Here is a 72,089-nt window from a genome sequence, read left to right on the forward strand (position 1 = left end):
ATTTTGGCTCTCGTATATGGTTATGGAGTGTCATTTTCGGTCGAGTTCAGAAACAGATGCAGCCAAGATGTCCAGTCAACGTCAAGGCTACAGGCGAGCGTGAAAAGTTCAGAATTTCCATAACTTTCGGGTATAACTTTCTGCTGTCCTCTCTAGGTTTCCGCCATGATGGTCCTCCAGAACATTTTTTGGTTTCTGTTGGCTGTATTCAAAACTATCGTACAGTGTCTTTTTAGCGGACCCGTTTATCCTACATGAATAATACTGTCAATGAACGATTGGTGGACACAATGCTAGCATTCTATGGCCAGTTGCACAATTGGGGACGCTCGGCAATTTGTTCTATGTATTACGCATGGTGGTGGTGGTAGGAGTAAGTGTACCGTCGTGTACGAAAACGAGCGGTACTGTTATGTAGAAATTCGGCCTGCTTTCATGCTTTGAGATACTTCGATTTGCTTGTTAAGGTAAGATTTCAACTTCGAATTCATCGAGATATTATAAGACATGGATATCAGAGGGAGACACGTCTATGTTACGGGTCACTGAGGCTATGTATTTTTGAGTCCTGTCTGGTCTGAAATGGCATCATTTTCTGTGTGAACTTTGAAGTCAACAATTAGTGCATTGCGTCATCTAGGCTGGTCATTCGTAATCCTCACCTCATGAACCTTAATAATCAATGTTGCTTGTATTAAATTTGAAACCAGGTTTTACTATAAACTTTATAAATTTTATTCGGACATAAACGTCCATATAAATATTATGAAAGATTATTACAGATTCTTTGAAGAATTACCTGATCCTTTTCATATTGGTTGACAAGGTCAACTAGCCAAACAAAAAGAAGCTTATTCCACACCTTATCTATATCAGATTAAAGTACAGTAAGTCACCTATACGTACAATTGTATTACTGCTGTTCAAAAGTCGCTGTCTCAAGCCATAAATCTGTGTTTTCACATTAGAGCGTCAAAGTTACTGACTCTATTGGTTACAAACATTGAACTCCCACTTCTCATTTTTTTCATATCCCAATAAGCGGCATGCAGCATTTTTGTAAGTAACTTTCAATTTTTTCATAACACCCACAGAGTAATCACTCCATAGTGGTCCTCCATATAGCTGGAAACGTACACTTACACAAATTTTTCATCAACATATTTGCTGAGATGTAAAAGTATCAGCGCATTTTCCCTAGAAACAACATCCAATTTAACCCCCTTGAGATACATAGAATGAATTTTACAAATCTTACTGTGATTAGGAAAAATACACATACAGTTGATCTTTGTGCTATTGACAATAATATCATGTATACAACCATAGCAAGAGCATATCATCTATCAATTTCTGTGTACCTTTTGCAGAAGGACTTATCAAACAAATATCATCTGCGTAAATTAAGTGATGTACAAAAATACCACCAACATTGCAGCCGGTATTCGACTTTGTTAAGAGTACACTCAAGTCGTCCACATAAATATTGAAAAGAATGGGTGACAGAATACCACCTTGCTTGACACCATTTGTTACTGCAAAACTATTTGACACGCGAGCACCCCAAAGTATAGCAATAAATTGAGTTCTATACCAGCAAACAAGAAATCTTACTATGAAAACAGGAACATTACGCTGAATCAACTTTTTGAAAAGTGTCCAATGGTTAACTCTGTCAAAAGCCTTAGAGGCATCCATAACAGTTATAAATACATAACTGCCATGTAGTAATTGATGATTTCCTTCAAAATAAAAACACACATATCAGTGGAATGACCTGATTTGAAACCAAAGTGGTAATCTGTCGTCCAAAGATATGATTCAATATAAAGCATTACGACAAACTAGAGAATTTTGGAAACAACAGTAGAAAGGGCAATGCGACGATAGTTATTATTTATAGCCTCCGCATTCACACAAGGAGCTAATGCCGTGCCGATGTGTGTGTGTCTGCTGTGTGCTTGTTTCCGATATGACAAGAACATCTGATCAGATTAACATGTAATTTTATGCATGCATGAATCAGACATATTGCATAATTTGCGGTCATTTGCAAGGTTGGCGATTTTACGAAAACTTACATATTTTAAGAAATTTAGACCACATATGTCTAGAAGGACTGAACCAAATTATATATACATATATATATATATATATATATATATATATATATATATATATATATATATATATATATATATATATATATATATATATATATATATATATATATATATATATATATATATATATATCAGGGGTTTCACTAAGTTTTGGAGTAGGGGGCCAAAATAAAAAAGTACGCGGCTCACAACTACCACGACCACAAAGCGGTTGGGGGGGAGGGTCCGGAAGGGGGGTGTTCTGAAGGCCGGGAGCCCTGAAAAATCAACTTAAAAATCACTTTTTACAGCTCACAGTCACTTGAAATTCAAGTATTTTTTGGAAAGTATTGTCAGCAGTGTTGCAGGAGGTGTTCCATCTCCCGGCCTAAGGCCGAAAAACCCTGGAAAACTAGCTAAAAATTTACTTTTTACAGCTCACAGTCACTTGAAATTCTAGTTTATTCAGAAACTATTGTCAGCTGTGTTCCAGGAGGTGTTTCCTCTCCCGGCCGAAGGCCGAAAGCCCTGGAAAATCGGCTAAAAATGAATTTTTTACAGCTCACAGTCACGTGAAATTCTAGTATTTTCAGAAAGTATTGTCAGCAGTGTTTTTGGACAACAATCTGTGTTTATATCATAAAAGCCATTTTCCTGGGAAATTAAATATGATAATTCATAATTAAAAATGATAAAAGGTAGTATTGCTGACCATATTTTGAACAAAGAAAACTAAAGTCTATAAATAAGTTGACAATGTTGCTCAGTAAAGTACCTTGATGTTTGATATGAAAATCGGTATGTTAAGAACCTATATGCTTTCTTGGATAATCTATAATAATTCATTATTATTAATGATATAAATCTGATATTGCAGATGATATTATACAGTGTTTCATCTAGACAGGGGGACGGGAGCTTTCTCCTCAGAGACTGTCGACATGTTGACACCAAAATTAATTTATCAAGGGGGGACCAGCCCACCCCCTCATAAATGGTGCTAGTCACACCTTAGAGATACAAGTAGAACACATACACTGGTGAAATCATCCCTATATTTTCTGGTAAAGGAGAAATCTCCCTGTTGATGCCATCCTGGATGAGACTGTGATATTTTAAACACAGAATACGAGAAACTTTTCATTATTGTACTATGTTATGCTTCAAATTAAGAACCCTGATGTTTGGTATGAAACTCTGTAAACAAAGAACTTTTATACCTATAGGGAGGTTAAAAGGATAATTTATTTATCAATAATAATTAAAAATGACAACAATGACCAAATTTCGCGAATAGAAACCAAAATCATCAAGGCTATTTGACTTAGGCCTATAAGCTTTAATATGCAAAGTAAGAACCTTGATATAGGATATGAAAATTTGTACGTTTTGAATTGAGCTTATGACGGCTGACCGGTGTAGAACGCACGTTTCCATTGGCGAATACAATGGCACCACATGGGAGTCAGCAACACAGGTAGCCAATAGAATCGTCCGTTGCAATTCCGATTTTTATTCAGGCAGTAAAGCTAGACTGTCATGCACGGCGATCGTAGTAGTCACTCGTCTACTAAACTATGTTTCACATAAAACCTTTTGAATAGTTTGATAGCACAGCTTGTGATACTTGTCCGAACCATTTCATAAGGTAAAACATGTTTTAGCGATGAAAGACTCAAAAGTTTCCAAAAAAGTAGAGTAACCGGTCAATTTCGCCAGCTGCCGGCTCTTAATGAAACCCCTGTGTATATATATATATATATATATATATTATATATATATATATATATATATATATATATATATATATATGTCCACCTTTTGTTTTACCTATGTCGCGCGCCGAGGGAGGGTCACCCTGTTTTCGAAATTTGGAATAGGGGGGGAGGGGGTCACGGTTATTTTGTTTCGAATTTTTCATGTTTTGAGTTGCAATTCTACTTTACCTAAACTGATTTCCGATCAGTGTTGGTACATGGATAAAGTACTATGGTATGTATATGCATGTCCATCGTTTTCGCGATATGATCCAATATGGCCGTCAGGCGGCCATTAGAGAGGTTAAGATTTCACCCGTAGCGAGAACGTAACGTAGAGTGGCTACGCGTTCCGTAAGCGTAACGTTCTGCACATATTCGGATTAAGACTTGACCGGCCCCGTCGCTTTGCTTTCCACGGCTGCAGTAACTGGCTAGCCGAGCAAGGTTCACATGTCTGTGTTCACCTAACGATCTACGTAACAGCTTATCACTAATGCTACAGTCTACTGAAGTTTATACATTCAGTTCGCTCTGTTTTGTTTTTTATATGCCCATAGACTTGAAGCAAGTGTAGATTAAGACGGTGTGCGTGCCGACTCACACAGTCGCATCGTCTTAAGGATTTTGCTTGGTTAATAGAACACAGAGAAAAAAATTGAAAATACTGAAATTTTACTTTGTGTTAGAAAAAACGTGTCAAAGTCACGGAAGTAAAACAAACGACAATGTTAATTTCAGTCTAGACTGAATGTTATCGGCAGTGCAGTGTATGCGACGTCTGCCGCGCGTGTGTCGTCGTCTGCGAGTGCACTGCAGGGAGTACTTTTTCCTTTTTGTTACCTAAAATATCTCAAAATCAGACGGCGATTGATAAAACCAAGAGCAACAATACAAAACGAAAGGAATGTTAGTTTTGATTATCAAGTCTATGGCGAAGCGAGCGTGAAAATCGCTCTCGGAAAAGGTGTACGAGAAAAGTGGCAGTTTCACGTAGAAAACGACTGCCAAACGACAAGAGAACGTGTGACATCATCAGAACATGATGAGAGCGCGCAGAAAGTGATGACGTATCCGTTGCCGTTCCGTTCCCGTATGAAATCTTAACCTCTCTATTATTTTTCAATTGTTTCATGTTTTTGAACCATAACTCAACTGACCCTGAACAGATTTCGTTCAAACCTGGCACACTAACATATATATTGTAGTGTCGATGTGCATGTCAATTTTGTTGTGCAATACGATCCAATATGGCTGCCATGGTTTTAAACCATAAAAAACTGTCCTTGAACAGATTTCGCTCAAACTTGGCACACAGACATTGTATGGTCCATGTGCATGACAGTTCATTTTGCAATACGATCCAAGATGGTGTCAGACGCGTTTTGTTGCAAAATTTTGTCGTCTTTGAGCCGTAAATGTACTATCCCTGAAAACATTTCATTGAAAGTTGGTACACGGACATGTGTATTATGTATAGTGTGCATGTGAGTGACAGTTTATGGTCCTGTGTGATCCAATGTGATCCAATATGGCCGGTGTGATGTGATCCAATATGTGTTCCAGACGGCCATTAAGTTGCTTTTGCTACATCCGTTTTGCTACCTGTAGAACTATGAAAGAAAATGCATAATCTACAAGGCCAAAAGGCATTTGTAATGGACAAATGTGACATGCATATGATATAAAGTTCAGTGCATCCAGCCAAGTGAATAAAGTATTACCGCCCATTAGCCATTTTATTGTGGGATTTTCATATTTTGAGCCCTAACTCAGACATGCCCCAGCCAGTTTGGTTCAAACGTAGCACAGAGCCAATGATCATGACAAAAATGTCCGCCAGGTTGAAAGCCGTCAATTTATGTCAAGAATACTAATATTAAAGTTCGAAACTTTTAAACAACATTGAATTTGGTGGCGACTGTGGCATCGATTTGTGACTTGTTTATTGGCGTAACACGTTGTGAAAGTCTGTAGATTTACCAAACAAATGTTGCCATTCGTCGCCAAAAAACGTGGCGTCGAACGTTTTATTAGTCCCCATGGACACCGTCCGGGGGGAATTATAGGCTTGGTCATGTCCGTCCATGCGTCCGTCCCTCCGTCCATCCGTTCACGCAGATATCTCAGAGAAGCCTGGAACGATTTTGTTCAAACTTGGTACAGGGAAAGTACCCTACCCCATACAGATGCACGTCGATTTGTTTGACAATGCGATCAAATTTGGCCGTGTTAGAGGACTTTTTAGTATACATCTCCATAGACTCCTATGTATAAGGCAGTTCTCCATAGACTCCCATGTATAAGGCCAAGAAAAATAAAACTTTAGTTTCTCATCGTATTCATATTGCAAAACGGATGCAGTGACTCAGTTTTTAGTCCCCACGGATGAAGTCCAGGGGTTTATAGATTGGGTCATGTCCGTCCATCCGTGAGTCCATTCGTTCACGCAGATATCTCAGACATTTTGACAAAATGTCACATGACCTCAGTGACCTTTGACCTCAAATATACATATTTGTCCATAACTCAGTAACCACAAGTGCTACAACCTTCATATTTGGTATGCCGGAGACCTTATGACTCCACATACTGTACCTCATTAATTATGCGCATATCTAATTTTGAGCGAGCCAATAGAGCTAGAGGTCTGATTTTTGGTATATAGGGATAACCTCGCAATACAATTTTTTTTGACAAAATGTCACGTGACCTCGGTGTCCTTTGACCTCAAATATACATATTTGTCCATAACTCAGTAAGCACAAGTGCTACAACCTTCATATATGGTATGATAGGGGAGACCTTATGACGCAACATACTGTACCTCATTAATTATGCGCATATCTAATTTTGAACAAGCCAATAGAGCTGGATGTCTGATTTTTGGTATATAGGGATAACTATATGATATAAATTTTTCGACAAAATGTCATGTGACCTCGATGACCTTTTACCTAAAATATACGTTTATGTCAATAAATAAGTAACCACAAGTGCTATGTCCTTTATATTTTGTAGGATGGGAGACCTTGTGACAACACACGCTTTACCTCATTAATTTTGCACATATCTAATTCTGGGCAAGCGAATAGAGCAAGAGGTCTGATTTTTGGCATATAGAGATTAATTAGCAACACAATTTTTTTTCAAAATGTTACGTGACCTCGATGACCTTTGACTTTGATTATACATATATATGCACAACTCAGTAACCACAAGTTCTATACCCTTCAATTTTGATAGGATATTAGACATTAAGATGAAACATCTTGTACCTCAATTATTGTGCGCAGAGATCTGATCTTTTTCCCTGATTTAGAACCATAACTTAGACATGCCTCATGTGTTTCAAATTGGGAACAACGACATAGACCTATATGCCCATAGATCTCAACATATACACTCCAGTGATACTTCTTAATGACCACATTTCCCTGCCCAATCGAGACTAATACTCCTATTACAAGTAGGGACTGTCATTGTCAATGACTTGTTGAGATTGAAGCAGGACACGTTTTCCATATCACACAAATAAATTTAAAGGAAATTATCTGAATTTTTGACGCAGATGTGTCGTTCACTACACTGTTGGTAGAAACTGTGGTTTATTCCATAGATCGATCTGCGCATGATAAATAGCCTGCACCCAAAGCTAGAGGTCCCATGTTTTAGGACAAGCACGACAGTCAGTGTTGCTCTTTTTACAAATAAATTTGCTAATATCAGAATAGCCACAGTTTTGCTTGAAAGCTTTATCATATTAATACACATTGCCTCTACCACACAAAGCAATCCTCCTTCCTTACTGTGTACCATGATGGTCGCGACGAGTTTAAAATTAGTTTAAGTGGCAAGTGTTGCTAGTGCACGTTTCATTCAGCGAAATCCAATTATACTCAGCTTACACTGTGCATGAAACACATGTACACTCCATTCGCTTCAATAGCTTTTTTCGATGAAAGTAGCTTTTTAAAACTTGTGCAACGAGAAGTATGTAGACATTCCCAGCGAAAACCGCTGAGATCAATAGAATTTAAACTAAAGAACCAACAATTCCTTACCTTGCACTGTTCTCAGTGGAACAGTGAACATAGTTTATTAGGATACATGAAAGGTATTTTCATTTGTCTCTATATCCATGGCAAGCAAATATATAATCCTTTTTAAAGTACGTTTTGTACCATGGTGGTACATCTGGTACATGAGACGATAACGTTGGCTATTGTCAGATTTATAGTCTTCTAGGTAACCAACCTTTAAGTGGACATCCTTCAAAATACGCCATCCGATCATGGTACAAGAGACGATAAGACTGGCTATTTTTAGATTTATAGTCTTCTAGGTAACCAAACTTTAAGAGGACAAACTTAAAAGTACGCCATAATCAATGTGGATTTGATAAATTAGAAAATTACACATGACAATGTTGTTATTGATTATCTCATTTATCTCATTATCTCTTTATAAACCCCTCGTTTCCAATGATCAAACACTGAAGTCGCTAGCTCTGTACAGTCGAAATCACCCATCAACCATGACAGCCCGTTATATTTCTACCTTTACGATAGTTGTAACAGTAATACTTTGTGCGTGTATCTCATTTTTCTGAAATAATCCATTTCATGACCAATTATCAAACCAATATACATTAATTTCTTCAGAAAATCAACCACTTACCATCTTGTATCTTGTTGGTTGCTAATTCGTCGTTTATCATTTTAAAATCGCTTTTTCCATTATATTTCAGTGTGTCTACTGTTCAATGTACGCGCAAACACAGACTGCCAAGGTAAGATAAAAAAATCAATATTCGACATTTTATAAGGTGATGTTTGTTGTGTGCAAAAAATAGTTGGTAACGAAATGTTACTTTTTTATGTTTATGTATATGCTTATGAAAAGGAATATTATTGCATTCTATTGTCAATGATAGATAGTTATAATATCAACAGCTAACTTTTAAATGGAAGAAAACAGTAAATCACAAACTGGTGAATCAAATTTTGTCTTCACCTTTAGTTTTAAAGGGGTATGTGTGATCGTTTTCTCCATATATCCACGAGTTCTGGTTTTAATTTCGAATGAAGCCAAACAAAATGATAAGGGCCCTCGCCGATAGTTTTTCTCTCGTCTTTGTGTAGGAGAGATTTACCCGGCGACTTCGAAAATGATATAAGCCACAAGATGGATAGACACCGAGATACCAAGATATGGAAAAATGTTCAACATTAAGGATGTGCGCGCAGCAAACGAACAGATTATTCACCTGATACCATAGGATTACATGGGATTTGATAGAAAGCTCGGTTCTATTATTTCATTTGATGCATAGCCCATTCAAAAGGAACTAACTTCACGAACTGAAACATTAATATGCCATCGCGCTCAATTTTGATATAAACTTCAATAAGGTTTTCTTCCATTGGAAAACCATTCATGAATCAAAATGCTGACTCACCATACTTTTGATTATCGGCAAAATTCATGGTCGTATATTCCAATAACTTGCACGGTGACATCCATATTCTATTGTGGATTTTGGTAATGGTTTAAAAGGAGATTATAAACATCCATGTTCAAAAAAAGAAACGAAGTTCTTCCACTTTTACCGATAGCACATCCTCTCTGTCTCTTACTCAAGATACAATTAGGGAGCTTTCAGTAATTACCAGGGGGGGGGTGGGCCTGGGGAATTTTGGCGCTCACCCATACCGTAAAATGTGACCCTCCCCCCTATCCTCCTGTCGAAAATGTGACCTTCTCCCTTGTCCGACATTCTAAAACTTGCCCCCCCCCCAACCACTGCGGTATTCTCCCCAGGAATAACTAAAACATAATCAGCAAATTAACATAACAATTAGTTCAATTTTTATGTTAGGGACAAATTACAGAGGGGAGGGCTGGTGTTTTGGAGGGACAGTCGCAATTTATAACGCAAGAATTTTTGAAGAGATATGGTATTTCATACATTTGAGGGAGGGTCACCATATTTTGTGCAACAATAAGAAGGCAAGATGTAGCTGATTTAGTGCTTCATCCAAAAATATCAAATCATAATACATGGAGTCTATCAGGCAAGTTATTGACAATTTACACCCACAAAACATGCTATATCTGTATTTTATATATGTTTGATAATGAATTTAAATGTACTTTGCTTGAATAGGAAGTGCATTTGTGTACAAGAATTGAATTCTGAATTTCATCTAAAAAGTTGGTTCACTATCCATGGTGTCTATGATGAAATTATGAATAGTTTTTACCCATACAAAAATAGGTAAATCTTTGCATTTGTGTACTCTTGATTATTGATATTAATTTTCTTGATTAGACTAGAGTGGTTACAAGTCTATGGTTGTATGAGAAATTTGATTTTGGAATTTCACTGAAATGTCGATTCACTATGCATAGCGGTCTATGATGAAACTATGAATAATTTTTTTCAGTACAAAATTAGATAAATCTGTGCATTTATGTATGCTTGATTATTTAGATTATTGTTCTTGATTAGACTAGAGCGGCTACAAGTCGATGGTTGTGTAAGAAATTTAATTTTGGAATTTCACTGAAATATCGATTCACTATGCATTGCAGTCTATGATGAAACTATGAATAACTTTTTTTCAGTACAAAATTAGATAAATCTGTGCATTTATGTATGCTTGATTATTTAGATTATTGTTCTTGATTAGACTAGAGTGGTTACAAGTCAATAGTTGTGTAAGAAATTTGATTTTGGCATGTCAATTCACTATACATTGCGGTCTATGATGAAACTATGAATAATTTTTTTTCAGTACAAAATTAGATAAATCTGTGTATTTATGTACGCTCGATTATTCACACAATTGTTTTTGATTAGACTAGAGTGGTTACAAGTCAATGGTTGTGCAGAAATTTAATTTTGGAATTTCACTGAAATGTCGATTCACTATGCATTGCGGTCTATGATGAAACTATGAATAATTTTTTTTCAGCAAAAAATTAGATAAATCTATGCATTTATGTATGCTTGATTATTTAGATTATTGTTCTTGATTAGACTAGTGTGGTTACAAGTCTATGGTTGTGTAAGAAATGTCTATGGTTGTGTAAGAAATTTGATTTTGGAATTTCACTGAAAAGTCAATTTACTATGCATGGCGGTCTATAATGTGTTCGTATTTTGTTGGTGATTTCCTATTCAGGAAATATCACATGGACAATCAAAGTTTTGGCCATAAAATCAGCTTCTGTCAAAAGTGACCCGCCCCAAGATAGGTTTATAAAAAGTGACCCTCCCCCTTGAAATGTTTTCTAACAAGTGACCCTCCCCCAAATTCCCCCGGCCCACCCCCCTGTAATTACAGAAAGCTCCCTTACAGAAACAAACATCCACATCACTAATTGTACAGTTTAACACTGAGGCGACGGGTTCCCACAAGGCCGATCGTCACTAGCCTATGTTTGTCGGTCCGAAGCTGTCAGTTTGAGCAGTTATAGTCAGAACTACCCTGAGCTGACATGCGATCTTTACTGTGTTGATGTATTCGAGGCTCGTACCGCCTAGGGAGCCGTATGTAAATGTCGAATACTATTTGCATAATGAAAAATATTTTTATTACGCATTTGAGAGATGACAGACTGTTAGCTACTCAGATGCATTTTTCATCGCACACTGACTCGCTCTCTGCCAAAAGAAGAACTGCTCTGGCTGTGACCTTGTCTAGCGATCGTCTGATGCAATCATCGTTGTAACTCGATCATTACCCTGAGCACAAACGTGTTAGACTCAATCATTCACCTTACACAACCATACACAAAAGTACATCGTACTCACCGATAGTTTGTGAGTGAATGTATTTTTTTATTTCCATGTCAACTGTGTAAGAAAGGGTTGTAATACCAACTTATGTTCAGTCCGTGCATATTCAAGTTCTGCGGTCCTCTGTAAACGACATTCACACATTGTGCTCTTGCCAGCACGCTTGTCTGTACCGTGAATGACACAGTGGTAACTGGCAGGTGAGGCAACAGTTGATTGTCTCATGAACACAGGCGCTTCTTAGCTGGATCGATCTATTGATCCCATAGTCGATATGCCTGCCACTGTATCCTAAATACTCACGATTCTACCATATGATGTAATTTATTTGACTACTGATTGGCTAATCAATTGCCAAAACAAAGGTCATGGCAAGACGTCACTGGTTAAGTATAGTTGAACCAATCAGCATTGGAAAAAATGACGTCATATGGTAGAATCGTTCTGCAGGCCGCATGGTCATCAACCATGGTCAACCACGGTAAACCAAGGTAGTTAACCATGGTTAACCATGGTTGACCATGGGCATCAAACGTGGTTGACCATGTTATTGACCTTGGTCAACCATGATCACCGACCAATGGTATTTGATGGTTTTTGAATCAAAACCTTGGGTTGAAAATTGTCAGAACGGAAAAAATCTTGGTATAAACCTCACCAAAACTCTGCAAAACACCAGTGATCCCTGACTGGTGTCATTATAACTTGACAGACTCGCTTAAGGATCAGCAAACTTAGCCTCCATTATAGTGTCCACTGCAATAACAGCCAAGCCCTTCAGATTCTATCAAAGATCATCCTCCAACATCTTCTGAGTGTTTCCCTGAATGTCCAATGAGCAAAACTATCCGAAATTTCTCCCAAAATCGATGTTAAAAACACAGCTACTTTTCCAGTTGTTCACTGAACAGACAATCCGTTTGAAGTGAATTTTGAAGATGGCTGCTTCAAATGAGCCAATCAAATGCATTGCTTTATGACATGTGACATCATGGTAAAGGGTCAAAACTCCAATGACAATGGACCTATGACCTTGCCTATGTTCATATCATGTTTCGAGGCAAACATTGAGTGAGACTGAGATAGTCATAACTTCCTGCCATTTCAGCAGTGCTTTCATGCCCTCCATGTCAATAATTCCACGAAATTCAGCTCGATGTTTGTCCACAGTCTTCTGACATAAACAAGAATACAGCAAATTGGTCTAAGCTTCTCAGGCAATGACAATAATTCTCTCTAACAACTGTGAATGATGTCAAGAGACTCAACTATGTAAATATAGGAGTGTATATACATACAGCCTATTATCAATATGATCATCAAGAAAATTGGGCATCAAAATTAAACTACCATGAGTCATCAAATATCATGGTCAACTATAGTTGACCATAGGTAACCACAGTCATAAATACAATCAGTCATCAAATACCATGGTCAACCATGGTAGCCGATATCCATAAACAGGTCAGCCATGATAGACCGTGGTTATCTGTGGTAGAGCATAGTATTGGAATGCCTACTGTGGTCTCATATCATGGTCAACCATGGTAGTTCATGGTCAAACATCAAAACCATCAAATACCTTGTTGACCATGGTACACCACAGTTGACATTTCGCCGGGGATGGTCTCAAAACACGGCCGATTTCTTCAAGATGACGCGAGTAACACATTCATTGGTGTGATTTTTGAGATGGTTAAATTTGTGATCCAACTAGGTATATGGGAGTGTAGTTCTGAATGTTTTGTGCGAGCGCAGGGCCAGTTGACAAATCGGGCGGTGTGTTTTTTGAGTGATTGTGTTGCACACCTTGTGAGTATTTAGGTTGCAGTGGCGGGCATATCGACTACGGGATCAATAGATCGATCCAAAAATCGATCTACTTAGCAGACTACCCAGCTAAGAAGCGCCTGTGAGTTCCATGACCTACTATCCATCCTGCATGTCGACACATCATGCAACTATGTCTTCCGTCCGATGACCAACTCTTTCCACATTGGTAGGAATGAGATGTGGTGCCGTAAGACTAGTTACTCTTAGGGGACGTTGCCGTTATGAGTAATTACCGATCAGCTGTTTTGCCACTTGGGTGCAAAACATGAGGTGACATCTGTATCTCGATCCACTTTGACCGTATCCATGAACTGATGCCATGTTGTGGAAAGCGTTCATGAGTGCCTTGTTCAGCTCGTGGTAAAACACAACTCTATGCCACTGTGGCGATGATCGACCTGGCGTGTAGCTATAGTAAGCCAGCTGTTGATCAGTCAAGTCAACACCTCTGAAGTACTGTACATTACGGCAATGTTCGGGCATATTACTTCAATTCGTTCAAAAGCACCGGTTCTTTTATCTTTACATCGACGCCTCACTAGCGCTCGATTCGGTCTTCGTGCAGAGACTGCCGTACTCATAAATTTCACCATTTTTATGTCTCTCCAAGCACAAACTGTCATTTCGCCGTCTTGAAATACCGAGAAACTACCACGTGGCCATCACTCTTCGTCGTCAGCATCTCTCATTCCATATTTGTGCGGTTTTGCTGGATTGTAGAGAACATTTTTTGTGCGGCCCCGGTAGGGGATGACTCCTTCATCGAATGCCAGTTCGTACATCGGGCTTCGGTGCATTCTGCTGTTTGCATTCACTCGATCAATGACATTTCGTACTTTCAACATTCTGTCCCATTTCTCACTTCCGATATTGCCGAAGAATTTAATGATTTTTTTACGAGTGTTGGATCCAAACTTGCATCTGATATAACCACTGTCGAGAATTTTGAAAAGTATTTGGATGGTGATTATCCAAATTCTTTCTTTTTCCATCCAGTTTCAGAACGTGATGTTCTGAATGAAATCAAACTAATGGATCTACGGAAAGCTATTGGTATTGATGGAATTCATCCCCAGTTAGTTATAGATTCTGCTGATATAATGTCCCGTCCAATAGCCCATATTGTCAATTGCTCACTGAGCCGCAGTTAGTTATAGATTCTGCTGATTATCACATACATAGACCCAGTTATTCCTATAGTATGACGTCACACTATAGGTGTATGAATACGATGAATCCATATTCCACATGTGGTGGATATGGGACCCGGACTACTTTTAAAACGTAAACAAAAAATCAGCTGTTCAGAACTTATTTTCAAATCCCTGAAATGCAAACGTGGGAGGGTAATGAAGCATAAGGAAATATGGAGTATTAAAATACATGTGTTAAATACAAAATACCGTCGATACTAGAATTTATTATAAATTTGTGTTTCTTCATCGTTGATTTGCAATTGAAACATTTGATTTCTACACCACTGACATTTTAATACGCTATGTTACCGGCATTATGTGTTGTCTACCTCGTCAAAAGAGCCCCTGTCGATGTCCATCAAACAACATAAAAAACATAGCCGATAATCCAAGACACATACCAATCATCCCTGCAGCAGTAAGAATGTTTTCTGAAGCAACATTGACGGGTTTCAAGTTCAACATCACGATCAATGCTGCCGCGGCAGTCAACGAGTCGAGCCCCCGGGTCGAGCCGAGGAAGCGAAGGGCGTTCATCATTTCTGACATCAATGACGATACTCCGGACTTGAGACCCATCAGAAGAAACGCTGTTTTATTTTTCAAGAGCGACGAGTTCACGAGGTTATTAGTGCATTTAAAGGTGCAAGCTATTGCTTTGTCTATGCATATTGTGCATCACGTTGTATTGTACCGTGTTGTTGAACTTCCGTCGTCTCGTGTCTGGGCTCAGTAAGACTCGTTGCTCGTAGTCTTACCGATTGAGTCGAAGCCGAACACTGTTCTTCATTATATTTAAACAAGCTCATTTTATTCGTAAAATATTTAACATACAATTGATAATTTCGTTAAACATAATAATTGGTAATTTTGAAAATTTCACATAAACTTTGCAAAACTGAATTCTTTGAACGATGTTCGAATATTGACGAAAATAACCCGTTCTCGGTAGCCGGATAGCTGCGGCTGATTGTCGCAACGTCCCGCTCCTAGCACTTGCACGTCCAATAATTTTATGAATGAATTTTCACTCACATTGATGTTATAGTAAGTACCAAATAAATACCTTGTATTAAAAATCCATAGTCTTTCCTATTTTCGCTTGATTCGAACAGAAAAAGCCCTACGAGAGACGCTAATTATCCATAGGAGCAGCTTCGGCGTGCTCGAAGTTAACCTCGATGTGTACAGCTGAGCGCTGTCAAGTCAGCTGTGACCCAGCCATGACCGCATAACACAAGCGTATGAATTCTTGTAAAATACTCCCTATCCTTATTTCCCATTAATTGTCATTCCTGAAAGGTTTATTCATGGAAAACTGGGTCTGTGTATGTGATAAAAATATAATCCCCCCGTATTCCTCACTCGTGTGTCTGCGTCGCGGACTCGTGATTCCCCGTGTAGCAGCCGTATCACCCTCGCCTACGGCTCGGAGGGATATGGCCGCTACACAGGGAATCACTCGTTCGGAATACGGGGGGATTATATATAATAATCTCCCGTCCAATAGCCCATATTGTCAATTGCTCACTGGGCCGAGGTATATTTCCAGACCCATTAAAAATTGCCAAAGTAATTCCAATTTACAAAAAAGGCGCCGCTGATGAAGTCAGCAATTATCGTCCTATTTCTGTACTTCCAATCTTTAGTAAAATCATTGAGTCTCTAGTCAACAAACAAATTACAACATATCTTGAAGATAAACATGTCTTATCAAATAAACAATTTTGATTTCAGTACAAAGTTGGCCCTTGCAGACCTTGTTTCAGAAATAAGCAATTGTCTTGACAATGGGTTTCTTACATTCGGTATTTTCATAGACTTGAAAATAGTTTTCGACACCATCAATCATGGTATTTTATTACACAAATTGCAGCATTATGGTATCAGAAGTGTCTCACTGGATTGGTTCCAGAGTTATTTATCAAATCGCAAACAGTCTGTTTCCATTGACGGATCTTCATCATCGTACAAGACAACAAATTGTGGTGTGCCCCAAGGTTCAATCATCGGCCCTATTCTATTTCTGATTTACATAAATGACATTTCCAATTCTACTGACTCTTTCCAGTTTCGGCTTTTCGCTGACGATACCAACTTATTCAAATCTTTCAATTGCAGCAATATTGATCTCACCCAAACTAGCATAGATTTTCAAAAAGTCCTCCATTGGTGTACTGCAAATAAACTTACAAGTAATGCAGAAAAAACAAATTACATGGTAATTAAAACATCCCGTAAACAAATGCATCTAACAGGCAGTATTGAAATAGGTGGACGTCCATTGCAAAAAGTCTCCTCTTCAACTTACCTTGGTATTGTTGTCGACCAAGACTTCAACTGGCAGTCACATATTAAGAAGGTTGTTAAATCTATCTCCCCAAAGGTTGGCATTATCTCACAGATAAGGCATTATGTCCCTAAAGTATACGTATTTTACTGTATAATTCACTGATCCTTCCACACATAAACTATTCTATTGAAATTTGGGGAAACACATTTACGACGCTCTTAGAACCAATTTTTTTACTAAAAAAAAAAAAAAAAAAATAGTCCGTCTCATAAGTTTCTCCAATTTCCATGCCCCAAGCACACCTTTATTTGAAAATCGTGGTATTTTAGATATTTTTAGACTATGTAAACTTCATACTTGCATGTATATTTTTGATTTGTTGCATGGCCATTTTGCCGATGATGTAAATCACTATTTAGATTCAATACCCCACGATTATCCAACCCGCTTTTCCAAACAAGAAAATTTTTATGTACCTAGAGTAAATCTTACACAAAGTAAACATGGCATAAAATACCTACCACTTTAATTCGCTCCCATGCGATAACAAAAGTATTTCAAGTAGGAATGTATTTAAAAAAAAGCTGAAAGCTTACCTTCTAGACCATTGATTAATATCTGTACGATATTCTTGAACATGATATTTTTATACCTTTATTGTAAACATGTTAAAGAGATTGAGATTTTTCTTCAGTTGTCTCCTTTTGCACAGTAAATGTTTTACGTTTTCACCATGTACATACGAATTTCTCATCCAACACAGTTACGTATAACTATCTGTCTGTATATTTTCTTTTGGCATGAATAATGTCAAACTCCCACGATGTACCAGAGGTGTACTTCTTTCAATATTAACGGCAAATTACATTTACAAGTTTCTTTTATTTATATTCAATGTCAGCGCCATTCCAGGCACCCGCGTGTCTCGTGAATTCCTATGATTATGCATAGAATGTCTCACGCAAGGTTGGACAATAGAAAGACACTGTAGTCGAACTTTTATCAGAACTGTAATGTTCGCTTTTCATATTTTCACAGCTTGGATCTAAACACAATAGTGTTATGACATGCCTCATGCGGACAAGCTTGTTTCCTTTCAAAAGTTACTTTAATTTTACTTTCTATGACCTTGGTCCGGCACAGCTACTGTTATGCAAAAATTCAGTTTGATTTCATGCTTTGAGATTAAGAAAGACTCCGACTTGCTCGTGAAGGAGATACTCTGTGATCGAAACCCGGAGTAAACTGAGAAATGAACAGAAATAAGTGTGTTTTATTGGAATATTGTGGTTATATATCATATATCAATATCATATATGTGTGATGGTGTAATATTCTATCCTGGTTATGTTAAAGTGTGAATGGAGTTGTCACAATAGGGAAATAATGGGAAACACTGATCAATATTCAACAATGTAGTTACAGGGTGGGGATGGAGCAATATTAAAGAATTAAGTTTTTTAACAGGCACTGATCTATTGACGTCAATTCTTAGGGTGACGAACATCGTGAAAATTCATTCTCTGCTTGCTTGTTGACTACAACAAACGCTGTGCTTGCTCAGTGCCTAGTCACTTAATTTTGAGTGGCGTTTCATTGTATACTTGTGAATTTTCCACTAGTTTTAATGGTCACTCTAAGGTTGTCAATCATTTGAGTGTTATCTCATGTCAGTGGCATAACAGCTTTCTGTACAAGCCGACCTCTAGTCTGCAACGTCGCTTCTGTCTGATATGAACTCTGGGTAAGATTGGCCCAGTTTCCAAAGTTTTGATGGTCACTCATTTGAGTGGTATCTCATGTCAGTGACATAACTGCTTTCTATAGAAGCTGACCTCTAGTCTGCAACGTCGCTTCTGTCTGATATGAACTCTGGGTTAGATTGGCCCAGTTTCCAAAGTTTTGATGGTCACTCTAAGGTTGTCAATCATTTGAGTGGTATCTCATGTCATTGACATAACTGCTTTCTGTACAAGCCGACCTCTAGTCTACAACGTCGCTTCTGTCTGATATGAACTCTGGCCTAGTCTAATCGTGTTGGTAGATGATATACAGTCGAGTCAAACATACGTGTGGAAATGGCGCCCGCTTACGATAGCCCATACATTAGGGTGCCATGAAACTGCGCTAGAGCAGGGATCAAATTATTAACGGCTACTGCTGCTTTGTAAACATTGAAGTATGAAAAGTAGCAAACAGGAATTTTAAGCAGATGAGGTTTGTGCAGGTAAAAACCACAGGGGACAACTTTCTGTTTGTAAATTTTATGTTGTGGAGGAATAGAGTCAGTCCAACCACAGCGAGAGTTCCAAAGTGAGCGCTGGAGCATACCAATGTTGTGGACATGAGTAGGTGACAGATGAGGCAGCTCAACCAGTGCTAGTAGTAAATAAAGTAACTTTGTTTCATTACGTTTCAAAAACACACAGGTTGCCTTCTTTGTAATTTTTTTCGGCACCATTTTACAAGTGGTATAGCCACAAACTGATGACGTCAAAGATGTGCGTACTTATGGAAATGAGGTCAAAGGTTACGTTCTAAAAGGGGCGATCAATTATTTAGGGGGTAAGAGTTAGGGATAGGGGCTTGGGAACTAAGGGGGAAATGATTGAAAAGAAGGGTCCCAATTTTTTGCTATCTTCACTCCTTTCCCTTTTTTGTAGTATCCTATTACTCTATCCACGTCTTCTTCAGCCAGCCTGATACCTATGTGGAAGCAAGGGTTGATTAATGACAAGGGAGAGAAGTATTTTACACAACAACTATAACGCTGCCAGGGTCGAACCCAGCACCTCCAGCATGTGAAGCACTACCTATAACCTGTACGCCACAGCTTTATCCGGAAGTCCAAATACAGCTTGAGTCGACACAGTGACAGACATTTGGTGATTGGAGTCATTGGTCACGATATTTGTGCTTGCTTTTTAATTTCTGTTGACCGGCGTACGTAATGCCAATGCTTAGCTCGGTTATTGAACCAATCTTTAAATAGGATTGGGGATTTAGTCGAGCGGTTTGTCTGTTGTCCTCTGCGCTAGGTGATTGGGTGCCGTGCGTTGTGGGTTCGAGTCCCGGTTGATACCATCGTATTTATCGAATTGTTCCTCCACGTTACAGTATTATTCTGATGAGTGACAGGGGCCTTATTCTTGGTTGTCCAAGTCTTGTCTTCATTTTGTGGATCCTAAAACCTTCGCCCACACCAGCACCTTTGAAGGCATGTGGATGCATGCCATGCGAACTTGGATTGGCTTCACATCTTCAGACTTATTTCCAACTTATCTGTATGAGTTCATGTGGTGGAGGCGTTTCGGCGATAAAGCTGTGGCGTGGATTTTACTTGTTCAACATATTTCAATTCTGTGTCCTTCAAGTTTACAGTCAGTCCCCTTCATCGATTCATTGCAACTCTGCACATAACACCATATTATACCAAATGTTTTGAGACGGTCTAAAAACTAATATCACGCCAAAGTTTACAACTCAGGAGGCCACTGCCTCTGATGTGTGACACTGGGAATGCACAAACCAGACGAAGTTCGTGCTAGTGACAGTGTATGGACCTTAAGTTATTATATTTGCAGCGAATTTCGTTTGCTTCTGAACTTAATTCACTTCGTCGATGGGTGGAATTTTTATGTTATTTCCGTGGCATATCCAACGAATGGTTGTTAACGTTTTCATCTACAATAGTAATGAAATATTGTATTTCATACATGTTGAGTGATGAACCACTTTTATATAAAAGTGTATCCTGTCAAAAACGAAACACACACCTTTCGTATTGTAAAAAAGGCAGCAAATGACAAAGTCAATAATAAATGTAATAAAAGTTTTCAAACATATAAAACATCCTAAACAAGTGACAATTTTATACTTTAACAGTGCAAATACAACAAATAGTAAGAAAAATATTCAAACAATAACAAATCTGCACATGCAACAAACACGACAATGCAGAGAACAAAATAAAGACAGACAATAAAGTAATCAATGCAGAGGCATAAATTCAATAAAAGAAGGAAAATACGTAAAAGACTTTCAAATCATTAGAAGTGAACATTATAAATTAATCAGTTCCTGCTTAGCATTATCATCCTAACGTTTATATGAAACATTGCATCCCTTTCTCGCAACTTGTTCTCTTGGAGTACAGGTTATAGGTAGTGCTTCACATGCTGGAGGTGCTGGGTTCGACCCTGGCAGCGTTATAGTTGTTGTGTAAAACACTTCTCTCCCTTGTCATTAATCAACCCTTGCTTCCACATAGGTATCAGGCTGGCTGAAGAAGACGTGGATAGAGTAATAGGATACTACAAAATGAGGGAAAGGGTGAAGATAGCAAAAAATTGGGACCCTTCTTTTCAATCATTTCCCCCTTAGTTCCCAAGCCCGTATCCCTAACTCTTACCCCCTAAATAATTTATCGCCCCTTTTAGAACGTAACCTTTGACCTCATTTCCATAAGTACGCACGATTGGCAAAATTGTGTTTTGAATATTTAAAGATTCCATTACCCCTCCCTTCATTGTGAAAAGATAAAAAGGTCATTTGAGTTTTGTAACTTTTATATTTCATTAATACTTGCTTTAATCGAATTTTGCTCTTGTTAACGGAATAAAATGCAATCTAATAATCCATGATGCCAAGCGCGAAACGAAATGACTCTATATGACTTACATTTGCATAACAATCGATTACAGTCTGTGTATCTCCTGATACTACCTTAGCTCTCTTTGCTGACGACTCTAAATGTTTTCGTGTGAAAAAAATAACAAGATTGTCAAGCTTTGCAGAGCGATATTCATGCTCTTTATAACTGGTGTGTCAAATGGGGTATGACTTTAAATACAAGAAAGTGCAATGTTCCCCACTTTAAATATTGTAAAAACTCCTTGAATTTGATTATACCATGAAGGGAAATAGTTTAACATCAGTTAAAATTCCTGTGATTTAGGTGTGGATCTCACCTTCGATCTGAATTGAAACACGCATATTGATCGTATTTGCATGAAATCTAACAGATTACTTGGCATGATAAAACGCGCCTGCGGCTACAAATGTGACGTCCAAACACTTAGGGGTGGACCATTTGATATCCTTGGGGGTCTGGAAGATTTTTGGGGGCATTATTTTTTTTTCTACATGTTCCACTCGATATTGTGAATCCTGGCATTTTTTTTGCATTCATCTTTCAAAGATTTTTTTTTAATGCAGCGATGTTGCAGAATCAATCTGTTTGTCATACATCAACAGACTTGTACATAAGTGCAAAGTTCATAAAGAAACTAAACTTTAATTCGAATAATATGGCACACTGACTTAACATGGGTCGATCAAAGGTAGGTGTGAATATTGAAATTATCAAATGAAGAAGTTGGAAGATGGCCTGCTGAATTCAGCATAGGCATACAATAAAACTGTCTTTTAATCCTTTTTCTCCCATGAACCATTATTACAAAAGAATTTGGGGAAAGGGAGATTGACGTCTTTAGGATTTAATAGATCTAATATCCATATTATGGATGTATTGTATAGCAATAAGATAACAGTAGTGAAATGTTGAAATACGATTTTGCTATGAATTCTTTTAGACTGTGTTTTCATTAGACTTCAATGTAACTGGGAAATTTACAGAGGTAGGCGGTGTCATAAAGCGTGTGAGGAAAGTGAGCAAACGTCGAGTGAGCAAAGCGAACGAGGGGGAAAGAGCGCGAGAGAGAGGTGCCCCCCTCTCGCACGGCGAAAAATGAAATTTAGGACTGAAAATGGGGTTTTCTGGTGGCATATGAAGTGACAATTTACTGATTTATTCAATGGAACTGGCAAGCAAATTTTTGTCTTTCTAACACAAAATGAAATAAATACCAATTAAAAAAAGGGTTGGTTCTAAACAAATGTTCGGTTCTAGCAGAATGTCACTTGTTTATTTTTTTGTAAATGTAGAAAATGCATTGGTTTTACCCAGAGAATTACTTGAAAATTGAGAAAATTATCATAGTCACGTTGCGCGTTGCCAGCCTGCAGTATGCTACATGCAATACTATTACAGCATTGGTAAACTAACTTGACGGTCCTGTGACGGTCCTGTGAACTCCGTCGTTCAAAATCACATTTCTTTGATGGTTTTCTCTCACAAATTCAGCAAAGTTGAAAAACGGTATGCAGAAACTAAATTATACTGTTAAATCAAGTATACCTTTTGATCAAGCTTTCTTAAGGAAAATATTCCAGAAGATGATTGACACTATATGTTCAAACAAGTAGTTTACCCCTGCGATTGTGCCTGGACAGTGGCTCAGGTTGAGATTTGTTTGACAGTTGATTCAGCAATCCTTGATGTTTACACTTGTTTGCGTTATAGAAAGATTACGTTATTTTAAAGTTAGTTATTTATTAAAAGTTACCTAAAATAATGTCATAGTTATATACAGTCCTCTTTATATGTAAAACCCTTGGTTTCCAAATGTCTTTATTGACATGATAATACTTGAAGATGACAGTTTTGTTTTAACATCTTCTGAAATTCTGTCATTTGACTTGTCAGCTGTGTAATCTGTCCATGTTGCAATAACACGAGAGAACAATATTATTTATTGGTCAACACACAGGAGATGATATGCATGTATCTACAGAGTGTGTTCACTTATCTAGAATCAGTGAACAATTCAAAAGGCCAAATGTCACTGAAAAGTAATTTCAAGAGGTTTTTGGAAAGACAAGAAGGGTGCACGGAAACGAAAAATTACATCCCAAAAGGTTCTTGCTGATACTGTGATAGATTTTTTTAATTCTTCCACATTAACTTGCCAGTTTTTTCATAAGTCATCTAAGGCAGAATTTTTCCCTTATATCTGCCGGGGATTTTTTTTCGAAAATCTTCCAGACCCCCAAGGATTTCAAATGGTCCACCCCTTAAAGCGCTTTACCTGTCGCTAATGCGTAGCCATTTGGGGTATGCAAGTGCTGTTTGGGCAGCCCAGTCTAAGCGTAACTTAGTTAAAATTGAAACATCCAAAAGAGCTGCTACAAGATACATTCTCCATTATCCCACAGATATCGATTATAAACAGAGATTAGTTGCTGTTAACGTTTTATCCCTGTCGTTTCGCAGGGAAGTTCTTAATCTCGTTTTCTTTTATAATTGCACTACGTAGTGGGATGTACTCCATAAATGTACACAAGTATGTTAAAACTCGTCCATCCAATTGTCATGATATCTCATTTTCTAAAAGTTGTGCAGCACAACTTCTGTTTCTATTTCTATCTAGTGGCTACCCGCATAAAACGCGCCAAAATTCCACCTTCGACGATTTACACCTTTGCCTTCCCGCCAATTCTCTTTCCGACACTTTTTGAAATGCATTCTGTCCAGCCAATGTGACTCTCTCACACAAAGCATTCATTCACATAATTGGCGTCGTGTGTGATGTGATCTTTATCAGAACTTTAACTGTTAAATATCGCTTTTTATGTTTTTACGGCTTGGGTCTGAAACAATAGTGTTATTACGCGTACGCGCTTTATACGGGAAATGTGATAAGTTGTTCTTTGTTATCGTTCAAATGTCTGTAAAAGTTAAACTTTGTATTGTCCAGTTGACATAGCTAATATTTCTTATAAATATAGGGGCTTGAGAAACGTATGATAGATTAGTTAAGATTTGGAGAGTGAGGACCGTGTCACCACAGGGACTACAGCAATAAAGAAGTTCCTGCTACACCGTACACCTGTGGTCACCTTGATTCTTTGATGTATTACACAATGATACCACACGTTCCAGGGCCAATTCAAGTGCACTGGATATCAATCGTTTAAAAACTGTCACTTTCCAAAACCTCCTTTTCAACAAAATAATCTTTCTCTGGAACAATTTACCAGCCACAATTAGATCCGCTACTCCACTCTCTGGAATTTGTCAGGTAGTGAAGAAAAGGTACTGGGAGAATTTTTAAAATGTTTGATCCAGATAAGACTTGGACATGGATTTGTCGTTGTTTGTGCAGTAGGTGTAGACCTATGTAGATTTGTATCAGTTTTTACTAGCTCTTTTTATTCTGTATTTTTGTTTCTTTTTATTGTTACAATGTGTTTATTGTTGTTGTTGTTTGCTATTTTTCACTTGTATATATTTCATTTTGGGGACTGACGTTGTATAGGTCATTCGCACCTGTTTCAGTCATCCTATCCTTTGCATCTGTACTTTGTATGTTTGCCATGGATGAATAAAATAAATAAATAAAGATAAAATATTTTGATCAATCACTAGCCTTCTCTGGATTGCGTTATCAGCAATAAAATGGCAGTGAATCAATATGATAAAAGTTTATGAGACGTCAACAGTTTGGTAGTAACCTTTTTAACCAAATTTAACGAACAGATGTAATAACAATAGAACGGGGATTTGAACCCGACAAAGAACCAATAGTTTGAAAAATGAAAGGACGGGAAAACATCCAAAGCAAGACCCAGAAAAAAAAACCTGGTCTTGTCAACGGAGTTGTTTTGCTAAAACAAACCAGTCAATCACAAACCTTAGGGCGACATCAGACTGCTCAACGGTTAAGGAAAAATAATTTTTCCTGGTTGTGGCTTTTATCCCAAATAGGGTCCGCGCATTTCTTGTTCGCTCCAGTCAGTCAGTCTTCCCAAACATGTATAGTTCATTATTTGCTTAGTATTAAGATTATTGGAATACTTTGGGAAGATTTGTTGTATAAATCACACACCATCTTGCGACTTGCTATACAAAGCTGGGAAGGGTTGACGCTAAAACAAATGGTCGACAAATTTTTACTGAATCTCGAACTTTCAATTCCACTGTAATGTATATGCAGGTTCGACATTTCGGATCAAATTTGCACGCCATGGGCAGTGATACTGGATTAGCGTAAAATGATGTGAACTGGACAAAATCGTGGGATATCGCTTCATTCACGACCTGAAAATACCTTAGATGACATATTGGCTATAGGTTATATGGACCACTTAGGCATCCACAATTGAATGCATGGAGCTACAATAGTAGAGTTTCGCAAGCAGATGGTTGTGTAACATACATACATAAATACATTAATAGAGGTTTAAAATTAAGGACTTACAATAAATTTTGTTTGAATTTCTAACCAACAGACAAACCAAGCAGCAAGTATGAAGAAGCAAATCAAAATTGTCCACATGGTTCAAAGGACAGGTTGGTCAAACACTGCTGTTGCACTTACATATGCATACATTGTACATGCACATGTATAATAACCTGAAAACACACAGTTAGAGGTTATAAACAGCGATTGGGGTATTTGGTAGCGGATGTAAGACCTCTAAGAGGAAAATGAGCATATTTGGCGGGAAATAATCACCGAGGCGAGGTTATTATTTCACCGTAATACCCTAATTTTCCTCTGAGAGGTCTTATATACTCACCAAATACCCGAGCGAACCGTTATAGCCTCATAACAATATGTTAAAGTTTGAGAAAAGTTGAAAATATGGTTCTTTTAAATGCATTATGTAAATCATGCCTCATTGTTTACTGTTCTGGAACACGTACGCTGCGCGCGTTCAATCTCGGTCTTGAATCTCTAAATGCACGCGACTTTCTTCCACAACCAGTAATTCAAGAATTATGTTCTATTTTCTCTTCAACTTGTTCTATTTAGGTTATTTTTGTAATTATTCACCCTCTAAGGCCTCGGTTTTCTTGGGTCTTCTAGTTTAGAATTTAAAACGTGCGTTCAGCCTATCAGGAGGCTGGATTCATACCAAGCATATTATAATGAGAATTACCATCTAAAGTGTAAATGTGACTAAAGTAGACCATTTTCAAAACCACGCGAGATCTGCCGAGATCACAGGCAACTAGACAGTTTACAGGACATTTTTGCGGGACACAAAGCAAACTGCACATCGCCCACTGCGTTCAATACAGGATAAAAGTTACAATTTTGTTACAGTTCGCACCAATATTATCATATACAATCAAATTTCCTGTACACATTTGCACTTTTAACCACCCTAGTCTAATCAAGAACATTAATAGCAATAATCAAGTTTGTATAATTGCACAGATTTAGTTTGTGTTGTATTATTCACAGTTTCCTCATAGACATCCATGTATAGTGAATCAACATTTTCAGTGAAATTCCAAAATCCAATTTCATATACATGTATGCACTTGCAACCACCCTATTCCAATCAAGTACATTTATCTTTTAAGAAACATCTATGAATGGCCATATATTGCTAGGTTTACGTTGAAAAAATATTATACATACTGCCATGCATAGTGAATCAACATTATCAATGAATAAAAAAAATCAAATTTTGTGTATACTCATGCACTTTTTACCTGCCACTTCAAGCAGAGTAGATTGACATGCATTATCAAACATAATTAATATTTAAATGATTTCATATTTTAGGGTGAAGCACTGCCAGGTATATCAGCCACATTTTGCCTTCTAATAGTTGCGCAGAAAATGATGACTCCCTTCAAAAGGCATGTGTGAAATTTCATTAGACCCTTCAAAAATGCTTGCGCAAAACAATGTCACCCGCCTGTAATTTTTGTCCAATCCCTTTGAGGGGATTTCAAAATTATTGCAAGTCAGAGGGGGAACTGAATGCACTGTGAGTTTGTTAGAGAGGGCATTTGAAAAAATACGTGAACATTTGTTGGATTCGATCGCCCCTGTATGCAGCTGTACTCAAGCAGGGGGGGGGGACGGAAATGAAATTTTTGTCATCTCAAAAGAAGGGGTCATTAATTTTTTGGTGCAATGGGTAGGGGTTCACTTATTTTGACTAATGCACAGGAAGATTTTGCTGGCCCACCGTCGGTCATAATAACTGAAAAGTTCCTTATATAGAGCTATGTTGTGATGGCTTCTTGTTGTCTCGTTTCAGCAGTACACCACGCCGAGTGCTGAAAGCGAAACCAGAAGAGTGTATGTTGTTTATGACAAAATATTTCGACGTAGGAATTAACAATGAGTTTTTCACCAATGAAATACCTTGTCCTACAAACATCAAAGACAGACTTGTAGAAACCGACCAACTGACTGCTGTGAAAAACTTTACTATGTACTTCGCAACAACGGGGTTCCTAGGTGACTCAAAATCATCACTGATGTTTGCCATACACAAAGGTGTCCTGGACAACAATCCTGGTATTGAACAGGTAAAACAAATGCTTTTATTGAACAATTAAAATCTGGCGTTTCTTTTGGTAAACGTAATAAAGGCAAACACAGATTATTGAAGCTAGGGTGGCCAAAATGTCCTCATGTTTTGGAAGAGAAATACAATTGTGATTAAGTAGAACAACCACTACTATGTCTAAAAAGGAATTACAATTGAGTGGCCGAAATGTTCTAATGGAGCTCGATAATTAATTTCACACATGAGCATGGATCTTGCAATGTACATGCTGTCCTCAAATTATTTCTGGTACTTACTCGATCTTTTATAATGGACTTTTCTCTTGGCACCTCTCAGTTTTAACGTTTCCAATGGATAATGTGCATCAAAGAAAATTACTGAATATTGGATTTTTAAAAATTTTGTCCTAATGTTTTAAAATGTCTATTAAATGCACAAACACACACCCGGGACTAATCTGAATTCTGTCTTCACCAGTAATTTTTCAGAATTAAACGCTTTACGCTACATTTTAGATTGTTGGTGAACAGAAGGGAATACACTGTTTACTTGCCGTGAATACGGTATGTGTACCAGCTATACAGATAGAGACTTCAATTGGTGAATACATGGTTTAATATTTGTATAGTGAAAACATTCTTTTGTATCTATACTGAAAGAAAATGGTCCTTTGTCATCTAGATATGTCCACTCACAAACACACTAGTTTGCATGTGAACGCATGAGCTGACTTTAAATGCATTGCTCTTTTTATTTGATACAGGGTGAGAAGACTGGATATCCAGTGGAAGAATGTGGGATATGTAAAGCAGAGATCTTCTCAAATAACTGGATTATATTCAGATGTTATGGTTTGGATTTGAAGACAGTAAGAGTTCTTTTTTCCTAACTTATCACATTTGCTTCTCTGAAGACGTTAGTATGTATTCACTCTACTGTTAGCTAAAATAAGATATTTCGTTTTACCGTTAGCTATGTTTAAATGGACGTCTTCGTTATACTTTATGTTTAGGTGTTCTTGTTTGCTTATGGTTTGAATTCTTTGATGTATCTATACGGCTAGTTTTCAATCGGGTTCGAACCCACAACATACAATATTCAATATTCAACGTTTAGCCTCTCAGCTAGGCGACTGATGCCGTATATTGTGGGTTCTAATCCGATTGAAAACTATCCGTATTCATTACCCCTGGCTGACCTTTGTTTCAAAGGATTATCAAGTTTTAAGATTATTGAAAAACGTGGACTTCTAACTTAATATCAATGTACAGCATATACACAAATTCATTTGAATTGTCGGTTATGTGCTATAAATTTAATATTATTCTCGTTTTTCTTATTACAGGAATGCCCAGAACCAATTAACAAGGACATACGCTTCTGGCCACCAGAGCCAGCCTTTATAAACCGTGAAGTGTCCTATGAGTATTGCTACTACACTGAAAGCAACAATGATCCCAGATTTCTGTGCTATTTCTACTTTGTGTACAAAGATCTTGTTTAATAGTACCGGTCTGTGTGTTTCACAAAAATCAATCAACATGTGATTTCGAGGAAGAAGTATACTATTAGATAAAGAAGTGGGTGTTTAATGGTCCAGTCTGTCGATATTGGAAAAATCTGATTATTGACATGGTATCATGATCCTAATTCTGTCAAGTTTCTTTGTGGTTGTTTTTCGGTTTAATTATAAACCATTACTGAATAAATAACTTGTACAATGTCATATTTCTCAAAATTGTGTGATGCGTATTATTTCACAGATGAATGTAAACTGAACATACTACATCTGAAAAAACCTATGTAATTCAAGATATAGAAATATCACTAATTAATGAAACAGAGAATGAAAATTTGACTGAAAATGCAAAAGGTGGGAAACTTAGTATAAGTCAAAATCTTAAGACCTACATGACTACCAAATAAAGAGAAGTAGAACTGTTTAAAAATCAAAATAATATGTCCGTGAACAGACACCCATCTTTCCTTAACATAGTATCGCTCGCCCTCTTATGTCAAGAGAACCATCTTAGTGTAGTACTACTTTCATTATTTATAATTGCTCTGTTGGTATCTGGGACTAGAAGTAATCAGTTGGAAACCCCATCGTTTCGAGAATTCTTTGAATTCAGCTGCATCGAATAGCATGTTGTTAGCTATGATGGTTTCTGGAATTCCATGGCGAGCAAAGATGATATTCATTGCTTGGATCACAGAGCTGGCTATTTTGGATACTTGGAGAAGTAACCGACGAGGATAATATAGTCTTTTCTATCAAATGTGAAGATGTCTGTACCCATTTTTTGCCATGGTCTTTCAGGGACGTCATGCTGTTGAATAGGCTCTCTTCTGTTTCTATGCTGGAATTCCTGATAGACTTTGCAGCTGGATATTGCGTCTTCAATATCCCTTCGATTATCTCTCTAGCCAAACTCTTTGATTTCTCCACTCCTTAGTGTCAAGCATACAGTTTCTCAAGTGCAAACTGATGCTCTCCTTCTGGAATGATCAGTCGGTTAAACAGGAAGAGAAGATCATCCTCTTCAGGGTTTCATTAAGTTTTGAAGTAGGGGGCTAGAATGGAAAAGTAGGCGTCTTGCAGGTGCCATGACCACAAAGCGGTCGTCGTCGGGGGAGGGTCCGGGAGGGGGTGTTCCCCCTTGCGGCCGAAGGCAGGAAACCCTGAAAAATGAGCTAAAATTTACTTTTTACAGCTTACAGTCACTTGAATTTTCATGTATTTTCAGGGGAATTGTCAGCAGTGTTCCAGGGCAATTTGTGTTCATATCATAAAAGCCATTTTCCTGGGAGATTAGGCCTAAATATGATAATTCATAATTAAAAATGATAAAATGTGGTAATGTTGACGATAATTTGAACAAAGAAAACAAGTCTTTAGAGCCTCTATGCTTTTAGAAGGTAAACTATAATAATTCACTATTATAAATGATATAAATTTGATATGTAGATGATATTATACAGTGTTACATCTAGACAGGGGGATAGGGGATTCCCCCTCTGTTGAAATGTTGGCACCCCCAATTAATTTGTCAAGGGACCACTCCCCCCTTCCATGAAATGGTGCCAGTCACACCTTAGAGGTACAAGTAGAACACATGATGAACTGGTGAAATGCCCCCTAAATTTTCTGGTAAAGGGGGAAAATCCCCCTTGTTGATGCCATCCTGGATGAAACACTCATAATGTTATGCTTAAAATTAAGAACCCTGATGTTTGGTATGGAAATCTGTAGATGAAGAACTTTGGTACCAATGGGGAGGTAAAAAGGATAATTTATATAACGAATAATGATAAAAAATGACAATCATTACCATATTTCGCAAATAGAATCAAAGATCCTCAAGGTCATTTGACTATATGGGTATGCAAAGTAAGAACCTTGGTATAGGATATGAAAATTTGTACGTTCAGAAGCGCACAGTTGGATTTAACCTGACGATCGCTTTTGAAGTGAATTTAGAGGTCTGATCGTATTATAACCACTCTGGGCGACGTTCTTATTGGCGTCGATAGACCAAAGAGCAGCACATATCATACGTCCAACTGGTTATACTCCTTCACAATTACGCCTACCGCAGTGCAACGCACATCGGCTTACTAAAATTCCAACTGTAATCGGAAAGTTTTTCGTGAGAAAAAAATCAGGACATTGCCTTCGAAAACAGTTTAAATCCACGTAATTATCCTTCTCTTGTTTCTTGGTCCACTTCAAAACCGAGGATCGTACAGCGAAGCTTGACCTTGCGATCACTTCCGTCTTCATTTGTTCATCGACCATTTTGAGTTGAGCTAACGACGGCCGACAGGTGTAGTATGCACGTTTTCATTAGCGTATATAAAGGTCACCAAATAGGAATCAGCAATTCAGGTAGCCAATAGAATCGTCAATTGTAATTGAGGCAGTGCTGCATCGTAGTACAAGGCGATCGTAGTAGTCGTTCGTCTTCTAAATTTTGTTTCACATAAAAGCCGTTGAAAAGTTTAATTACACAGCTTGTGAAACTTGTCTGTATCATTTTAGAAGGTAAAAAAATATTTTAGCTATGAAAGAGTCCAAATTTCCTAAAAAGGAGCTGGCGAAATCATGAGAGTAACCGGTCAATTTCGCCGGCTGCCGGCTCTTAATGAAACCCCTGCTCTTCATATATTTCATCTCTAAGATCATATTATGGATGCAGTGTGGGTGATAGCTTGTGTCTCGCAGGCCATCCTTTCTGCAGGTATTGTTTGATGAGTTGTGATGTCTCATCTTGCTGGGTCGTTGCTTTGTACTCACCAATTTTGTTTTGAAGAGCTGGGTAGTGTGTCATCACTGAGTGCACATGCATGTCTAGTGATTCATCCAGTTGTGGCTTCTCACTGATGTAAGCTCTGCTTAATGTGTCAGCAATGTGCATCTGACTTCCTGGTTTATACATGAGGTTGAGTTTGTATCTCAACAGTTTCAGCAGAATAAGCTGCAATCTGGCAGAGACTTTGTGTAAGTCTTTCTTCTGGATTGCCTCTAGGGGTCGATAATCGGAGTGTACTGTTACTTTGATGCCGCAGATGTAGTAATGAAACTTCATTGTGGCAAACACAACAGCCAGCAGCTCCTATTCGATCTGAACATAGCACTGATCTGTTTCACTGAGTGATCTAGAGATCTACAGATAGCACTGATCTGTTTCACTGAGTGATCTAGAGGTGTATGAAATCAGTCGGCCATCTTGAAGAAGGCAGGCTCCTACGCCTCTCTGGCTGGCGTCTGCTTGGATTGTGAGGGGCTTGTGCTCACCACAGAACTTCAGCACTACGTTGTAACTGAGGATTTCCTTTATCCTTGCTACTGCTCTTTCTTGTTGTTTTCCCCATGACCATGGCACTCCATCCTTTACAGGCTGTCTTAGTGGCTCTGTCAGCTGAGCTTTGTTTTGGATGAAGGCGGACAGGTAATTGATTATGCCCAGGAATTGTTGCAACTCCTGTTTGTTTTGTGGTTTAGGCATATCTTTTATGGCTCTGATCTTGCTTTCATCAGGCTGTATTCCATCTGCAGATATTTTCATGCCAAGGTACATCACTTCGTTCTTTTTGAACTTTATCTTTCGAACGTTGAACTTTACACCATTTTCCTGAGCTCGCTTCAGTACTTTGGTGAGTGCTTTGTCATGTTCTTGCTCCGTCTCAGTGGCTACTAGCATGTAATCAGCAATTATGTTGACTTTTCAGTGTCACCAAATACCTGGAAGCTTTTTTTTTCTGTGGGACTTCACTCGCACTGGAAATACCAAAGGGCATTCTCATGGCTGGTCGAAAATAATGAAGAACTTTGTCTTGCCTAGTTTGGAAATTATTTCTTGGAGAGTTGGTATCATGTCATGCTCACGCTTTATGTATTTGTTCAAATTGTCTGGATCCAGACACAGCCTTAAACTACCACCTTTCTTTTCTGTGCACACTATACTGTTTACCCAGTGTATGGGATGGTCAACTTCCTCAATGGCATCTTGCTGTTTCATCTCTGTAAGCTTTTGTTTGAGTTGCCCTCTGATTTTATGAGGTATTCGCCTTGGAGCATTTATCATCGGTTCTGCATCATTGGTTAGTGTGATTCTGTACTGCCCAGGATATTTACCAAGCTTACCATAAAAACTGATTTGTAATCATGTTTCATTTGCTCTTTGGTGTACTTTTTTAGCTTCCTGTCGAGATCCGGTTTACATGTTAGCTCGAGTTTTCACCACTCTGAATCAGTCCTGAGCCTGTAGCTGTATTCAGACCAAGTATTGGGTCACTCGATTGCTTGGTTACAAAGATCTCTGTTTTTTGTTTGCATATCACTGACCTTAAAAGTGACCTTTGCACTGCCATTGTGTTGAATCTTGCCTCCATTGAGTGTTTGCAGCTCTCGTAGATTAGCAGCTTTCTTCCATGCTTCATAAGAGATTAGATTGGTTTCAGCACCAGTATCTACCTTGAAGTTTAATTGTGTACCTGCAACTTCAACTCCTTCAAACCAGGCTCATCTGGTCTTTTCTATGTTGCCAACTGTAAGAACGCTTCCCATCTCGAAGTCACCGGTCCTGACTGGATGAGTCATACAGCATTGTATGAACGGCTTTTTGTCGAGCTCAACTAGACAAAGGCTAGTCTCTACATTCAAATGCTTTTTTGCAGGTATCAAACAGAACGCTTCTTTTGACAGGCTTAAAAATACTGTGTCATCAGCACTGTGAATTTTCTTGACATTTGGGAGCAGATTTGACCTAACAAAAACGCTTACACCACCAGAGAATTTACCTACATTCAAATGGCGACGTCGGAATGTTGAGAAAGTAACATGATCAGAGAGAAATGTGTCAAATTCGGAAGCAGACCTAGCAAACGTTTCACACACTCCAACAATATCAAACGTAGACAAATAATTTTTTACGGTAAAATTATGTGCATATTTCTTGAGACCGTTCGCATTCCAAGAAGCTAAAGATAAACTAACTTTCTTTGTAACTTTGTGTTCTTCCAGTCGTTTTCTTTGTGTACGGACCTGGCCGAGTTCCTTAAGCAGTGCACCTTCAAGTCCTTCCCATACTTCAGGTATGTCATCACAAGAAAGCCAAATGATGAACATTTTAGTAGACATTCAGAAAGATATGAAAACTCTCAAGCGTTATAGAAAACTGAGCTGAATGAAGTAAGAAAGGACCTTGCTAGTATGAATGACTCTGTATTTACACTCAAAGAAAATCGCCAGAAACTTGCTGAGGAAAATAAAATACTACGACAAAGATTGGACCGCGTGGAATTGAGCTGCGATAAACTTAGAGGGCATAGCCGTTGGAACAATCTTATTTTTCAAGGTATACCAGAAAATGTAAATGGCAGAGAAACGTGGAAAAGTATGAGGAAAAGGTGCAGAATATGCTAAAGAATGAGCTGGACATTGAGAACGCATTTGACGAATCTGCAGTGCCAATAGAAAGAGCCCACCGGCTACCCGATCGATTTGCTGGTAACAACCCTAGACGCGCCATCGTTCAATTCCTGTCTTACAAGGTACGATCGTCTATACTACAAAAAGGCAGAACAATGCTTAGAGACTCCACCTTTAAAGTGAAAGAGGATTTCTCACCCGCCATCAGAGCTACACGTCGGAAGCTTGCCCCTTATATGCGGAAAGCACTAGATGACGGCAAACGAGCAACACTTATATATGATACATTGCTGATAGATGGTGTGCGTTATAAGTTTGATGAAGTTACTCAGAATATCGTCAAACTATAGAAACTCGGCCAGGTCCGTACGCAACCATATTGTACTATATCGTAAAACAAATTGACGTGCATATGCATGACGTAAGTCAATGTCCTTGTACAAACTTTGAATAAAATCAGTTGAGATGTGCCTGAGACATGACTCCGTACATGAAAAAATTGTAACAAAATGGCCGCATGGTAGCCATAATGGATTGTATCACAAACATAATTAGGTGCATATGTATGACATAAGGAGTAATCCTTGTACAAAGTTTGAATGAAATCGCTCCAGGCATCTCTGAGATATCTGTGTGAACGGACTGACGGACAGACGGACGCACGGACATGACCAAACCTATAAGTCTCCCCGGATATGCGACTGACTCACCATTCTCATATGATCACCAACATTTGTATCAGGCAATGCATGAACAGCTTTCTCATCCATGTCTCTATCTTGATCTAAAATAGGATCATTATAATTTATACTATTAGATAAGTTTGAAACTATTTAATTGCACACAGCATGCCATATATATTCAATTGACAAAACTAATAGTTTCAAACTTAAACTTACCCTCCAAACTTACCCTCCCCAACACGATTAAACTCTGGTTTGATGAGGATTTGACATATCTCAGTGCTTTCAAAACAAACTGTAAATTGTTTTTTCTCCAGCAATGATATAGAACAAGCGACCTAGTGGGGATGACACCAATTTGAGTAGTGGCATTCATATTCAACCAAGTTGAATTTTCCAGCCAATCATTTCGTTTGTCAAGAAACTGGCAAACCTGCGAAAATTAACAATATACAAATATTCCAATAATTGCAACAAATACTGTCTGTGTCAGGTAGCTTTTTGGGAACTGCATAAAATCTAAAATCAGTCAAGGAGATTGAGAGATTAGATCCAATGGGAAAAATATCACAAATAAGACGGTATTGCTCCCATTTGACCAAAGTTGTTTTATAATAACTGTAACAAATCTGGGTCATGTAGGCCACAGTGAACTGCATTAAAAAATCAGTCTATGGGATTCTGAAATTTTTTGACCAAAATTGGAAAAACAGCAACAATATGTCACTGCTTGATTCCATATTGTCTACAAAACACGCTAAAAATTAAGAAAATGGTTAAAATTTTGAACTTAGAAAATAGAAATTTGCTTTTCTTGTACAAGCAGATTACATGACAATTTTGACACATCTAAACTATGCCATTACAACACATATATATATATATATGACAAGTAGTTTTGAATAATAAAATTTCTTGATAAACTTCACAGAAATATTCTTACAAATGCAAACTTCTACACTTCCATTTCAGTTAGAAGCAACTAACTTCTCGCCTGATATTAAATGTGTACACTGTGTAAACAAACACAGATGGCTTTTTTTCCTTATCATCCAGACTTATTAACTATCGTTGCAAATCTCTAAAGTAAATAATCCCTCCTTTCACCAACAAACTTATGAAACTCACATTTTTAAGTCTGCAGTTGAACCTTTTTTTACCACAAATTTGAAAAAATTGCCCTAAAAATACGATAAATCGCCCTCTTACCTCAGAAGTGAAATTCATCACCCTCACACGCTCGATTCTCCAGGTTGTCACCTCTGCAGGCGGAACGGCATTGACAGTCTTCTGTCTGATCCGGTAGGCCCTAAACCAAATGTATCTTGCCTTGTGCACTGAGCGATTCAGGGAGTTGAGAATAGTAGCGATTTGGCGTTGAGTCAGGTTACTATTTACTTTCGTTTTCTGAGGTGAATGCAATGTTGCAACCTTTAACCAAGGAGATAACGAAACAACAAATGTTTCACGAAGTGGACACCCCTTTCAGACTTAATATGCACCACGAACAATTATGCGTTGTTAAAAGAGGTCATGTCACATGAGCTTTCCCATGTCGTATCTGTTTAGAGCAATGTCCTACCAGGCTCTAGACGAACTTATGCTATCTACGTCCATCAATAGATAATAAACCTCAGAGAACATGATATCTCATTTACTTTGGTGACAGCATGGTGAGAGGATTAAGTTACGCGATTTTATAAAACTCCATAGAGCTCTATTGACAGTCACCTGAATACAATGGACAAAATCTGGATAATGTTAGAAGCAGGGCTTCTAATTATGCCAGGGAGACTTTTGCGGTAGGTTTTGCAAAACTGAATTATATTCGGCCAAAAAATGGACAGTGTTATAGATCAACATAATCCTGACCGGAGCCAGGATGTTGGGGTTAAGCAATATGTTGCTTCAAAAGGCTACATGTATTGGACTTCGGAAAGGCCATCCAGTCATTTTAGTGAAGCAGATTTGGCCAGTCGTTGAATTCATGAATATCGTAATATAAACGAGAAAAATCAGTAATTTGTGATGTAGGGTGTTATAATATATTTTTAGTATATCTGAGAAAAGTTGTTTCACATATTTGTAATTGCATATTTTGTTGATAAGTGTATGCATTAAGTTTGTCTTGTGTTGATAAATGTATGCAATATCAGCTGAATCATATATATTTTCGAACATGATATCTCGTTTAGGTCCAAAAATATTATTGAGGGTCTACGGCTGAATATACTAAAATATGTTAAAGAGTGTACTTCGCCCAGTTAAAGCGATGAAATTCGTTTCTTCGCTTCGATAAAGTGTGTATGTGCGATGTATGATAGTGAGCATGCGTGCGTGAGTGCTTCACGAACTCTACAACGTGTTGAGCGGTCTCAGTCAGAAAAATGTAACAACTTAGCCGGCTATTGAACCACTCTTTTTTGGGAGTGGAGATTTAGCCGAGCGGTTCTGGCTCTGGCTTCTCAGCTAGGCGACTGATGCCGTATGTTGTGGGTTCGAATCCGAATGAAAACTAGCCGTATTGCATAACTTTGATCAAATCAGGAAATAAATGCTAGAGAAATGTTGAAATTTTGCCAATTTTTGCGACATAACTAGCTGTGGTATTCTTTTAGTTTCTATTAGTTCAACCAATGAAAATAATGTCCAACTTCCTCAATACAAATTTTGAGCATATTATATATTTTAGCCCAAACATGGGACTATGCGCCTCGGGCTAGGTGACCATTAGCCGACATAAGGGCATGGTGATCAGCGCAGTGGGTTGTCGTTTAGTCAGATTACTATTCACTTTCGTTTTCTGAGGTGAATGCAATGTTAAAGCCTGTAAGGAAGGAGACTGCGACGGCCATTGTACAACGCCCTCAGGGTTGTTACCTTCATTGTCCTTCCTGATGACATTGATTTCTGAAGAACAGTTTCCTTATTCAAGTGAATGTTCGTTGTTAAACGAGAAAATACACGGTTTATTGTACGATTTAAAATACTTTATATTCTCTAGAAAATGAAAGAATACAGAGTGTCATTGGTCCATGGAGAGTCCTCAGCTATCATCGTTCTGTTTGCTCAATTTAGTCGGCAAGGTATGAGTAAATCACAGTCCCTCCACACGCGTTAGAATGTGAGTAAACGAAATCCAAAAACTCGAACATCAGGAGGAAAAAACGAACTCGAGATCTGAAAATAACACCAAGACAATTGGAATGCACTCACAGCCTTTTTGTCTTGTTTCATTATTATTTTCGAACCATTTTAGTTACTAAATCTGGCAGTAGTAAAATTTAAACTAAGAGTCACTCATATCAAATTTCCCAATCGTGTTACTCGTTCAAGCCAGCGCATGATGGGTAGCTTGTGCTTTACAGAAATGGTGCAGGGCATCGTGAATTCTTAATGTAACATAACTTAGGGTCTTTACAAGGATTAAAGCTCTCGTTTCTACCAACATGGGTTTGTCATGGAGTCGACTTCTCTGGCTTAAACTCACAGAAAACTGTTTTTGCTCACGCCTCGCACGATTGTGTTAAACGTGAATTTATCGACTCCTTCTAAGTAAAATTGTTGCACTATAGGAAAGGTAGAGTGGTACACTTTTACTAAAATAGTCCAGTCAATCTAAGCCAAAAAAGGGGTAAACCTAGGACTAATTCAAACAGAAATTATTTCTTCACCATGCATTTTGGAAAGGTCCTAGAAATAACATACTAAAAGTATAATAAAATATAAGAGGTGCAACAGTGCCTAATTTGCATAAATGTAAAGGGGGCTCATGGGTATAAAATTGTCGCTGATAGACGGTTTCTACTTAAAATATGTGGCTAAACATGCTTTTGATCAGGGTTTTTTGGCTTATTTGCCTCCTTTTTGGTCTAGGCAATCTTGTTGAAAATATTTTGTCGTCATACAAATATTCCTCATTTGCATAAATCCAATATGGCCGCCACAACACTTCACTTTTCTTAGTTTTTCTCGAATTAATAACTATTTTTAAGCTACTACTGACAGCAATAGAATAATTTTTTCACATTGTATTTTAGACAAGTCCTAGAATAACATACTAAAAGCCTAGTACAATCTAGAATTGTAAACAGTGCCTAATTTGCATAGATGTAAAAAGATTATGGGTACCATACTAAGTGCTGATAGAATGTTTCTGCTAAAAATAATTGGCTAAACATGATATGTTATGCAGGTTTTTGGCTTATTTGCCTTGTTTTTGGTTTAGGTAATGTTGATGGAAATATCTAGTCTTCATAGAAATATTCCTAATTTGCATAAATCCAATATGGCCGCCACAACCTTCACTTTTCTTTGTATTTTTCCAAATTAATAACTATTTTTATGCTACTTCTGACAGCAATAGAATTATTTATCCACTGTGTATTTCAGAGAAGCCCTACAATGACATACTAAAAGCCTCGTACAATCTAGAAATGTAAACAATGCCTAATTTGCATATATGTAAAAAGATTATGGTTACAAACTAGGTGCTGATAGAATGTTGCTACTAAAAGTATTTGGCTAAACATGATATGTGCGGATTTTGGGCTTATTTGCCTTGGTTTTGGTTCAGGCATTTGTCGACATAGAAATATTCCTCATTTGCATAAATCCAATATGGCCGCCACAACACTTCGTTTTTCTTTGTATGTCCCTAATTAATAACTATATAAGCTACTTCTGACTGCAATAGAATTAAATTTTCTTTGTGTATTTTAGAGAGGTCCTAAAATGACATACTAAAAGTCCAATACAATCTAAGATTTATAACATTACCTTATTTGTATAGATATAAACGGATAAAAGGAGCAATACATTCACTTATAAAAGAAATATGCATATTGAATCGAGAAAAATGCGACATTATGTTCAAGTAATGTATGTATTTATCTTAATTTTTGTCCAGGCAATATTTTTGAATACATTTTATCGCCCGAGAAATATTCCTAATTTGCCTAAATCAAGTATGGCTGCCACTGCATTTCACTTAAAAATTATATTTAATCTACACAACAAGTAGTTTTTGTTTCCACTCTGTATTGAATGTATAGAATGACAAACAAAATGACTGTTAAGAGGGGAGACAGCGCATAATTTGAATAAATATAAAACTTAGAAAAGGGAACAAAATCGTTGCTGTTAATAGATTTCTTAAAAATATATTCAGCAAATTGATATTTAATTCAAGCAATTTCATTATTTAATGTACTTTTTGTGTTTCTAGGCAATGCATAAAATCATTTAAGATTCCTCATTTTACATAACTGCAATGTGCCCCTCCTACCACTTTACTTTTCCCTTTTTTGGCCTAGTATAAATGACTATATATAATGTTAAAAAACAACGGAGATCATTAGAACTAAATTTTAGTAAGGTCATGGAAGTTACATATCGCAAGCTTAAAGGCCTGTGTTGGCACCAGATTTTCTTATCAGAAAATTTACCCACCAGATTACAATTTCAATGGAAAACAAAAGACTCTTACACCTCAATCATTCTCTTACAGACTAGAACAAAGGCGATCCCAGGGATCGCGAAAAGTGCATTTAATGAAGTTGTGCATAAGACAGTTAATTTACCCAAATGCTAAATGGGTCATAGATGCTATACAAACCTGGTGCTGATAATCTATTTACGAAAGTGATTTAAGAGATAAGCTGACATTGTAATGACTATGTAACATCATTTTCTTGTTTTTAGTTCAGGGAATGTTTTCAAATATATCTTACAGCGATAAAAAAATTCTTATTTGCATTTGTCCAATAAGTCAACCATGTCACTTCCTTTTTCTAATTGGAACATGAATTATTTCTTCACCTTAAATACTTAAAAGGTCCAAGAATGGTATATTCAAAGCCTAATACAATCTACATTGTGCAAAGGACTAATTTTAAAAGATTTTATAGGAAATGCCTACACTGTACTAAATGTAATAATTGAAACGTGAAAGGTTTTACAATATCGTAAAGAGAGATTGGAAGTTTTTACTAACATTGCTAAATATATTTTACCTAATTTTGAGCGATTCCTCATGTGCATAAATCATGTATGATGATCATTACAATAATTTTCTTTAATTTTTCAAATTGACGTCAACTTATTTTAATTAATTATGTTATCAGTAAAATGAGAAGTTACATTAAGAGACACTACTTGTTTAAGTTATTTAATACTTTAAATTCTTCCTATCGAAAGATGTCCATTTTATAACTTGAATGAACATTTTGCTCAGTACAAAGAAATTGACATGGTTATTTATTTTCTGTGTATTTTAACTCATTTTAATGATTATATACTAATAGGGCCTACAGAATGAAAAGACCTGTAAAAATAAACAATGATTGATTCGTATAGTTCATTTCAATTATCTAGAGAATTTGCATAATGTCAATAACATTGGGAACTTACTGGAATGCATACCAAAATGCTTGGCCAAATAACCAACACTTTGTACTAAGGGAGGCTGAAGAAAATGTGAGTTTCAGCTCTATTTTCTTTTATTTTCACCCTTACCCGTATTACTAATATAGATTAAGTGTGGATAAAATGTAATTATAGGCCAGGTTGTGTGGTCACTGGTATATCAGGTATACTTTTGACTGTGTGCAACTTGCCTGTTCATGCCACATACAGAAATTTATGATAATAATAAATAAATAAATTATAATGATCATGATGATATACCGGTAGAGGTACAATTGTTATACTATACTGCCAATTATCATGAAATATGGATTAGGAAAGCTGTTCCTTTATCAGCTGAAAGACATTACAATAATCAAAGGACACAGCATTTCTCAAAATTTTGAAATTTCTTGAAGACAACAATTGAAAATTAATATAAAGTCTGAAGAGAGAGATTTCCTGTTAAATCTTACCGTACACAGCCATAGCATTTGAGGAAAAACTGAAAAAATCTGTTGACTGAATCATGATAATCTAAATCACTGGTAAAAGTAAATCTAGATACTTTTCATAATGTTACATGGTCTAGCTGCTCTTTCTAATTTTCATGACCGTGAAACAAGAAAACCAAGATGTGAAGGGATTTGCATCACAGAAGCTGCCGTTAACGAGTTTATCAATTAGGATATCAAATTTTGACATCAAATTATCATCCTGTATTTTTAACCTTATGGAAGTGTCACCTCAGATTGGCCAGACTCTCAATTCCTTGAGTGATCGATCTTATTGGTAATAATACAAAAGTCCAATAATCTGCAAATGGGAAGTCCATTACATAACAGACCCATGAGTGATACTTGCAAATCAAAGATCTAGTATGATACGCAGTACAATTATATCATCCTATGCTTCACATCTTTTCATTGAGTTACCCTTCCCCATACTTATGGGTTCTACAATGAACTGCAGCAGCATGAATAACCCCGACAGAAAGCAAAATCTAGACTTTATGTTGTCAACGAAAGGATTGTGGCTTTAAAGAAATGAACCACCTAGAGGAAGATGTAAACAGAGAGGAAGAGGAAGAAATTTTGATATGATAATGACCATCATAATAAATGTCATCACCACTACCATCATGGTGATTCAAATGATGTTCGTATTTATACTAATGATAGTTTAATAATGAGAAGGATGATTCACAGGCACAACTGTTAGGTGTGGTGAACCATTTATTAGTAACTGAATATTTCCATCGTCATTGAAGATAATGACCAAAAGCATAAAATATTCCTTCAAAAATTTTACGGCAATCGAACATGTTGTAGGAGAAAATGACATAAAATGACAATTGATGTCAAAAACTTGAGCACGTCCAATGATTTTTTATGAATAACCTTATCGTCGTAAAAGAAAGAAGAATATCCAAAGAAAAAATTCTGATTCCTTGTATTTAAACAGTAATTCTCTGAAACTCTTCTCTTTATTCATTGCATTTCTGAATAACCAGAAAATGTCAATGGAAGCTATTGTAGGCTTATTGTATACAGAATACAGAATTAGGCATTTTGTATTAAAATATGTAAATTATGCATGCAAATTAGGTCAACCTGTTTTGTTTTAGGTAATTCTTGCAAAACCATAACAATTTCATAGGGAAAAAAATTGTTTAAATATGAGCTTAAACATTCATTTTGTCTGAAATAGTGGAAAAACTGTGAATATATGCAAATTACTTAATTTGCATATTCTTTATTGTTCAAGACATTTAGAAAATAACTTATTGAACCTTACTAAATAGTGTTGCGATGAAAAAAGTCACTTGAATTCAGTTTACATGCCCAAAATGTGAGTATAGCAGTCATTTTAAAGGCGATATATAGCTAATTTGAATATATGCAAATTTGACCAATTTACACCCCTTATATTTTTCTATACTTTTAATATGTCATTAGTGAGACCTTTCCAAAGGTCATGGTGAAGAAATAATTTCTGTTGCAATTAGTCCTAGGTTAAACCCTAAATTGACTGGACTAAAAGTGAAAAATGAAGTCCAGAAATGAAGACATAACTTTAAGTAACAGTGAAGTAAAGTGATGTAAAAGGAGGGATTAAGCACGATAAAGTGGGGCAAGGGAAACAAAAGCAGACGAGGCATAAGCCTTTCATTGGAACCGTACCTTTACATGGAATGTATCAAGTCTGTGAAGCAAACTGACAGAACAATAGGTAAGCTCAGCCTAGCAAGGTGTTAAATAAACAGTGTAAAACTGGTAGCTCGTATAACCAAAAAAGTGAAGAATTGGTGTCTGTCTAAAATCATTGTTGTATCATCAGATGTTATTGTGTCACAATTATGAAAGTTTAACTTTACCTAATGGTATTATACCGCAGATTTCCCACTCTGAGACTTGGTCCATGGTAACCGGTCAGTGGTCTTCGTGGTCAGTCAATCATGTGGATCTTTTTTAAAGTTGGAATAGGCATGAACATCGAACGTGTTTGCAACTATAGACCCTTTGAAGACTTCGTATGTACCACGAACAATTCATGGTAAAAATAGATAATGTATCACGAACAATACATTGTAAAGAGAGGCCATATCATGTCATGTGAGCTTTCGCATGTCGCATAGGTGTTACAACAATCCATGGTCGATCCAGGCTCAAGACGAACTCGTGCTATTTCCATTCTGTGTGAACTTTTGCCAATTTTTGCAACATTAATAGCTATGGAATTCCCATAAGTTGCCAATAGTTCAATCGATCAAAATTGTGTCACACTTCCTCTATACACATTTTGAGCATATTACATATTATACTAAGCTCAAACATTGGACTATGTTCCCGAGGGTAGGTAACCATTTGCCCGACGAAAGAGTATTGCTAATTGGCGATCTATGTAAGTGGGATGTCGTTGAGTCAGGTAGTTACAGCCTGTAAACAGGGAGACTGCGACGGCGACTGTACAACGCCCTCAGTGTTGTTATCTTGATTGTCCTTCCGGTGACATTGATTTCTGAAGAACATGCATTTCTCAGAACTATCCTTTCTTGCTTCAAGTGAATGTTCGTTTTGAAACAAGATAATACACGCTTTGTTATCCGATTGAAACTGCTATATATCCCAAGAAAAATGAAAGAATAGAGAGTTTCTTTGGTCCATAAAGAGCCCTCGGCTATAGTGTCATTGAGTGGGCAATGTATGAGTAAACAAAAAACCCACAAAAACCTCGAACATCAGGTTTCAAATCACGTAAAAATGAAACGTAAAAACACAGTAAATCAAAGATATCACATTTTCAATGATGCAGTGTCACACCAAATAATTATATACTCAAATCATTTCTGTTTTTCGTAATCATCAAAATGAACATATCTATATTTGATCTCCAAAATTGCCAATGCAATAAACGAACATATAATTGGCAAAGGGGTCTGAGGAAAATCTTATATTTTTATTAGTTTATAAATTTGTTAACACTCATTGTCCAATTGTAGAATAGTAAAGTCTTCCTTCCGATTTTCTTCAAGACTGATACACTTGTAAGTTGCATACTTCGTGAAGACATCATTGGTCTCATTCAGGTAAGTGGTTTCTTTGTTCTGAAAAAATAGGATATCTTATCATGAATCAGGTCACAGCTAGAAGTATATTTATATTTAAAGTTTAGATGTTCATTAAAATGTTTCGGCTTATCAAGTGATCCAAATCGGCGATCATCTCGCTTCCTCACATATTTTTTGTCAATGTCAGTATTCAATCGAAAGTTCAAGAGGCTTTTAATGACTCATTACTGGTATGCCCCTTCATCTCCTGAAACCAAAATAATTTCATTCAGTATTCACCATAAGGTTTGAAAATATTGTTACACGCAGCAGATGCAAGAAAACTGTCCATAATGAGTGTGACTAATATACATTGATGTGCAAATATTTGTGTAACATGGCCGACAAAAGATGGGACTATATATTTCCCTACGATGACCGATATGAGTCCGATTGGGGACCCGGTTTCATTTTGACATACACAGGCTGAGTGGTTCAGTGGTTCATAGTGATTCAGTGTCAACCACTGGCTATAAAGTACGTAATTTATGTCGAATACCTCTATGTTCAGTCAGGGATAACGTAGTGGCTACAGGCAAGCTCTTAAAAAACCTCTGTGTACAGGCAAAATGGATAGATCGTGATAGAACTTGTAGTCTTGTGAGTAGTATGGTTTTGTGATTGATACCCTAACGTTTAAAAAACCAAGTTCTATGTAATGAACACCGCATTTCGGTAAACGTATTTTTCAGGATAAGTCGTATATATCAATCAAGCTAGACTTGCAATTAAATATTTCAATATACCATTTTAAGTGACCCATTTTGATAAAAATTAAAACATTAACTTAGAAGGTTCTATAAATAGAATCATGGTGCATACAATTATTCATTCAAGAGGAAAAGAAGAAGCCATGAAAGTGTTATTTTACTACATCCTTCTAACGCAATCTCTTTCAGATTGAATCATGTAATTTTTCTCACTCTTTACGTTCACAAGTTCACTGCAGTCCTTTCTTTGGTCGAATGTATTTTAACGATGCTAGCTCTTTCATTAAATATCACTGAAAACCGTAACAGCTGATTCCGGTGTACTTAACACATCCTAAACCAGGAATAAGCAAAGTCTTCTAAAACTTAACAGAACCAAGACAGAACTGTATACTACCCTCCATTGGCCGGAGTTAAACGGAAACGTAAAACTTTCAATTTTTTGATCATCCTTCCTTTTGTCTCGTCTTTGTCGACATTTACTTTAAAGGTGTTTCAAGTATCTCGGTGACACTTTTAATTTGTCTGTGTCAGTCTTACATCAAATTAGGGGAATCTCTCTTGCATGGGGACGAAGTAATTTCGCTATCGCTCAGCAAAGTTTATCTATGGCCGACCATCCTTGATGGCTCGGAAGGAACCATCGTGTCAGGTTGAAAAATTAAAGTGAATCACTCGCACATATCAACCTGCATTGTGAAAACCGCCATATAACTTACATGCTCTTTCACATTAGCAAAGCATGCAGAGATAACTATGACCTTGCTGATACTAAACTAGACACAGATATGCACGCTTTGATATACCCAGATGTCGCTAACACAAGTTACATAATAAGCTAGAGCACATGGGATGTTTTATGGGCATGCTGTTTGGAGATAAGACAGTATATTGTGATTTCTAAATATCCCCGAAAGTGATCATTCCTCCTCTTTTTCGCTGTTTGTTTTGTTTGAAAGGAAATTAATCACAACAGTCAATATAACACTCTATTAAACCGAGTGGAATATACGGCTAGTTTTCAATCGGGTTCGAACTCACAACATACGGCATCAGTCGCCTAGCGGAGAGGTCACAGAGAGAACCGCTAGGCTAAACCGAGTGGGAGTATCAAGGTTGTTCGCCTTTTGCCCAAACTGACGACCTATGGCCCCTTTGTTTGGTAAATATAAATAGTTTGCTGAAAACGTTACTTTGTCAAGCTTCAAATTTACGAATTCAAGTTTTGGAGGACAAAACTAATGTTTTACGTAAAGCTTATTTTCTTGACATATTGCCCTGTTGCCATTTACTGCGAGTTCATCGCTATAGTAATTACTCAGGGATATGTCGTAGAAACTGAAATCTCTCAGAAAAGATGGCAGGGCATTTTAATGTCAAAGACGTGCGCAACCCAATTTATTTCGTAAAATAATGCAATTTTGCATAAGTATGACTGGGTTCCTTAAAGGTTTTATACCAGGACAGATATTCGTGCACGCCTTTACGGGTTTTAATTTTTGTGCCAGAAAAAAGTGCTAGACCATAGTTTTACATGTTTTAATATTCATGCCTAAGGTAATAATGTCTGCCAAGTGGGCAATTTCTATCCTTTTTTAATAAGGGATTTCATTTTGTGTGAAAAAAACGGCCAATTATATGCAATGCACAAATGTGAAATAAGCAGAAATTTCAGCCTCTCAGTATGTGACATGTTCGTATGGTGTCCTTATTTGCTGGTCGCTAATGATAATTCCCAAATGAAAATCTTCACTATTTATTATTCATTACTTCATCAAAGTGGTAAATGTTTCATTTGCAAAATGTTATAGAACGAATTCATTTTAATTTGAGGGCCATTTGTTTCCTTAGCCTTGAAGCTAGTTTTCATCGAGTGTCATATCCTACCCCGATGCAAGCATTTGAGAGGCGAGGTAGTTGTATTCAGAAAGATCGGCGAAAAATACTTGCTTTTTACTGTTATTGTTTAAACATTTTCCATCCGTTTTGGTAATGAATGCATCAAATTTTATAGTGTGACGTCTAAATATTTTCAAGTCGTTTTCAGTGATGTAGATTGACGCTGTTCGACACATAAGACTTACCTTTTACTTCTTATCTTTTGCGCCAACAAGTTCATCTAGCTTCTCCATCACTCGCTTTTCAAAGGCGTCCATCCTGCATAGTAGTCAAAGTACCCTGATGAAGCACTCCATTATCATAGAAAAACGCAAAAAAGGAGAAACAATGATTTCCTCTCACCTTTTACCAAGGCTGTCTTCTCCACTAATTTCTACATCGTTTGCATTGGTATTGTGTTTGATTTTCGTGGCATTAATATAAACAGTGTTAACCGTAAGCTTTCGCTTCCTAATGTCATCGCAAATCTGTTTCAACTGTGATATCATTTGCTCGTGGGAATGATCCGGAGATTGCTTTTCTTCTTCCTTGTATTGGCTCATACATTTTTGTACGAATTCCGTGCATGCCATGGTATTACCGTCACTTTGCTCTGCACCATAGAATTTTAAAAGGTATACAGATAAATTCAATAGTCATATTTGTGTGTACAAAGGCGAAAAAATGCCTTATTCACTTATATTTGTTTTTCAACTTTGCAATTAATCCTAAGTGTAAAATATAAATAATGTTTTTTTTTTAATTGATAGCATTATATAAAATACATCACCAAAACAGTAACATGCAATGTAACAATCAAGATTAGTTCCACAAATTATTCCCAAATAAATTATTAAATATGCAAACATTGCCCGCTTACACATATAGCTGAATTCTAGCATTGGCATATGGCGTGTAAGAATAAGTTTGTGCCAATATGGAGATTTGCCACTTCAATTATTGATTGAGACGAGATAAATTGTAATATGTCTACTTTATACTGCACATAACTTTCTTCAAAGTGCTGGGCAAAATGATACGTACCATCGTTTGAGCAACATTTTCTGATAATGAATCTCACAAGGTAATAAAAATAGGCCAACACTGAAAATGGCTCGGGGAGGACAAGTTTTTCCGAAAATTGTTCATGTAAGATATAATGTTCGTATGTCCAAATTTCCTTAGACTTTTCATTGACCTTTTCGATATCGCGACTGCAAATATAAACACATGGAGAAATTTAGAAACATGAACACTTTTTATTTACAAATAAGTACCTCATATACATTCAAGGTAATAAGAAATGTAACTATATTTGCACTGAAAAGCTGAGATAGAATAAGTTTAGAGTTCTTATAGATTATAAGACTTGTAAGGCACGGCCCTTCAGACAATATACTTAGCACGTTTCGTCAACTAAGTAAATTCCATCAAGATATGCAACCCTAATTAGGAAAGATCGTTTTATATGCAAATTACTGATTAGCAAAAACCAAAATTCTAAATGACTTCAATAATGTTACATCATAATGTCTTCAATCTTCATAGCACATTTTATCAACTTTGATTAGGCCAATCCGGATGTATATCCCTAATTAGGAAAGTTCGCTGAATATGCCAATTAGTAATTAGATGTTCTCAAAATTCACTCAATCAAGTTAATCAAGGTATATATCCCTAATTAAGAAATTTCATCAAATATGAAAATTAGGAATATGGATGAAATAAAAATGCTTAAAGGGGAAGTTCATCAAGGATGATTTTTACATATGTGTTACCTTTGTGGTCACTTACTCCGGACAACCTATTTTCGCCATTTATAACTCGCGCGACTTTTTACAAAAACCGATAAAAATAGTACAAGAAGTTGCATTTTAGGGCTTCATCAACTCCTTGATTTCAGGGCTTCCCCAGAACTTGCTGGTGCTGCTCGAGCGTTAAGGCAGTCAGTTTTGACACGGCCACGTTGACCGCAGGTGAAGCATGTTGCAAGCAGGAGGTGTGGGTATTGTTGGAAATGCAGGAAGTTGATCTCTGTGTCGGGCTTGCTCACGTTGACTTGGTCCGGATAGCGAGCAGCGTTCATGCACAGAAACGTAACCATAGCCTAGCCAGTCCTCCTGCTTGTAGATTTCAGCTTTGGAGGCGATGAAGCAATGGTAGGTAGCCAGAGGAATCACTAAGTGTGGATGGTAGAAAGCCAAGTATGCGAGGGAGACATGGAAACACTGGAGGTCAGGTCTCGAAGTTGCACAGCAAGTGAGCCTACCCACAATCCTCCATGATCTGTACACACGGAGATCACTCACTGAACTGAAGCACATTTCTTCTGTACACAGAACAACTCGGTCCATATTTCAAAATTCTGGCAACGCAGTTCTGATCATCATAATTTTCTGATTATTTCTCACTGTGAATAATGGGAAGATCAACCCCGTTTCCTAGGAGGAGATAGCAATTTTGTAATTTTGTCGACATAGATATTTGACAGCCAGACACAAAGGAAACTAAGGGAATAAGTTGCATTTGTGTTGGCAAAAGAAAGGGTATTAATTTGTTTAATGTTCGTAACAAAGGAAATTTGCATGTCTGACAGGTGGTATGATGAGACCATCTTAGTTGCTGATAACTTTATCTTGATAAGTGTGCAATTTTTAGCACTTCTAAACATCAACTTCTCATTCAATTTACAATTTTATAATTCAATTTACAATTTTAAACATAATCAATAATTTTGGAACATAGGCTTAACAAATAACCCTGAACTTAAATTGTAAGTTACAAATCGTTAAGAAACTGATAAAATTGAAAAAGCCTTTAGCAAAAAAATGTCTGAGTGAACAAATCAAGGGGAATTGTTGGTAGCCTCACTTACTGTGAGTTGTCGACGGTTTTGCGTTTGAACTGGATGGTGAACGCAGCTACGCCAGAATTGTCTTGGCCAAAGGATGTTTGTGTTTTTGTAGCCTATGATGTGTTAGGAGCAAGGCCATCAATGACGTAACTAAGGTAAGCCAATGCGTTGACTTTTGACAGTTCGACATATGGGAGATGTAGGTCGAATGGGAATGCGGCCACAGATGTTTTGTCACTCAACACGGACCTCAGCGTGGGTGCCATTACATTACGTTAGGACTGGCTGCTTTGTTGTCATTAGGGGGCCCCGACTGTGTGAATTTCAGCATTTGCAAGTTAAATATATGATGGCTTGAAGCATAAAGTGGGTGTAAGCTAAACATATATAGTGCATGGAAGCACAACAATGGCAGCATATATCGATGCCATTGTGTCTCTTGTGATAAGAGGTTTAAGTGGGTCAAGGCATGAGTTGATTGCGTTTTATATTATGACGTGTCCGCCATTGCCTTAATTTTGGCGGATACTTTGGTAGATCTCCACCCTTTTCTAATACCTATCTACAAAAGACAAAACTGTAGGTTGATATTAGATGTCATATTAGTCGTTCTGTAGAGGAAACCTAACACAATTCACAGTGAACAAGTGATATTGCAAAAAATATTACTGAAAGTGAAAAAGTCAACTTTGTGTAGTTCCTGGTATATTCAGATTTCCTGACATCAAAAATAAATGTTAAATCATAAGAATATGATTCGTAGCCACACATAGACTTAGACATTTGGATTGAATGTTTATTTCAAAGCAACCTCCTTATGGAGCGCGGGTGACCGCCATAAATTACTGTGACTCCTCTTAAATAATCAACCTTTGGGCAATGGATAGCAATCTAAAAGCATTTACTGCAAATACTTAACGGCACCACTTACTTGAATATTGCAATCAACAAATTCATCATTAGAAGATGACCGACGAATAGGTAAAAACCAAGGAAAATGATGTACATTGTCGATGTGACTGTCCGAGGTGCATCTTCATCCATTTCTTCATCAGCTAAGATTAAGACAAGATAAATAAAAGAGAATAACCCAATAACAAAGTGAGAGGTTGTTGAATAAATTGTAAACACCTAACGTAGAAATTTGGTGTGCTTCTAGTAGGACTTAGCAAAATTAATGTATTAGTGCATTGCTTAACAACGATATCTAAAAGAATCTTACCTCCCGGAATATCATCAAGAAAAAAACTCCCCAAATGTCTGGAAGTATGGTTCATAGAAGATATCTAGGAGGGCATAAAATGTCACCTTCTCCCCTGCATGTCCTCCAATCACAGCTTGAACCGCAACAGCGTATGCGCTCAAAAACACGAAAAAAATTGCAGAAAATTTCACAGTCGTAGTGAACTGAAACCAATGAAATTATAAAGAGTAGTTATTTAGGCTATCTCCCGACATGTAAACATAAAATTTACTCGAGCCATTACTATAAGCAATGTTGAATTATCATCGTGCTAACAGCCCTGTTCCATCCATGGATCTGTAACCTTGAAGAGTCACACCTTGGTATTGATTGGATAGATAACAATGATACCAATATTTATACAGCCCCTAGTATCCATCGGGGATGCTCACTGGCGATTAACAAAATTGGATAAATATTGTTACATGATACATTAAATTAAAAAAATATAATCCGTTTCAAAGATTATCATGTATAACTGAAAGTAGTGCAGAATTTTACCGTTTATCTAAAATACAAATTAATTCTCCATGTCAGCTAACACATGTATCGGAAGGCTTCTTTTAATTCATTTCTTAAAATTGTCTCCGAGTCGATATTTTACTGTAATTCAATATTTTTTATACACTACTTTTAAAATAGAATAATTTAAATTCTGGATTGTGTCAAAATTTCACTTCATAACAGGTTGCTTAGTGTATAGATCAAGAAAATTATGATGGCTAAAAACGTATGAGCGAGCGTTCAGTGATTATTGCTTGGTTAGGCTACGAAATGCATCAGTCAAAATAAGTGAATCCCTAACCACTGTGCCAAAAAACTGATGACCCCCTATAAAGATTACAAAAAATTCTTGTCCCCTCCCCTAAAAAAATTGTTTGTGTAAAGCGGCAATGACAATCGTCTCTGAAGGGGGATTATGTTATCCAATAACGTCTCAGATGTTTTCAAATACCCTGCTAGCAAATTCAGAATGCGTTCAAATCCTCCTTCTTACTTGCTATAGGGATGAAACAGAATTTGCAGGTGGGTAGCAAGTTTTTGCGGAAGCATTTTCGCACGGCATACAATTTCGTGCATGCCTTTTGGGGAGGGTCACCATTTTCGCGCCACTATTAGAATGAAAAAATGTGGCCGATATAGTACTTTTTCTTAAAATACCAATTCTATGTGCAAACTATTAACATTTTTTCAATAACAAACAAGCTATATTTTTATATTTAAATATGTTCGATGATTCATGTAAATGTACTTTGCTTGAACTGGCAAGTAAAACATTCATGTGTATACATAATATGATTTTTGGATTTTATTAATAATGCTTATTCGCTCAACATGGCAATCTAAGAGAAATATGAACTTTTTTTTCAATATTAAACTAGCAATTTATCTGCATTTATAGACGTTGGATAATTGATATAAAAATACTTGAGTGGAATAGGGTGGTTACAACTTGTATGCTTACAAGAAGTTTGATTTTTGGATTTCACCGAAAATAATCATCCACTATAAATGAAGAGTCTATGACAAAAATGATCATTTTTTTCAAATGCCAAAGCTTCGTATACAAGTACATATATAGATGTTTGATAATTGACATAATTGTACCTGATTAGAATAGGATATGTGTACAAGAGGTTTGATCTTGCAATATCACTGAAAATGTTCATCCACTATGCATGGGAGTCAATGCCAAAACTATGAATAATTTTTGGCAATGCAAACTTGCAATACTTGTGCATATATAGACGTTGGATAATTGACATAATTGTACTTAATTAGAATAGGATGGTACTCAAGTAAATATATGTACAAGAAATTTCATTTTTGAATTGTTGATATAACACACATTGGAGCCTATGAGAAAACTATGAATAATTTTTTATACAATACTGTCAAAACCTGCGCTTTCAGTGTTTAATAATTGATACAAATGTACTTGATTCAAATAGGGCGTTTGAAAGTTCAGATGTGGAAAACTATTTTAATATTGGATTTCATCCTCAAGTATTATTTCACTTCTCATGGTAGCCTACAGGTAAACTATTAATTAATTTCCCTAACAAAACTTACTATTTCTCTAATGTCTAATCTAATAATTATTTAAATTGTTCATTGCCCTCAGCTGGCTCGATTTACAAGAAGACGGACCTTTGTAGCGTTGCGAAGGCAAGATGTTCATGAGACAGAAAATCAAACCTTTATTCAGATTTAAAGTAAAATGGCGTTAGAGAATGAACTGATGCAGCGAATCATTTTTATTTCCCAGAATATTTTTGAACACTGAAACTGCTTTTTACGGGACGGATACTTATGGAAATAAAATGACCCCCTCTGAGCTGTTAGAAAAATGTATGACCCCGCCCCTCTGCAGTTTTCAAATGTAAGGTAGCGCCCCCGGATTTTACCGGCAAACCCCCGAAAAAATAACTGAACGCCTCCAAAATACAAACTGGCATTCATTTCAATTAAGGCGAAGTACATTCATATAAATTATATGACATATATAAATGTAAAGGCAAAGCTTATTCTAGGCGACAAAAATTGTTTATAGTTTGTGCTATAGATAGGTAAAATTCCGAATTTAAATTTCTTGCTGTTAATAGGGTTTGTTCCCTTACTTTCCGTTCCATATTGGAAAGTAATTGTCGCCTATCAAAGGCCTACGTAAAGTGCATTGTAAGATTATAGCATAATTCTTAGCTAATATTATTTACGTCATATTGATGTTTGTCTATGTACCTCTCTGCCTGTCTATCTGAGCCTGTTGGCACAATATCTCAAGATCAGGTGATCTGATTGAAATCAAACTCGGTACATATATTCTTGAAAGGAAAGAATAGACTAGATTTTGGTATGTGTCGCTTACAACCGTTATGCCTATTTGTATAATTAACGATGTAGAAAAACAATTGATTTAATAATGAGAATGGTGGCACAAACTCAGGGACGTCAACTGAAATGAGAATTTATGCAAAAGCTATGAACAAGTTGAGTAGGCCATTAACCCACTTCGTCTGATCGAAATAACGACATTGACAATATGTCATCCTGAGAGAAGGTGTAACCACACACGACTTTTATCAATTAATATAAAATCCAGATGAGGATCGACACAGAAATTGACGTAAATGCTATCACACTTGTGTAACTGGTTAGTAAAATTGTTTCAAAATTTACTACAGGGTCGGTAATTGTAGTTAAGTTGCGGCAAATAACAAACGGGTGATAGTGTTATTTCACAGTAGGCTTCATCTGTAATTTAAGAGATAGAGCAATAAAGCCCGTCGGCCGGTAGGAATTGATTAGTGTCTGTGTGTAGGGTAGAGATTTCCCCAACTTTACATCTCCGTACACTTCGACAACTTTCTCAGGTACTGCTTCTGGCATATGTACACCTCTTTTCCCGAGATCATAATTTTGTTGTCCAAGAACTTCATACAATGCAAAGGCAATAAGAGTTTGATAACAGTTAGACTCTGACTTTGCCGTCTACAATGTTACTCAGAGCAGTGTTACATAAGGAATGTAATATGATTCTGGGTATGTAAAGTGCACCTCAAAGTCTACTCCCTGGTGTGTGTTTATTATTAGTTCATAAAAGCTCTTTCTTGATTTTCACCGCAGTTAAAATAACTGAGTGCAACTGTCAGGCAAGTTTTTGAACAACTTTAAAAACCAAATACACAAGAATGATAACATTGAGATAAATTTCACTGTCAATTCTTATCTTCATTTTACCGAAAACAGGGCCTGACAAAGCTGATATTTACCAACACGAATGGAACTAATTTGGGATAATTGGATGGTGAAGTAATGTCAATTCAGGCTGCAAATGTAACCTCATCTGCTTTTCTTTTCAAGTAACACACTTTTTTTATGAGTTATTTGTAATATCGCATCATTCAGCTATAGCGCACCTAACACTTTTGAGAAATTTGAAAGATATAAAGATCAAATTTTCCCAAATTAGTTCCAATCGTGTTTACCATAGTTTTTATGATAATGACTAGAAGTATACATGTATTAAAGTCGTGACACATTTATACAAACAGCAATATTACCCATACAGGTACATCTGCATTATGCACTTATTTCATATTTCCCCGGTACTGTTTGAAACCACATTAGCCAATTTTGAATGTAATGCAGTATATTATACCGGGTGAAAAATACCATTAATTAGCTTTCAAAATGTTTAGTGTCATTTAACCATGCATTATTCGAACAATACATACTTGTACTTCACATTTTGCTTCATTCGTTTGACGAACTTAACTTTGAAATCATATCAATAATGAAATACATATATGAGAAAAGAGGAAAATAAGTATGGCAAAATTAGTATGATCTATCAGGTATTACAGGAGATATTTCCTACGTTATTGATTTGGTTTTTATTTTACTGAACAAATAATCGTTACTTTCTTACTTACCATGAGTTTAATCATTGAAACCATAGGGCCTAATACTTTACTTGCAGTATAAAGCCGTAAGATTCTCAATGTGAAAAGGGAGTAACTAACAGCATAAAAGAATCGTGCAGCTTGTCTAGAAACGGTAAACCAACGACAAGTGAAGGCAATTATCACACATATTATTGTAGCCAACGATAGCTGGTTCGAAAGTTTCTTCAATCATAGTTTGAAATGTTTCCATCGTGTAAAATTGGGCCCACGCTTGTACAGGTGAAGCATCTGAAAAATTCAATAACGATCCCCCTTTGAAAAGTTAGCTGTCTTAGGATTTGTTACGGAGTACATGTTGAAGCAATAAGATGATAAGATACAGTCATAACAGTATATTTATTGTTTGCTATTGCATATCTACCGAAACGCACGGCCCTATCATGTTAATAAAACAAATGGTCACTTTATTAGTAAATCTTATACTAGTCATGAGTTCCTAAAAACCATTCCCTGCGTACTTGTCGATCACCCACATCAATATTACCAAAATAAAAGGTTTTTATGACAAAAACATTTGACTGGCAAGTACGATTGTTGACGGTAAATTTTCTTGGCGATTCTCTCTTACCTCCCTAGTTGTTTCGATAAACAAAGTGACAATCCAGATGTGCAGAATGATGTCTTTTGCAGAAAATGTGTTGTCAAAATTGCCAAACACCATTAAATACGCATATAGGAGCAGGAACACAATAAAAGTAGCCTGAAATATGAAAGTACGTTACTGTTAAATATCATACAAGTATTGTATTTCAAAGTGTACTCAAAGTATTTACGTACGCTCGACAGTTCGATAAAATGAATATCTGAGACTTCTAAAATCTTATAGTCCTGCACTCAAAACACTTTAACAACTATCGGTAATTCTCTTCACGTTTACCCTCCAACCAGGTCGCTGAAACCACCCGAAAGCAGTACCGCCATTGAAGAATGCTAAAAAGATGATATTGAACGATTTGCATTTTACAACAACAAATACGAAGAAAGTGTTGAACACACTTTCTGATGAAGCGATCATAGCTGGGTTGACTATTGCCTATTCACCGGTTTAATGTCGAGACACCAAGAAAACCATCTTTTAGTAGGTCTCTTAAACGAGCAGCTGTAGTTCCTGGGGCAGCTGCTACCAACGATCTTCCCTGGGCACGAAAATTGTATCGTGAAAGAACCAAATATGCAGTCTAACCATGGTAGTAGGAATGATCAGTTTTGGGCAGTTTTAAATGCAATGACTTTTACAGGCGTACAGGTATAGCAAAGAAACTGACAGGCCATGATAGGAAGAGAAATGCATGACTTAACTATAAAAAATTAATTAAGATGCCGAAAAGTTCGGGGAATAACAAAAATGATTTATGATATGAAAAAAAGTAAGAAGGTAACACCCAGACTGCACAGAGATAATAACATTAAACAAATTTGGATCTTGAAACTTGAAGTGTGAAATAAATTGAAAAGAGACTACCCCCTTGGTGCGTAAAACAATGAAAATACATTGTTTACCTTTGAATCCGCTTTTCCCTTCAGTGCATAAAAAACCGATGAATTTTGTCTTTCTTACTATAATATTTCCTACTGTTGAGCTAAGAGTTCTTTCACTTCTTCTGTCTGAAGAGTGCAGGATGCATGAAACTTAAGTAACATATCATTATTTTGTACTAGAAGTGATTTGTGTTATTAAACATGGTGGGATAGATTTGCATAGATTGAAATTGTTAAATATGGCACTCAATTTAATTTGGATACACAAACATGACAATAAAGTCCGAAATTGATGTTTGCTTTGGTATGTTGAAAGGAATTCATAGAAGGTAAAAAGATGAAGACGTTGTGGCATTCCCTTTTTTAGTACGAATACCTGGGATTTTTCAGGGATGTAGTAATATGCAAGAGCTATAGGGGCACTTTGTTTTCGAGAATAGGGGGCATTACACAAAATGAATATTATAAAACGAAAAACAAGTAAACATCTATTTCTCAAAGATTCTATCAGGCATTTGGTGGTGGATCAGAGGAGTTGGTAATGGATTAGTTTTTCAAAACAGTAGGGACAATTTCATGCGGATGTTTTTTAGGCATTCTCTGCTTATGTTAATAATATATTGTATATTTTGTAATAATAGTCTTCCTGTTTCTACACACTTGCATTTTAAAAGTTCATACACCATGGATGAAATAAGATTATGGAACTAGAAAACTGAATCTATATCATATGTATTACTGCTATGAAAATGTGATGATTAAAGTAAAGAGTGAGTAAAATATGCTCACAACATGACATCCATATTTAGCCACTGGCGCTCGGTAGAAGGCTGGGCACTTTTCAAAGTATGACCAACCTAAGTTGAGAAAGTATATATTAGGGTTAGCTCCATTTTCAACATATTTTAATGCCCAAAAATTAAACCGATTTACGTTCTTTGGTTACACTATGGCTGTGTTTCTTTGCAGCTCTCAAACAGATAATGCCTTTAACTGTTCTGGATATCAAATTCAGATACATTTGCATTCATCTCTCGCCGAGTCTATAAAGCTGATATCAGAAGCACATAAATGAAAGTATACAGTGTCAACAACTTTACTCTGAGACTCTTACAAAATGCAACTCACTTAACATTCAAAACTGTCTTCGATTGGTTAATGTGAGATGTCGAAACTCTATGCACCTAATAGCAAAGAGGAATGTCGGGGAATTATTTGAAAAAGTCAACTACTGAGAGAACCAACACTAGGCGATATCAATGCCTACCGAATGTTAAATAGAATTATTGCCTGCCCTAAAATGTTAAATGCATTACGATAGGCTGGGGTATTTTGTATGTTTTCGAATCTTTAAGCTGTAAAGACTATTCCTTCCGACAAAGCTGTTGGCCTACGAGTATTCGTTTTTTCAATAATATTACACATTAACCTGACCACTGTAACTATTAAGTTCATATTCTTTCATATAAGAAATTCTATTCAGGAGATATTCTGGCGTGTAAGCTCTTTTGACCTATTTAGTACAAAAAATATACAGAATTAGAAAAGCAAGCTAGCTTTATGTGTCTCTGCTCATGGAACATTGGTACTAATTTTCAATCGTAATTCTGTGGGGCTCAAATGCGACAATGTTTGATTTTGTCAAATCCATTACAACTTAATGTTTTTGTCTCATTTATAGTGGGTCAATGTCATCGGCACTAACGTTTTATATGAGCATATTAAGGTACAATCAAACCTGCCCTAAGGCGCGTGTACATTTCCTCTGCACAATTTGACTGAGTGCTAATGCATGGAACTAGAATACGCTAAAGGCATAACATTTTGTTAGGTGAAAGGATTCCATCGATTTACGTCAAACGCATTAAAAAGTTTCTTTTACCGCAATATGTATATTGTAAAGCTACACTGATCTACTCGATATTTTCACTCACTTGTTTCCTCCGATTTATAGTCTTCGACTTTGCCTGAAATAGATGGAAACGAATATGACTGAGATATTGGCATAAAGTTTACCTAAATAAGAACTTTTCATGGATCGCACTTCTTTTTCATATTGTGTCTCTCTATGGTGGTCTTCTAATTCATCAAATATATGTCCTTTCGTCATACATTTTGCCACAAAGATATTTCAAGACTTTGTAATTTGGCTCTCCGGTCTTCCATCCATGACACTTCAAACCTAATAGCAACATCGTTTATTTTCGTTGTCGTCTCATTAAAAAAACGTAACAATATATTCGTATATTTAACTAATCAATTTTGTCTTGATATAACATTCGATACCTAATATCTTCACCTCTCTCTCTCTCTCTCTCTCTCTCTCTCTCTCTCTCTCTCTCTCTCTCTCTCTCTCTCTCTCACACACACACAAACATTTTGTTTCAATGCCGTCCATTTTCTTCATTTTATTGATTTATAAGTCATGACAGCTTTGAGCTTACCTGGTTTTTCTTCAAATTTCACTGGTACACACCCAGCAAAAAACCAGTATATGGGAGATAAAATCAAAACCTGTTTTTCGGAGATACAAATCGAAATTGTCATATTATCATTATCATTGTATGCATTTTAAATTAAATTCTAAGTTAACTATTGCAGTTTCCGCTTCCCCATCTGAATTCATTAAAAGTGCCTTAAGTCGTCTTTAAATAAATCACAATAAATAATTTGAAAGAATGATAAATTTCCTAAACTCCGAAACGCACAAATGCTCACAAAAGAACGCGAAAATCAAAGTATAATATATTCAGTGATAGTCAATGTCCTCACCTTCCAATGTTTTTCTTTAATATCGATTGCTCCGAACCACATTTTACGTAACTTGTAATGACAACAATCCTGTGAAAGAAAGTCCTTGGGAGAGAAATTGTACACAAATTTAAGACAGTAGAAACGTCCTTCATTTCAGTCAAAATCAATATATTCTAAATGGGTAATCTGATACTACCAAAAATAGAATTGCCCCTTTACAAAAGTCTACTTAGCGTAATAATGTGTTGAAAAAAATCTACATATCCGTCTGGTTTTAAAGTAACTGTAAATAATAATTGAACATTTAAAATAATTTTCTCAAGATGGTCGTCTTGCACCCACACTTAATCATGTTATCCGGAGAAAGAGTTTTACTCTTCTGTGTAACTACTAAACTGAAACAGTAAGTATAATCATGTGTACATTCTAATGTCAACAGAAATGTATTCCAAATGGCCACATAACGACAATATCTAATTTCATACGTACAAAATGTACGTACGTCTTCTATTAGATCAGATTCTGCTCTCGTTCACCTGACCGAAATCCTTATCTTTACGTTCATACAACCGCGGCAAAGCAAGTGCATAGATAACTGATTGTAATACAAACAGAAACTACAATAGCAACAAGTACTGGAAAACCTTAAAGTATATAGAAGCGGCACTTTACTTTACTGATAAAGAGCTAATAAATCACGGGGTGCTTGGTTTAGATATGAGAAGTCTCCTGCCAAAACATAAATATAAGAAATCAACTTGGCATGGACTTCTGAAGACAGTACCATTTAACGCCACCCTGCTGAGATTTCTTACTGACAGCGACAGAGTATAGATAAACAAGGCGCAGTTAGACTACATATTAATTACTATTAGTGTTTGTATACAATCAGTTTCCTATGCACTTGCTTTGCCGCGGTTGTAACTCTGCCGACAATATTCTGCAGTAGACTCAGACTGCCAAAGATCAAAGTGACTCAATGAAAGCATTGGTACAATGTGTCGAATATTTAGTTTAAACAAGGAGTACACCTAGACCTATACTTCAAATTTATGTAATAAGTACTTGTTTTAGAATGAATATTTCCATGAAAAGTATATTTCTATAGAACTTGAATATAGTCATTCTTCAGGTAAAAAGTAATAACATCTTTTACTTAAGTTTCATGCATCCTGCAATCTTCAGACAGAAGTGAAAGGATCCTTAGCAACACTCTCATTTATATATTTGGGACGTACCATTCTATTTGAAGTTGGTTAAAATTAAGATTTGATAAATAATATTACTTTTCGGCAACATTTTGAAACCAAATCAGAGCGTTTGTTTAACAGCGTAGATTTGTCAGCATTGATAATATTCAGCTTTTCTGGTATAAGATGATTACATCAGTTGCTTATGTTAGAGTAGCTCGATGCTTTGTCAATAACTGACCAGAGAGAGAGTGACAGAGACGGAGACAGAGACAGAGACAGACAGACTGAAATAGTAATTTTCTTTACAAGTTACAATCGATAACTTTTTGTATGCAAAGTACCGCTGCAAGCTTTTGTCAAGCTAGATACTCGGAATTTTCGCAGTTGAAATTTCGTATGTACAGAAATTATGCGCAGTTAATTCGACCGGTCTTTCTAAAGACGAAAAAAATAGCAAACTGCGATTATGGTACACGCTCACAGAAATGATGTTTAAATTTAAAAACAAGGACATTTACCTTTGCCTTTCCTCTTATAGCAACTTCAAGACAATTGTATTTTCTCCATGCCACGTGTCGTTCTTGCAATACGACTCCAGCCTTCTCTGCATTTTGTTTGTATGCTATTTCAATGAGGGCAATAGCTTTTCTTTCGTATTTTCTGTCGGAAAGCAAGGACGAAACTGCTGTGAAAATGTGCCCATTGTACAATGGTGATTGTAAGAACAGATGTTTATGTCGGAGCTTTATCAATACGTATCTTATCTATTCTGTAAGGTTACATTTTGAGGTTAACTCAATCAATATAGTTATTGCAGTCTTACAGTATCCAAACCAATTCGTCTAGGAGTGCACTTTTGCTTTCCATTTAGACGTATATTAACCATCGATTCCGACAGCACTTAGGTTCATAGTACACTTGACTAATAACAGAAAGTGTTAGTTTGTGTAACTCAAAACGTTTGCAAGGAAACTTCAGAGTACCCGCTTTCGTAATCAGGAACAAATGGTCAATGTCCAATGTGTTGGCTTTCTGTGCATGATTCAGCTCAGAATGTTTGAATAAAATACAAAGTTTAACGGCAAATGTTGTCACAACTTGCAAGGCAACCATCATATTTTGTTTTAAATTATGTCATCCGTAGATATTGCACTTAAATGACTGACGGACAGTTGTCTGCGCTTTCGTTTTATTGCCAATTATGTATTGCTCACTTAGCATAACTGTCGGATTACTATCTGAGGGCCTTAATCCCCTTTACAACAGGCTCTTTGATAATGTAAAAAGACTACTAGGAAATTTGATCTTATACATCCTCGTTGGTTACCCGACAAAGTGGTTTCATTTTATTACTGATCAATGCATTAACAAAGATTTCTAAGGTATGTTCGTGTTATATATCTGTGTTGATTGACACGATGAAATCTTACCCTCCTTCCAAGCTAAAGTAACTGATTGTAAAACTAACAGATACAGTTTAAGTTTGGGTTAGTATTAAAACAGAGAGGCGATCATTTCCAAACCAAAACGATTTGGTTATTGATTTACGATTTACAGCTTTTTGAACACAATGGACTACAGATGAGCTAGTCTTATTGGGTAATACCTAATGGTAAACCAAGGTTGTGACATATATACATTGTTAATTGTTAGGAATATATATACGAGTGTTGTAGTGATGAACGGATGAATTTTGGACAACGAGGTTTTTAAGTAAGGTGAAACTTTGCAATTGTTCTGAATATGTTTTAGTACATTGAAAAGGTGGAGGTAATATTTTTCTGGGATGGTTGGTCAATTTAAGAGAACGTCTTGCTTGAGACACATAATCATCTCTCTTTTGTCCGCAATTGATATGGACTGTAAAGCTGTGGACGTATATACGTTGTAAACTACTTTTCAAGGTATTATTGCGATTTGAGAAAATTGTATCACAGTAACCGAACACGGATAAATTTGTAGCATTGATAACGCTCTGCCGAAGTTTTGCAGGAATGCAACGCCTAGAACGGGCTATACAGGCTCGATGAAGGCATGCTACATGGTTGACTCTGAAAATTCAGGATTAAGAATCTAACCATTTTGATAAACGATAAATTTTGTTCAACAAATAAGCATTGTGGGCATTGATGTCATAGAGGGTCGCAGTTTAATAATTGTTGATATCATTTCCCGCCGTTAATCGGGGTAGAAGGCTGTAGCCGACTTGAGAGCTCATTTAAGTAGAGGGAAAAGGGCAAAGGCCAACATACGCTACCCAGGAACACCACGTTTTTAACCCTTATCTGACTAAAAATTATTGTCAATCATAATACATTGTGTCCTTGCTGTAAGAGAGCTTTTGAACCTTGGCGAACGTGTATAGGCGAACTTTTTGGAAAAGAACGGAATCAAATCTTTAGAGAGATCTAGCATTTAAATGTTCCTTCTGAAGCTACTGAATTATAAGGGCTTGTGTCTAAGTGCTCAAGGAAGTGTATTCCACAATAGAGGTGCAGCGCATGATAATGCTTGGCCCGCAAAAGGGTTCAAGATTGTAGCTTGGCTCCTTCAATATACATTTAGCAGATGAATGCAGAGTTCTTGACTTTGCTTTTCCTAGATAAGGTCCGTTATGTAAGTTAGTGCCATTCGTTTGAGGTCTTTGTATGTTGTATACAGAATTTGAAATTGTATTTTGGGAACACTGGCGACCACTGAAGCTTCTTCAGAAATTGTTCACGCCTCTTGGTATGGGTGATGACTCTTGCAGGGGTATTTCTGTATGTTGAAGCGCATTGATGTGGTCATATGGTAAACCTTATAAAAGTGCGTTCATGCATATAATTGAGCTAGGAGTACAGCTTGAAAGAGCTTTTGACAAGCTTCATTGGTGCGATAATGTCGTATATCTCCAATGTTTTGAAGATGGGAGTACTTGCATCGTTTTCAGTGATAGTACTGGATTTTCCTGACTTTTAAGCATATCAGCCTGATGTGGACATACGTTTGCTGTAGCAGAGGCGATTACCATACAATGCCAATATTTTTGTACCAATGCAGTCAATGAAACAGAACTCTCGTCAATAGTAATTCAACAATTTGGCATGGCATACGGCTAAATTTGAAACGAATGAGTACCACTACCGTTTTGAATTCGTTCAATTATTGATGAAGCTGATATTGCCTTTCCCATAATTATGACGGAATACTGGGTGTCATATGGCGGAAAAGATGAGTACAACTGATTGTAGTAGACATAGAGATGGAATTAAAGGTCACGCTGTCTAAAAACCTGACCAGTAGGGCGATGTGACAGAATATGCCCTTTTGGCATTTGCTTTTGTACATTTCTTATGAAGTCGACATCTGGAGTATGTTTAATTATAATTGATTTACCTTTTTGTCGGTCACGGATATGGTACCTGTATCCAAGTCAACAGAGATGTTGTATTTGCCATTGAGCAGTCCTGGTATATCTGTGATTTTCTGATTACGGAATGCTTGAATCACGAGAGGCTTATTTTCCCGTATCAGTTGAACAAGAGAATTAAAAATAAACCAAATGAGGAAGTTTTAGTTAAGACCAGGATAAATATAGTAAAAGTGAAAAATCATTCTCCTATATAGAATAAGATGATGTTAAAATTCTTTGTGGGTTGATGTGAATATTACTGACATTTCACCACTATTACAACAAATCACTTTCTGAGTAGGCACTTGCCTTTTCTATCAAATCTATACGTCATACCCATGATTGTGCAAGAACGCCCAGGTAAGTTTCTGTGTTCATTGACTATACTGACTGTTATTTCTAACCAAACTCGGGTTGTGAACACTCTACATATTTTTGTTATATTTTGTTTGCATATAACACAATAGGAACTAAATTGGGAGAATGGGATCTTTATATTTTTCATATTTCTCAAAAGCGTTGTGTGCCCCATGTTGCAATATTACAAATCACTCATCAAAACAAGTGTATAGCTTAAAAGGAAAAGCATATGAGCTTACATTTGACATTAATTTCCTATCCACTTATCCAAAATTAGTTCCTATCGTGTTATATTGTTCTTTGTGTTCTTAGGGAACACATTCGACACAATAATTCGAGACTAACTTATTTTCCATTGTGTGGTGACATAAAATATGAAAGTGTGATACAGTTAAGAGGAGAGACTTACCGAACCGCAACCTTTCATTTTTGCTGAAATGCAAGTAAAATACTGTCAGTCATGGAACATTTTCAGGCTCTCATACAGTATCATATCAGCATTTGACTGGCAATTAAAAGATAGCAAAACATATAAGTCAAAATTAAGATAGTAACTCTTAGTCATACATTTGGGCGTATCAAGCAAAGTTCTTTAAATGAATGTGACGATACTTTTGAATCTATTAGTGCAAGATGCGAGGTATATTAGTATCAATTTACTCACATTATCTTAATGAGCATTGTTTTAGTATTGAAATTTTATGCAAATGATTCCTTATCCATGTGGAATATTCATGTACCTCGCATTATCGCTTTATCTATTATCAACATAATAACCTCAAAGGGTGTCTCATATTTATTTTATCCGCCCTAGTTTTTCGTTACCTAGTACGCTGGGAGTGTGCTAACCCAAGTGTGGGGTCGATTTGTTCTCCCATTCTATATGACAAATGCTCATTGATCCCTTTCTGTCCCCTTGCCCAAGCCGCGTCTATTATTTTATGTGGAAGGTCGCCAACTATAACACTGGAACTTTAGCATGGGCAGACGACACACTTCAAAGTGAATAGTTTAGTGCACTCCTCGTTGGTGACAAATTTGTATGAAGATCGACCAAAATACGATGCCATGTGGGTTTTTTTACCAATACATCACAAAACTGTCACTACTAAGTGCTGTTAGACCAATGAGGGCAAAACTTTTGTCAGTATAAAAATGTTTCGTATAACATTATACAATCGGATGCGGACTATGTTTTTCGAAAGGAAATGATGTAAATTAAAGTGATCTGTCGATGAAAATTGTGTTCTCTACAATACGATGGCTGAATTCATCTCTCATTAAGACACTTATGATAGGATTATGAACTAATTATTGAACAGAGAGCATCATATGCTTTTATAATTAATAATAACTATGTAAACCGTAATGGAGGTAGCCATGACATGTTCGATGGTATATAATAGCTACCTGCCACTTCTTCTACAACATCATCAAGGCTGTTAGGAAGTCTGGTTTCGTTTTCCTTTCTCCTCTTTTTGGTCGGTTTATAAATGTTAAGCTAGATGGGTAAAGGTGAATAATTCTAGTATTATGCATTCTCTACAAAACATGTACTTAAACAAAATTAAGAGGAACATGTTCGCAATACCGAAGTGTTCCCTGAAACAGAGAAACTACATTGGTTAGAAAATAAGAAGCTAACCAACAAATAAATATACAATAGCCTTCATCATAGTCATTGTTTTATCGTGTTTAAATTGATATTGGGAACGCAAACCATTAGCTTCAGACTAATGTAATCAACAATTCGAAATGTCAATATTGTTCCTAAAGGAGAGAGCAAACATGCTACATACTTGTCTATTGCCAAATCTATTTGTGAGTAACAGCTGTGGACACTTCGCAGACACATGTCCTTGACGCTAGCTATTATTGGTTTAGCAGCTCTAGATTTTTATAATTAAAAAGCCCTGTTCAATCAAATTTGCACTGTCTGTGTTGACAATTGTATATTGTATTTGGATAAAGGAGTTGATAACACTGGGGTTGATCTGTCATTTTTTCACAATTGTGCTTACAAAAGATATATGTAAAGGAAGTGCAAGACAGCAAATTAAGTAGTTTATTTCACCACTTAATTAGATGAGAAGGAAGTTGGAATCTGGAATTTGTGTACTTCAGAATAAATTAGCGTCATTGTATCTTGATGTCATTTGCCCCTTCTGCTGGGTAATTCGTCTGTCCAAATGAAGTATTCTGAAATTCTGTTTTGTACAAGTATAGAAGTTAGCAAACCAGCAAAGCCAGCTCGTGTGCATAATCATTTACGTTGTTAATAAATTGTTCCTAAAAACGTGAAATGTACCTCAAAATATGAATTCGCTCTAATATTATCACTAAGCTGAATCAGATTTGTCAAATCAATATTTTTCTAGCATATTTCGTTTAATAGCAATAACTGTAAGTTTTGAATTTTTGCATTAAGACCAGCAACATTTTTATACTTAAATATCAAATAACATTGCTTCCCGAAAATAATTGATGTTGATTTAGAGTAACAAAGTAACCCCTTTACTGCCCGACATGATACTGCTGTAGGAAAGGAAAGGAGTTTTCAAAGATCTCACTACATCTGATGATTACGCGTGTTATAACAGTCAACAAAAGCGCCGACGGAGAACTTATGTATTAGCTACACTGACTGCGAATTTAATGCATGTTTTTTGTGAACGGTAGTTGTGTTTTGATTTCACTCTGAGATTCTTAGCTCAGAGTTGCTGTGGTGAAAGGACACAACTTTTGATGGTAGCAAAGTAAAATTATTCGATAAAGATGATGAATCCCTTAAAATACTTCTGGATAACTTGTTATCATTGTCTATCAGAAACCCTTCATTGAGGCGTGTCTTTCCGGCTAAGTTACCATGGAAACCTGTTGGAAATACAAGTGAGTGAATAAAAATCTGACATTATAATAGGGGAACTCTATCATCATAATTGAAAATGCCTCTTCTGTTGGCTACTTCGATGCTCTAGTACGTAAAATCACCGCTTAAAGCAACCTGATTTTACTGCGACTATACAAATTAAATAAAATCATCAATAGCATGAACGATGCCAACATTACAATGCAAGCAGAAGTCGAAAATTTAGCATGTCCATGTCGCAGCATACTTAGAGAAACTCTCAAGAAAGGGTTAGAAGTTTGCTAGGCAAGGGGTAGAGTCTTGACGGGAACATAGCAACCATTCCCTTGTCGCATAAAAGTCAAACCAGCAAAACATAAAAGTAGCGACGATGGCTTATATGATTTGGTCGGGTAGAAACTGAACACTGTGAATACCTGTATTCCTTAGAGAGATAGGATGCTTTAGTTAAAACAAGCCTGAAAGCTATACATAGGGATATACTTGTTGCTGAATGCCGACGCCGCGACGCCCAACCTAACTACTGCAGACCTATTTTTTTATTTATCCAACGGGTGCTAGCCCAGTTACAGGATGAGGTACCCATAACCCACGGCCCAATGGAGCACTGAGGAATAAAGTGCTCGAATTCACCGTCTACTCTGGATCTACCGGGACTTGAACCAGGTCATGAGCTCACCATTCTCCAATAGTGAGTCCGTTACCCTAACCACTGGTCCACGGTGCCTCCTGTGCCATATCAGTCACATACATATATTCAAAGCATTAGAAGCCTCCTGCTGATAAATATAGCCCGAAGTGACATAAAACGGATGGCAAAATGCAAAGGATCAGTGCAACCCAAGAGACATAGTATCCAAGCAAAGAAGGAAAACGAAGGACTATTGGGCATCTTGGATTATTTAAATACCTCCACCTTTGTTGAAGAGGAACCTAAAAAACCATAAAACTATTTTGCGAATAAAGAAATAAGAATGTTCAAAGAATTTCATTCTTTTCTCAACTTACATGGAGTAAAATTCAAATCCCATTTTGTTTCTAGATGAATGAGTCTTACTTCATGCAGTACTAAGGGGTTTGATTGAATCACTGATAAATGAAAACAGGCTGAGCTAAGAAAGCAAACAAACGTCTTTGTGCAAAATGCAAAAATAGACAATAAGTAAATTAACACCTGACCTAACGTCAAACGAATTGTTATTCATAGAACAAGTTAACAGAACTACGTCAACACTGTCGACGTTTGTTATTAATTTTAGACTTTGTAAAAGCCCGATGCGGACTTAATCTAAAACTCGGGCACCATATTTATATAACGATTGCAATTTCAAAGGAAAACAAAAGACAGAAACACCTCATAATCTCCTTAACACCATAATTAATCCCGATCCCGGGCCCTTCGGAGCCGGGGTTTAAGCTTAGGGCATTGCACTGTAGAAATTGTATACTTTCAGATAAGTTGTATGTTCAGCCCTATAAATGCATTTTCAAACATGGATAGTCAAGTAATACATTTACAGTTATTCTTTCCGAAACAATTCACGCTAATTGTTAAAATATGTATGATATACTGATCGAAACGAGTTCCATATGATTACCTGTTTCTTCCCCTCAAGAATTTTCTTTGCGTATTCCATGATATTAGCTCTACAACCAGTAGATTCCTGTAAGTGTTTAGAGTCCTTAGCCATATGCCTTTCCAACAGTTTCTGTAACTCAGAGTCTGAATTTATGAATTCGTCAATCTTTTCTTTTCTGTAATAAAATATTCAAATATTGATAAGAATTTAATGGGCTGAGTATGTTAAGATTGGCCAACAACACTTTTTCAGCAAATTAATAAGAATTGCTAAAATCACTGCGTCTCAAATGATAAACATCTAGTCATCTAAATGATAAATCTCTCGCATACTCTGAAGAAAGGAACATAAAGCCAAAAAAGCCAAAGACCATACACCTATAATAATATTATCTTTTATGAATTAGCATTGATGCTCTCACCTAATATCTTCATTAATCAAATTTATTATTAAATCCGTTGCACCTCCAGTTCCTCCAAACAAGACGACAGGTATGGGCTTCTCATCACTAACAGCGTCGGCAACTTCTCTTATGGTCACGAGTGCACCTCCTACAGACAGCATGACAACCGACCAACCTCGAACTATAGAAAGCATATGATTATTTCAGAAAATAGAAACTCGACACACAATGTTAGACATTTCAAGAATAATTGATATGATAATCAAATTAACAGTTTTTATCAGTTTTTAACGATAAATTCTTACTCTTTACCTGCTATTTCAAAGCCAGTTATTGTTTGACAGATGTTCATATTTTCGTTAAACCGATATGTAGCTATCACACAATATAAACTTTAAATTTCATGCAAATGAGTTATGAGCGACGGGTCACTATAAATGTGAAATAACTACTGTTGGCTGATATTAAAAGTCAGCAGGATACCAAAAGTACAACTTTAAACGATGTTTATTAATACGTCATATAAAGATATTCGAAAGTTTGGGTAGCTTTATTTATAATACCTACCTGCGTGTGCTTTTGTAGTAATATAATGTTCAAGTTGTCTTCGTACCTCCCTTCCTTTCTTAGAAAAATAGCCTTCATCAGATGGTTGCACGACCAACAGATGTGTATGGTGACGGTTTGGCAAAAGTGCATCCTTTTCTTTGTTGTCCGATAAGGCCCTCTAAAGGAAACCGAGACAAGAAATGTTTTAGAAATGTGTTAGTTGTAGCTTTAGTTTCCCGAGGCTTTCTTTCGTAAAGCTAAGCGATATGTTTATCGCTTTCATAAAAGATTGTGAGCGATGCATAGAACCATACATATATTTGACCTTTGTTCAAACATTGTACTGTGGTCTCTTATATTGCATAAAACCGTATTTATGTGACCTTTGTTCACACGGTATCCCTTGGAATTAATGGTGATGTAATGATAGTCAAAAAGTTATTTCTTTTTTGGCATATTATAAAGTCCAATTTTGTAAGGAATCTTAAACGAAAAATAAATTTTAAAGCATTTTATATAGCTGTCTCTTCGCTATTTAATTCCATTCCAAAACCTCCAATAATTGTTTTGATAT

The 72,089-nt window shown here is 36.6% G+C and overlaps 1 protein-coding gene across 2 annotated transcripts; it reads left to right on the plus strand.

Annotated features, from left to right (window-relative positions):
* Positions 1-7,128: 7,128 nt before the first annotated feature.
* LOC139119630 (uncharacterized) lies at positions 7,129-29,886 on the plus strand. Of its 2 annotated transcripts, none has more exons than XM_070683468.1 (6): positions 7,129-8,448; positions 8,610-8,651; positions 26,121-26,181; positions 27,894-28,167; positions 28,912-29,016; positions 29,494-29,886. In XM_070683468.1, exons 1-6 carry the CDS (start codon positions 8,280-8,282, stop codon positions 29,650-29,652), a joined length of 810 nt encoding a protein of 269 aa, XP_070539569.1. In that variant the 5' UTR covers positions 7,129-8,279; the 3' UTR covers positions 29,653-29,886. The 2 variants fall into 2 exon arrangements, with proteins under 2 accessions (XP_070539569.1, XP_070539570.1); XM_070683469.1 differs by having other exon boundaries at positions 7,132-8,448; positions 27,897-28,167.
* Positions 29,887-72,089: the final 42,203 nt, after the last annotated feature.

Source organism: Ptychodera flava, chromosome 20 (genome assembly GCF_041260155.1).
Source record: "Ptychodera flava strain L36383 chromosome 20, AS_Pfla_20210202, whole genome shotgun sequence".
Taxonomy (NCBI): domain Eukaryota; kingdom Metazoa; phylum Hemichordata; class Enteropneusta; family Ptychoderidae; genus Ptychodera; species Ptychodera flava.

Bases quoted from the DNA above. Each gene is read 5' to 3' on its own strand.
- LOC139119630 (XM_070683468.1), top strand. From the start codon at position 8,280: ATGACAATGTTGTTATTGATTATCTCATTTATCTCATTATCTCTTTAT. The intron at 8,449-8,609 runs GTGCGTGTATCT...ATTATATTTCAG, and splicing joins AGTTGTAACAGTAATACTTT to TGTGTCTACTGTTCAATGTA. The intron at 29,017-29,493 runs GTAAGAGTTCTT...TTCTTATTACAG, and splicing joins ATGGTTTGGATTTGAAGACA to GAATGCCCAGAACCAATTAA.